General features: G+C 37.2%; 1 protein-coding gene across 2 annotated transcripts; it reads left to right on the top strand.

Annotated features, from left to right (window-relative positions):
- The first annotated feature begins 29433 nt into the window (after window positions 1-29433).
- LOC131033383 (uncharacterized) lies at window positions 29434-37698 on the top strand. 2 transcript variants are annotated; one of them, XM_057964596.2, is made up of 2 exons: window positions 29434-32731; window positions 37274-37698. In XM_057964596.2, exon 1 carries the CDS (start codon window positions 29794-29796, stop codon window positions 32665-32667), a length of 2874 nt encoding a protein of 957 aa, XP_057820579.2. In that variant the 5' UTR covers window positions 29434-29793; the 3' UTR covers window positions 32668-32731; window positions 37274-37698. The 2 variants fall into 2 exon arrangements, with proteins under 2 accessions (XP_057820579.2, XP_057820578.2); XM_057964595.2 differs by lacking the exon at window positions 37274-37698 and adding an exon at window positions 36452-37066.
- The last annotated feature ends 34391 nt before the right edge of the window (window positions 37699-72089 follow it).

Here is a 72089-nt window from a genome sequence, read left to right as displayed (position 1 = left end):
AATTACTATATTCGAGGAAATCTTTCATAGGACGCCCTCTGGATAGAATATGAAAAATAATACTCATCTGAATAGTCTTTGCCAGTTTTGCATCTTTCGCTGCATGTTCAAGCCCAACCTTGGTTGTATTTCCACTATTACCAATCAATGTCATTTTGTGGTTATGATCTTCATATTTCGTGGTATACTTAACATGAAGACATTCTTCCTTTGATTTCCATCTTACTATTGGTGTTTCCTTTCCATCTATGATCTGATTTTCATAAACCTTACCAATATGCTTTTCTATGGTGTCAAGCTTTAGCTTCAACTTCTTCTCTCTTTTAGTTTTCCAGCTACAAATCTTACACCTGCATTCTATTGGTTGTTCATCATTGTTTGGGACTGGTTTAATGAATGGGTACTTTCTACCCAATCAAGCTTAAAGCTCCTTGTCATTTCCCACTCCCGCCCCATTTTTACTTTTCTTTTTCTTTTCTTCCTACCAACATTATCTTTAGTGCTAGTATTTTCATCCAAGTGAATTATCTCATTTTGGGTATCCCTTACAACATCTTCTCTCATGTCAGTATTGTCATCCTCATTTAATGCATTTAACTCAATGACAATGCCACCTTGTGGTGGTGGTGAGATACTGTGAATGGATTATGCAACTGCAGAAGTTGATGGACCAGAAACTTTGCCAATTCCAAAGTAAGACTTTATGGTAGTATCTCTAAGTTTTGGGCATTTTGATGGCCTCCCAATCTCTTCACCACCCTGAGGGGTCTTACCCTTGTCTGGCCTCCCAATCCCTTCACTGCCCTGAGGAGTCTCACCCTTTTTTTGACATCCCAATCCCTTCACCACCTTGAGGAGTCTTAGTCTCACCCTTGTCTGACATGGAAATCCCTTCACTAGACTAAGGAGTTTGAGTCTCACCCTTGTCTGACATCTCAATCCCTTCACCACACTGAGGAGTTTCACTGTTGTCTGACATCTTGACCTCTCACTATGAATTAAAACTAATACTATGAAGTATGAAGAAATGATTACTCGCCTTTATGCTTTCTCAATTCCCTGAATCAGGAATCAAGAATGCCTGGGCTTGTGTTGTAGGATTGCAACTTTGGACCTCCGCCCTACAATCAACTTCAAGGTTCCAACTCAAATTGCGCAATGCGAATCGAGAGCTCCCAAAATTACTAATCAGACACAAACAAATTGTAAGGAAGATTGTTTCAAACTTTCAATTGTATTTATATCAATCCATGATTCTATTTTTGGCGAATTTCGTGGGCTTTTCAAAATGCATCTTATTGGCCCTCTGATTTGTATGTAGGTGTCATACTCTATATGCATTGGAATTTGGCGAAATGGGTCCTCAAATGCTTATAATTTTTTAATTGTTATTGGAGAATTGGGTCTCATTATGCTTAACGTAAAATTTAACAATTGGCGAAATGGGTCGGCACGTGCAATGAAGATTTAATTAACCATTAGCGAAATAGGTCTTGGGTACAATCTCATGTTACTATTTCTAGCGAATAAGGGAGGTGATCTAATACCCATGTCCGAGTGATTCTAGGCAAATATATCAGCCATCTACTTGAAACGATATGTGGTCAATAGCAAATCTGAAATACATTGGACCATTAATGTCAAAATTCTGGGCGATTTGGCCACCGTGTTGTCCAATACTATTCGCTAATTCTGGGAAAATGGAATCGCAGAATTCGCCGAAAGGCGAATATTCACCACTATAAAACACTCTACCTTATAGCTTACAAATTACCACTTTTCACACACACATTTTTGGCGCCCACCGTGGGGCAGAAGATTACAATTTTCGGCCTTGCAGATCATTCCATTTCATTTTTTTGGTTTTTGTCCATACAATTCCTGCAAAAGATCATACGAATTTCTGCAAGGTACAGGACGAGAATTTATACTTTGTCATGAGATATGTTGTGAATACTCGTACAACTATGTGAGAATACTCATACGATATTCTGTTTTATTGTATAAAAAATAGACTGCATTTTAGGGTTTTTCTTATTGAAATTTGGTAATAAAAATGCTAACCCTGATTTGTTTTCTGTCTACCTGAGAAATCTTTCACAACCTAACCAATTTTTTTAGAATGTTTGTCCAAGAACACGCCTATCGCTCGAAAAAAATATGACTACTGATTTGTTGTTTTTGCAGGTTGCTTGAGGAGATTCAAGTAAACTTTGTGTAGTCTTAATTATTTTCTAGGCACTTAAATTGCGATATGGTAAATGAACAAATCTGTTTTTCATGTTTAAGAAGAGTCCAAAAGGTAGGAGAGTAAGCTCTTGTTTGTATAGACAATCACAAATCTAGACCCTTGAAGCTTTTCTAATTTTGAGATTCGTGTTCCTTTAGCGGGTCTGTCACAATGGGAAAAAGCAATCACCCTTTGAAAATGACCCAAGTGAGTACAGCTAGACCTAAGCATTCCGACTCACTATAATAAATAGGCCTCTTGGGATTAAAGTCTCGAAGGACAGAGTTATTTGATTTTTCTCTTTAAGATCTCTCATATCGGCCATTTTGTAGGGCCTCGCGGTCTCAATCATGCTTGCATGACTACATCTTGTTTCGGTACCTTGTCAGGCTATAGGCCTCAATCATGTTTGTGCAACTTCAAGGGGTAATTTTGAACGTAAGTCCTTATTAAGAACTTTAAGATAGAAGCTACTCAGTTCACCTCTGAAAGGGGGATAATATTTGTGCAAGAGAGATAGTAACTCTCCCAAGATACTTGTCATATCATCCCCCATTAGCATTTGGAGTCGGCTAATATGGTGTTGAGAATCCATTGTGTGAGACTTAGCGGTCGTAGTCTAATCATCTATTGGGTGTGTACCTAAGCTTGCAAGCAAATGTTTTCTCTCTCAGCCAACTTCCTTAGGATTAGCGTGTTGTTCTTGAAGTCACTTTACATCTTGCGTGTTTGTTGTGATTTTGTCCTTGAAACTGAAACTGAAACCTTAAAACTAGATAAAATTATCAAAACATAAAAAAACGCAGTGGTCAAAACTCTGTTCTTGTCAGAAACTCGTCCATGTTCATTCCTAAGTCACACGAGTCTTCTATTTTGTCATACTGACCTCTGTTAATTGTCATCTGGTTAACTGTAAATTATTGTACGAGTGATAATTATAGAGGTTCATCATTGCCAGTTTGTCGTACTATCTACTAGGAATTGTCACCTGATAAGTGTTAAAATGTTGTACAAGTCCAAACAACTTAAGGTAGTAACTCATACGAGATTCCCAGTTTGTTGTCTTGTAACTGCTAAATTGTCATCTGATACATAACATTTTATCATATGAGCCTCTGATTTCATCAATCCAAGAGCCTTTGTTTTTGTGTGCCTTTTCAGATCTATCATACTTGCCTAATCAGTCCACAATGAGCATATATCTGGTCTTTTTTTATCCTGAGCATAGCAATCTTGATAGTGTACCCCTTTTGTTGTGTTACATGACTTTGTCAATTATATCTTAGCTAGTTCGATCAATCATCCATCAATATGATCTGCTTAGATCACGTTTTATACAGGATATATCGTTCTTGAAACCAGACTTGGTCTCAATCTCTTCATCCAATCATCACCTTAAACGAACAACTAGCTTTGATTTGATCTTGGCATCTGTATCACTTCTAGCTCTTGGTTACATTAATTGTAAATGCATGTTCGAACCAGAAGTTCTCATAATAAAGCTGACGAAAGTAAGAGGCGGACTTTTTCATTACAAACTAATCCATTCTCGCAAATCAAAACTGTCATAAATCTCCATGGCTACCTTGGCCCAACAAATTCAAGATATCAAGAGAGAAATATATGACATTCAAGCCCAACAAAAAGATTCAATGACCCCTCTTGAGATTAAATTTCATGATATCAAGTACACCAGACTTCAAGAAATGCTAAAACAATTATATAAGGTGGAACATAAAGTAATTGAAAATCAAAATCAAAATCTCATACAACATTACAAGACACCTTCAGCAAGACAAAAATACATCTATCCCCTAGATAGAAAGTTTACACCTTTGGGGCAATCTATTGAGTCAGCTTTGGAAGAGCTTCTTGAGCATAATCTTATCATATTGCCTAACAAGACCACATGGGGATGTGAATTTTTTAGTAATTATTGTGTATATCATAGGCATAACAAACATAAGACTTCAATGTGCATGGAATTAAAACATAAAATTCAAGACCTCCTTGATGATGGTGTTATTGAAATTGAAGATCCTAATAATTCACCTAAGGAGAAACCAGATGTCATTACCAAGCATGATCAAAATCATGAACCCATGTCTAGCAATGGCCCACATGTAGCCTCCATCTCTTCCATGATGCCTCCATCTCCTAAGGCTTCTGAACAACAATCCATACCATATCCCTCAAATAATGAACCTAATGATGAAACTTCTCATGATGAACCTCAAGGGCTATCCACAGTACAAATCCAAGCTAATCTTTTTTTTTTCATACAAATCCTTTATATGATTTGGATATCTTAGATCCTATGCCATCATGCACTCCAATTCCATTCATACCCACTCCAGAAGGCCCCATCTGAAATGCTTTCCCATCATGCAAAAACATGAACACCTTACAAGAAACCCTCATGCATATCAACAATACTACCCCTTCCTTAGAAGTGGCTCCATGTCAAGTGGATAATCTGAAAAATAAAGATTCAAACACCCTTCCCACTCTATCCAATGGTCCTCTTCCATGTCAAGATCAAAGTCCATCTTCATCTCGTTATCATAATCCTCCATGTTCACCTCAAGGATCCATCATGCCTATAAAGCCCTCTCATGATCCTATCATTCCCTACATTCCACCTCCACCTCATAATGGACTCGTGCCTTCTTCCTAAAGCAAAGTGTATCCTACAATTTAAAATATTTATAAAAGCAAAGGGGTAGACCTTCACAAGCACGAACCCCTCCGTATTAAAGAAAATATTAAGGGTCATGGCCTCAGTGACATTCCTCAAGATGTCGGTATCCCTACTAAACCAAAATTTAAATACACGCCTTCCCCTTCATCCCTTCCATCCATTTTAGGCCCCTATATCCCTCCATCCCTTATGTAGGATAAACAAAGGAAAACATCCTTGAGAACCTTCCATCCATCCAAAATACCTCCATATCATTCCTATCCATCCACACATTCTTTTCCTTCTCCAAGCGATTTGGATGCCAAGCATAAAAGTCATAAGTCAAGTAATCCACATGTATTCAAGGATCAACATGTCCCATCTAATCGACATGTCAAAACAAAGAAAAATATGATCCAAAAAGAAGAAGAAAAATCTAAAAGGACACAAAGGCCCACTGAGCAAAAGAAAGAAAAATCAAAAGTTATATGGGTTCCTAAGGCACTTGGAGAAGCAATGTGTTCCAAGGAACTACAAAAGCATGAAATATAAAAAACCATGTGGATCCCTAAGCGGCTCCTTCAAGCACAACAATCTAAATAAAAATCCAAATTGGCATCCAAAATTGTCGTTCCTCCATCCAAACTTTCCAAATCTATTCCTCCATCACCTCCTTCATCCATTTTGGATCCTTATGTCCCAAAATCCCTAGTTGTTCTTCCATCCAAATCTCAAAATCTGAGATCCACTTTTCCTCCATCACTCCACCACCCCTCAAGATGTGTTCCAATGTTGATCCCACCAAAATTTCCATTCACTCATGCACCAAGCTTTCAATATTTGATCCATTATCCAACACCTCTTTTTCACCCTTCCATCCCCCTTATCCAATCCTTTGCATAAGACTTCACCCTAGTTTCATTTCATCATCCTACCAACATATTTGAGCATACCTTCATAGCCATGGTCTATTTCAAAACATATTCCAAGGGTACCATCCAAAGAAGAGAGACAATGGAGTCCTTCTTCCATCTCCTATCATGAATCCATTATCTTCCAAAAGAAAAAAATCAAAAAAAAAGCAAAGAGATAGATTGGGGGCAAAGGAATCTACCACAGTTAGATTGCTTTGAAAATGATAAGGCTATAGCTGAATTCAAGGGTTCCAGAGTTGGATTTCCCTCTGATGATCCACAAAATCCAAAACCTAAGGAAATCAACTTGGAGATGTTGAACATGTACACTTAGCTAAGTCCTTATCCTATTGGAAATGACATCTTTATCCGGCTCTTCAAACAAAGACCAATGAACTACCTACACAAAACTCCCTGACCCTATGAATAACATGCACCTTAAACGATACTATATCTAAGGGTTGGATTAGTTTAGGTTTTTCTTTTTGCATTGCATATCATTTTATTTAAAGCACTGCATCACATATAGTTTCTTTTTTAAATGCATCGCATTCACAAAAATTATGAATTTGCATATAGCATCATTAATAAAAACAAGGCAACTATCCAAGTTTATCATTTGTTTGCATTCAAGACAAACAAGGGTCATCTCATTTCTTAGATATTCGAACATGAAGTCTTTGAGGTCCTAAGGTCAATCATTTTCAACATCACCCCATGACGACGCTTTACTTACTGTTGGGTAGTGATTTCACTATTTGAGACTTGTTAACCCAAAATCTATCAATTAATATATATCAAACACATTAACAAAATCTCTAATTCATTCAAGACACCTAGTTGATCGTATGACTAGTGAAAAATCTAAAATTCTACTTCAGCGCCGTTGTAATTGTCACACCCAAGTAGGTTTCATTACTTACAAGTCAAGGCAAGAAAAAGAAAAAAGAAAAAGTGTTATGCCAAATATTCATCTCAAGGCAAAAGAGAAATGATATATAACTGAACTATCACGCATGCAGATGTGACAAAAAAATCTTGACTATGGGAACATGCGAGTAACTCCATCAGGGCTATGAATGCCTACTGACAATGGAGCAATATTTGAGAAATTACAGTCTATAACCTTGTCGGACCTCTAAAAGCTTGCTGGAAGAGAGGCTCTATTCGAGATGCTTTTGAAGCTAGAATAATCCACGTAACTAGTCATATAGGATGCTAAGGATCTTTATTGAACACAAGAGCAAGAATTAAATCATTTGCGCACACATGGGCAAAAAAAAAGATCAAAGTTTCAAGAAACAATGGGGAAGTTTTCCGCATCTCCATTTGTAAATCCTAGTCACTAAGTGTGTTAATTTGGATGCTCCAAGGGACCTTGAGGATTGATTGACCGCTTATCTATGAAATGTTTTGTACCTCCAATTCAATTGGTGTATTACGAAATGCTAAACATACACAGTCATTCGTGTTCGAATAGGAAATGCATCTTCATCATGCATATTGCATTAACATAGGTCATATAAAAAATTCATTGTCTCCACATGCATTCTACAGATCATCATGTCATATAAGTCTGCATACTGGGGGCATAGCTGAAAAAAATCCAAACAAAAAAAAATCATCATAAAATGTCCTGAAAAAAATCCTAAAAATCCTAAAAAGTCATAAATATTCTACCAAGAAGGTGAAAACCTCGTAAATAGGCACCTTGGTAGTAAAAAAAGAGAATCTCTACCAAGAAGGTAAAAACCTGGTACACAGGCACCTCTTGTACTGAAGTACTCCATCTATCAACGCAAATTTGGCATTTCCTGCTTTATTTCCCACTTTTATGCATCTTTTCTTTAGCTTGTACATATCCTCCAGTTGCTTTTGTGACACCCTAGTTCTTTTTGGAACCCTCATGGCTTGAAACCAATCAACGTCCTAGTCTTAGGGTAATCGACTGATCAATCTAAATGTCCTAAGTAGTTTAATCAAGTCATCTTTATGTTAGTAGTACCAGGTCATCCAATCCGAATCAGTTACCTGTCTCCTAACCACTGCAGGGTTTTACCACTAAGTAAACAAGCAAAACAAGAACAATGAAAACAATCACTAAAATTGTTTGAGATATGATTGAAATTTTCTTTGTATGTTGTCTTTTAAATTGATTTTCATTTATTATTCCCTCTGAGTAACTCAAGGAAGTCTATCTTGACTAAGAGGAGTAAGGACTGGGGGCATAATACTTTTCTTTGTTTTTTGCTTGTAGGAATGATTCTGATGATCTAAAAACATCTCATAAGTTGGGTGTCTATGATAAGTGCCTTCACATCAAGGTGAAATTTCCACACATACCTCGACTTCGTTTATTTGTATGCTGCAAAGAGGTTGGAATCATTTCCTTGTCTGTTTTGAGTAAATTTCTTTATTGTGCAATCTGGATGCATACTTAATCTGTCCTAGGATATGAACGATAAAAGGGTTATTGTGGACAAGATAATCAATATTGCATATGAAAATAAAAGAACTCTACTTTGTCTGGTGTGTTTGCACGCAAGAAATATTCAGGTCATCCCGTCTCTTCATGCCTTGGTGCTTATGTTCGATTTCTAAATCAAAAGGACGTGACATTTAGGACATCTTGGCTCTTCATTCCTTAGTGATTATGTCTATCTCTGACATTCTAAAACACTCAGTGATGATAAATAGCAAAACAAATCTAGTGACTAAGTTTTAGGTTGCATTCATACTAAGTTTTGTGCATTTCAAGTGATTTCAGCATGATAACATTGTTCTCTTCGTCCTTTGTATAAAAGCCTGAATTTGAAACAATCATCATTTCTTCACTAAGTGGTTGACTGAATATCATCATCATCGACACGTACACAATTGAGTTCCTGTGTATTGACATCACAATTCCTACGTGAGAGGTTAGCTGCATAAATGAGCATATCATATAGATCCACGAATCCATTGCATATTCATTTGCATCCATATTATCACATTGAAAAAGAAAAAAATAAACATGGCATTCACATTTGCATCAGAATCATCATATTTATCCATTAAGTCATTCATTTGCATATGAAAATGAAAAAACATTCATGATCATCAGCTTTAAATTGACCATCTTGAGTCCATTTTCAAGATCGAAATCTAAATCTGATGTCAATTTTCTAGTCAAATTCTCCCAATGTTGACCACTTGGCACTTTCATCTTCAGGTCAATCTTCACATCACTTTGCGCTCAAATCTTTTCCAATTAACTCTGAATTTCTTAAATTTATTTCAAATCAATTCTTACAATAATCTTCGTGCTCAGATTATCATTGCTAAATCAATTTATTAAACAAAATTGCCTAAAATCACAGTGATCTCGCTATCTTTCAATTTCACTCCCAAAGGGGCATACTAATTAAATCTTTCATTATCAGTGATTACATCATCAAAAAGTCGAGAAATTTTTCAAAACTTCATCTAAAGTCAAGCAGAAAATCTTTTCAATAAAAGATTAATCGAATATCAATCAAATCAAAATCAAATCAAATCAAACCTTGTTACTAGGAGCATCTTATCTACATCGCATCATATCAAGTTGAGATTCTTCGATGTCAAATAAAAATAATCTCTAGGGGCATATCAGTGATTGTCCTCATCTGAATCAATCTTCAAATCGGTGTTCAATTTCATCACATCAAATCAAGTTGGACATTCTATTTCACTAATTGGTTCTTGTTCAATCAAGTTCGGAATCAGTATTATCTCTTTGCTCAATCGATTCTAGTTCAATCAAGTTCTAGATCGGTACCTGCTTCTTGATCCATCAAGTTCAAGATTGGTATCTTGCTCTTCATCAGTCCTAGTTCCATCAAGTTCGGGATCGGTATTGCTTTGATCAATCTGTTCAGTTTCATCGCCTCAAATCAAGTTGAACATCTTGCTCTTCATCAGTTTGTCATCCATCAAGTTCAAAACCGATATCTATTTGACATCAACTATTCTTTGAATCAATGCACTGCTCACACATCAATTCAAAGAGGGGCAAATGTAATACCCTAAAAATGGTCATCTAAACCATGGGCCCCTAATCTCGACTACATCACCAAGGTCCTAACCAAAGGCAACTAAATTAATCTTGAGCACCTAATTAATTAACTCCTAAATCATCAATGTCACATGGCAAATAAATCATTTTAAATTAATTAAAATTTTATTTAATTAATTAATCATTCCAAGTAAATCATTTTGATCAATTATCCTATTTATTTAATTAAATATCCTACCATATTTAATAAATAAATAAATTTGCCATTAAATCATCAAAAACGAATTAATTTAAAAAAAAAAAAGAATTAATCATAAAAAGGAATTAATTTGAAAAAAGGAATTAATTTGCAAAAAGGAATTAAATTGAGAAAAGAAATCAACATGAGATATTTCTTTTTCTAAATTTGAGATAACTTGAGAAATCTTAGAAAAGCAAGAAAAGTAATTAAATTGAATAAATCATTTTCTCTAAATTTAAACTCAAAGCAATCTTGAGGAAAAGGATTTTGTTGCATTAAAAAGGCTTTCTCTAATAAAACAAATCTTGAGCAGATAAAAGAAATATGCACATAATTAACTAATTTTATCTCAAATGCATGAAATTAATTGATTTTATCTCCAATGCAAACTCAAACTTATAATCTAAATGCATTAAATCAAGCTTTATTGAATTTATCTCAAAATCAACTCAATCTTAATCTCCTCTGAAACTGAATTAAAGCACCCAATCATTTCAATTCACCTGGATTGTGCTTTCTCTTGAGGAATCTCCACCGCTCATCATTAATCAATCTTGACTGTTGATCTCTCTTTGGATTCTCTATAAATTCAGTCTTTCATCTCTCAATCAAGACACCCTCGAGATTTATTGTTATTATGTTGTTTTTTCTCTAGAGTCATTGAGAATATTGTGTATTGAGATTATTGCATCTTAGCTTTTGCATATTAGTTTAATCATGATTGCTTGCATCCATCTAGCTTAATCTTGCATCCGTTTAGCTTAATTTTGTGCTCATATAGATTAAATCCTTCGTCTTGGTGTAGTCTAGTCACTGGTATTGCTTAGATAAATCTGAGAGCAAGTCTATACTCACATCTTTTAGGAGGCAATAGGTCAATTTGTTATGGTTTTTACATTCATTGATTATATCTATCTAACCATGCATGCAATGATTTATTGAAGTGTTTATGCCTTACAGCTTATAGATTACCACTTTTCACACACACAAGGTCGTCTTGGTTCAATTATACCTCGAAGCTTGTGTCATCTTGCAATATCAAAATCCATGTAAGTTATACTCAGGTCATTATGGTTTAATTATACCATGATTCTTTTATCAACTTTCAACAAATCAAGGCCCGATGATGAAAAAAGAGGAAGCACTAGCAATTTGATCAAAACAGATGGCAACATTGAGAACGAGAATGCATATCATATTCAGGTTGCATTTAGATGCATTGTCATTATCATTTTCATATCATCTTAATTTGCATTAAGTTGCATTATCATTATCATTTTCACTGTCATTACCATATCATATTATCATGGCATTTAGTTGCATATCATCATCATCATCATCATCTAGTCACATTCATCATTGCATCCATCACATGCCTATCGATCGCATCATCATGGAATCTTTCTTCACTTTTATATCTTCATAATTCCTCCAACTCTCATCTATCATGTCTTATACAAGATGTATCTTTCCTGAAACCATACATTTTGATCAGGTCTTATACAGGATATATCATTCCTAAAACCAGACGTTTTGATCATCTTTGTCTTATACATGAGGTGTCATTCCTGAAACCAGACTTGATCTCAATCTAATCAATTCTATCAATCCAGTTCATCTGATCCATTCTATCATGCCTTATACAAGATGTATATTTCCTGAAACCATACATTTTGATCAGGTCTTATACAAGATATATCATTCCTAAAACCATACGTTTTGATAAGGTCTTATATAAGATATATCATTCCTGAAACCAGACGTTTTTGGCGTTGGCTGGGCAGCCATGACATGGCCACCCACCACACTGGTTGTGGTTGGGGGACCACGTCGTGGACCACAAGCCACCACCTCCCCTTTCAAAGGGGTTGTGCATGGTGGTTATAATATAAGTTTTTTTTTTAATTTTGTTTTATTATTATTTTATTCAATAGTTTATTTTATTGATATAATATATATATATATATATATATATATATATATATATATATATATATTTTTTTTTTTATTTTTATTTTTTTTAATTTTTTTTTTTATAATTAGTGATTAAAAAAAAATATTATGTGGTGTAGAATTTTGAAAGTGGAAAAAGAAAATAGTTATTATTGGAAATTATATAATATTTTTATTTTGGGGAAATATAAATATTAGTAGAATAAATATGTAAATTAATTTATATTTTTATATCTATTAGAAAATATGTATAATTATATAAATAAAATTTTGGTGTTTAGTTTATTGTGTAATGATTATTTATATGATGTAATTTGAAATTAAGGTGAACTAGAAAACCTTGGTCGATTGGCTTTTTAAACGAAATGGAAATCATTGTCAATCTAGATTAGCGAAGATGTGTGTTTAATTACTGTATTCGCATTTATTTTCAAAACTGCAAGTCTTTGGCTAGATTATTAAATGTTGTCATGTGGTGGTTTTCATGGTTGTTCATGTCTCATGTTAGGGATTTGTCAGTTGGTTTACATTTTGTAAGGGCTTGTTTGGTCAAGTGGTTTTCTATTGTTTTGAACTCCATGTACAATTTCATGTGTATACCTTGGTTTTGGGAGTTCATTTGGTTTTTGGTTAAGTGTCATAAGGGAGAGTGCCTTTTGATTGGGTGTTGTGCCCAAAGTGGTAAGCAGGGTAACCCATCGAAAGTTTGCTTAAGTAAGTGATAACTTAATAATTTATTAGGGGGCTTGATAGATGAAATACTAAGTAAGATCATTTTATTTCGCTCATGGTTGAGTGCTAGTACAAACTCAGGATGTAGTGAGAAGGCTTGGAATGGCAAACCAATAACCTTGTCCTCATGATAGGTTTGTTTGGGTCCACATGAGACTTGGATGGGGCCGGGGGTTTGGGAGAGGTTACCAGGGTAACCCAAGATGGGGGCTGGGACCTATGGAGGCTTGTTAGAGTAACCATACCAATCTATGTGATGACACTCTTCACTTATGGTCACTAGTGTGTAGTCTTGTTGATTTCACTTGTTTTGATGTGGAGTCACATTCTGTGAGTGTTACTTCATGTGTGTCTATTTGATGTTGTGTATTCGACCATGTGTGTGTGCATACCTTTAGGCTGCTAGTGGGACCTATTTATATCTCCTATCATGGTGGGGTGGTTCTTTTTGAGCCACATGGTCGGGTGTTAGTGCCACTTTCCATCGGGTGTGTTTGTCCCTTCTTGCGGGAGTTGGCTTCACAGGTGTTCTAGTTGCACTTGGATTCAAGCATTTTGTTATCTAGTTGGATCCCATTTGTTATGGATCATTCTTTGTATATCTTGGACCTTTCATGGTCGGTTTTTATTAATTTGATATTTATGCCTTCATGGCAAGATGTAAATTGTAATGTAACATTATCTGATATTGTAACTTAGTGATATATGGAATGCAATGTAATTTTTATCTAAAGAAGGAAGAAATGTATGAATGCAAATTTAATGGCATAAGTTTTATTTGAATTATGGATGTAATGTATGGTTAGATTCCTAATGAATGAACTTAAACATGTTATATGTATTTTAGACTATTGGATGAATTAACCATTGATTAAGTGTAATTACGTTATTAAGTTCAGTCAACTTAACTGGATTATTCTTGTTAGCAATGTTAGTGGTAAACCTAGTTAACCAAGTTGGGAAACCCTTTAGGTGTTAAGTCTTATGTTGTGTAATCTAATCTTTTGTTAACTATATGTATCATTAAACATATTAAAGTTTTTTTTTTTAAATATTTGCAGTCTTATCTAGTGTTTTAGTTTAATCCCTTTGAGGTTTCCTGGCGGGGCGTTGCAATTAGTATCAGAGCCCAAGTTTCAACACTGGGTACTATGGTTTTAAATTGAGCCCATTCAGCTAGACTTTTTTTTTTTTTTTTGGTCAGTAATCGCTTTTGACTGGAGCTTTGAACCAAATTATAGCTAAGGTATTAATACCCCCGTGGATTTGTCTCTTGCGGTAGTAGTACAAATTCTTCTTTTTTGCCCATATTACTCCTTATATCTCCATACTCCTTATCACCCCACAAATCTCCTTATAACTCCCGCTCCTTATCACTCCACAAGACTCCAACTCCTTATAACTCCCTACTTATCACTCCCCAAGTCTCCTTATACCTCTCGATCCTTATCACTCCACAAATCTCCACAAATCTCCTTATAACTCCCTACTCCTTATCACTCCACAAATCTCCTTATAACTCCCTACTCCTTATCACTCCCCAAGTCTCCTTATACCTCTTGATCCTTATCACTCCAAATCACTCCATCCTTATGCCTCCCCTCCTTATCACTCCATGTGCCACTCCTGTTGCACCGCCACTTCTCCTTATCGCTCCAAGCAATCTCCCTCCTCTCCTATCCCTGCCCCTTATCTCTCCACGCGATCTTCCACCCTCTCCTTAGGATGCCCATTATCTCTCCACGACTTCCACATCACCACCGTCTACTGGCACCAAACTCCTTTCGTCCACTAGCTCACGCATTCATTGTTGTCAGAACTCTGACAAACTGTCTAACTTGGGGCACGTCAACTGCAACTAGAGGCACAATGCAAAGCCCAACGCACACCACCAACTCTGCATACGCCAAATTGGGATGGCAATCAAACATAGAACCGCCTTGTCAACAGGGCTCGTGACCACCGTCATGTTGTGAGGTGAACCCCCATTCAACTAGACTTATTGATAAGTCTTAGTGTTTGTGTTTCCCTCGCTAGTATCCTTGCTATAGATCTAAACTTTTTCTCTTGTGTTGTGTTAGGATTATATCTAGGAAAGCAAAAGGTAGAGGTCCTGGTGGTGGCCACAATTGAGGTAGAGGTAGGGGACATGGTCATGATTCTGGTTGTCATAGTCCTTCACTGCAGCTTACTCATGAGAGTGTAGAGAAGGTTTAGTCTATGCATCAGAGTGAGCATAGGGAGGATGGTCAGCACAGTGAGCAACACACTATACAAAAAATTCCCGAAAGGGAGGAGCTGCGACAGATGTTTCAAGAGGTGCTAGATAGACTTGGCCCTAGACCAGAGGCCGAACATCAGGGTAATGTGCAGATTGGAGAGTCTCACCATCAGGATCTTGAGGGGAGAGAGAGAGAGAGAGAGAGAGAGAGAGAGAGAGAGAGAGAGAGAGAGAGAGAGAGAGAGAGAGAGAGAGAGAGAGAGAGAGAGAGAGAGAGAGAGAGAGAGAGAGAGAGAGAGAGAGGTCTCCTAGGAGGAGAGAGGTTCCAATGGACTAGGATTCAATCACTATGGGGCATATGAGGGATTTGTTGAGATCTCATCCTCCTTTTGATGGTTCGGGTACCAGACTCGAGGATGTGACTTGGTTGATTGACTTGAATGGGTGTTTCACCATGCTCTATATGGTAGTAACACCAAGGCGAGGTGCGTTATCATGCATCTCAAGAAATTTACTTCTATTTGGTGGAGGCTGGAGGAGGAGAGGATCGGCGTAGACATGAGCACAGTGTATTGGGAGATGTTCCTGGAGAGGTTCAGAGCACACTTTCTCTCATTTCAGTGGAGACAGTGTCGGGTCGATGAGTTTCATGCATTGCGTCAGTTTGGCATGACTGTTGATCAGTATGAGCATATATTCTATGAGCTCAAACAATATATCAGTATTGGGAACGATGAGGCTATGTTGGTCCAACACTTCTTGAGAGGTCTTAATGACCGCATTAGTGGAGGTGTGAGAGTTTTTGAGCCTGCATCAATTGAGTTAGTCGTGGCGAAAGAAAGGCTAGTGGAGAAGAACCTTGCTCGAGCTCATGGTGGTCAGTCTAGAGTTCAGATTGGGAGTGTGCCTTTAAGTGGTTCTAGATCTAGAGGGAATCAGTCCTAGGTTGTTGTACCTTATAGGATTTTTCAAACACCTGCTAAGGGTGGGCAGCAACAATAGAGTTTTCAGTTGAGGCCAAAATAGTTTCAAGGCCAGTAGGGGGAAAATCTTAGTCTAGGAAGAACATGAATTGACATAGGAATAGGTAGAGTTTCCCAGGGCAGTCCTCTCAGAGTGCTTCATAGGCCCCTAGTAGGGGAAGTTTCCAATAGTCCAGTGGGCCAACTGGAGGTAGAGGACCTGGTAGGGGAGCTTGTTTCTCCTGTGGTCAGTATGGCCATATAGTTGCACAATATCCACAACATTCATAACAGACTAGTAGTCAGAGACTGGTAGCATCAGAGCCTACAGTTGGGGATGTAGGTAGATCCCACAGTTTTCGCGGTGGTTGATGACCACCAAGCCGAGCACCAGGGCACCTTGATCGAGACTATAGGTGTGTTGGGTGGTATATCTATCTCAGTCTTATTTGATTTGGGTGCTTCCTATTCCTTTATATCTTCCTCCATAGTGGAGCGGTGTGGGCTTGCATCTACTAGACAGGTGGATAAGTGGCAAGTAGAGTTGGCTATTGGTTTTTGTGTGGCCGTAGATTCCTTCATTCCTAGATGTGAGTTGGACCTAGGACCCTTTGCTACCACAATTGACCTTCGAGTTATTCCTTTGGGGTCTTATGGAGTTATGTTGGGGATGGATTGGTTGGCATCTCATAGTGCTAGATTAGACTATTGTCAGAAGATAGTGGAGTGTCTAGATGATCATGGCAGGAAAGTTGTGATACTTGGTATTCCTAGACCTATTTCCCTTCGTATGATCTCTGCTATGCAGCTTAAGCAGTGTATGCGTCAGGGATGTCAACTTTTTGTAGTTTCTCTTAAGGACATGGATGATGAGATAAATAGGGAAGTTTCTCTTGATAGTGACCCTCTTCTTCAGGAAGTTTCTCTTGATAGTCACCCTCTTCTTCAGGAGTATGCCGATGTGTTTCCTATTGACATTCTTGGTATGCCTCCAAAGTGAGATATAGACTTTCACATTGATTTAGTTCTTGGAGTAGAACCTATTTTGAGAGCACCATATCGGATGACCACTCAGGAGTTGAGTGAGTTGAAGTTGAAGATGGAGGAATTGTTGGCCAAGGGGTTCATTTGTCCTAGTGTTTCTCCTTGGGGTGCGTCAATTATCTTCGTGAAGAAGAAGGATGGTTCTCTTCGTTTATGCATCGATTACCGATATTTGAATAAGGTAACCATCAGGAATCGATATCCATTGCCTTGTATTGATGATCTCTTTGATCAGGTAAAGGGAGCCATAGTGTTCTCTAAGATTGATATGAAATCTAGGTATCATCAGTTGCACATTCATGATGCAGATATTCATGGGATGAATTTTTGTACCTGTTATGGTCACTATGAGTTCATAGTGGTGCCATTTGGGTTGACGAACGCGCCTTCAATTTTCATGAGCCTCGTGAATGGGGTTTTTTGTACCTACCTTGATCATTTTATCCTTGTGTTATTGGATGATATTATGATTTATTCTAGATCTATGGAAGAGCATGTGACCACTTGCGACAGGTATTGCAGTGCTTGAGGGAAAATCAACTTTATGCCAACTTGACGAAGTGTGATTTCTTCCAATTTGAGGTGAACTATCTTGGTCATGTAGTTTTAGGAGAAGGTGTATCCGTGGATCCTTCCAACATCCAAGCCATTGTAGATTGGCCAGCACCGACTAATGTTTCTGAGGTTTGGAGTTTTATGGGTTTGGCCAGATATTACCATTGCTGTGTTCAGAGTTTATCCTAGATAGGTCACTCGTTCACTTCTCTTCAGAGGAAAGGGAAGAAGTCTTTTTGGTTAGAGAAGTGTGAGGTAGCTTTTGTACTTTTAAGGAACTCATTGTTAGTGCTCTGATTTTAGCAGTTCCTGATCCATCTAGAGATTTTATGGTTTGCACAGATGCCTCTTTAGAAGGCATAGGAGGAGTGCTTATGCAAGATGGTTGTGTGGTAGCCTATGAGTCTCGCAAACTCAAGGACCATGAGATGAACTATCCAGTTCATGAATTAGAGTTGGTAGCTGTAGCTCATGCTTTAGTCAGGTGGCGACATTTTCTATTAGGGCATCAGTTTGAGCTGCACAGTGATCACCGTAGTTTGCAGTACATTTTCATGCAACTAAACTTGAATGCTCGACAATGAAGATGGATGGAATTCCTCTGCGAGTATGATTTTGAGGTTTGATATATTCAAGGGAAGGAGAATTTAGTGGCAGATGCTTTGAGTCGCAGGCGACATGCGGTTGCATCATTGTCCCTTGGGGTGGATTTGAGAGAGAGAATCCTTGGGATTCTTCCTTAGGACACCTGGTATCAGGAGGTTAGAGCCATGAATGAGATTGGAAGGCCATTAGAGGGCAGATATTCTGGATATAACCTTGAGGCAGATGGTCTTCTTCGACATCTTGGGTGGATCTATGTACCTCCTTTGGATGGACTTCATATTTTGATCATGACTGAGGCCCATCATGCACCTTATTTGGCACATCCCGGTGTCAAGAAGATGCACGCAGATCTTAGACATATATATTATTGGGATGGTATGAAACATGACATTGCTGATTTTGTGTCGAAGTGTTTAGAATGTCAATGGGTAAAGGCGGAGCATCAACACCCTGCAGGGATTTTACAACCTAATTTGGTACCGGACTGGAAATGGGATATCATCCATGGATTTCATAGCTGGGTTGCTTGTTTCTTCACGTCGTCATGATGCCATCATGGTCATTGTTGACAGATTGACCAAAGTTTCTCATTTTGTTCTTATTAGATCTTCCTATACAACAACAGTGGTGGCACGAGTTTTCATGGAAGATGTGGTGAGGCTTCATGGGATTCCTAGGCAGATCATTTCAGAGAGAGATCATGTCTTTACTTCAACATTGTAGACCTCACTTTAGCATGTTTTAGGGACCCAGTTGAACTTTAGTTCAAGTTATCACCCAAAGACGGACGATCAGACCGAGCGTGTGAATCGGGTTTTGGACAACATGCTTCACATGTATGTTATGGACCAACAGTCGTGCTAGGAGTAATATCTATATCTTGTGGAGTTTGCTTATGACAATGGATATCATAGCTCCATAGGAATGTCTACCTTCCAGGAATTGTATGGTCGTCCTTGCCATACTCCTTTGAGTTGGGATTGGTTAGAGGACAGGGTGCGTATAGGACCCGATATGCTTCGGGAGATGGACCAATAGGTTGAACATATTCGTGGGCATTTGGTAGTAGCATAGGATAGACAGAAGAAGTATGTCGATGCTCACAAAGTGGATCATCAGTTTTCTGTTGGCGACCATGTCTTCTTGAGAGTTCGCGTGCGAAAGAGTTCGACCCGTTATGGAAATGGTTCTAAGTTGGCACCTCATTTTGTTGGCCCTTTTGAGATCCTTGAAAGGATAATACCCATTGCCTACCGTCTTTCCTTGCCACCGAGCCTATCCCGCATCCACGATGTTTTTTCATGTTTTAGTTTTTAGACCTTATCATCCTGATGTGACCTATGTTCTTGATTGGAACGTATTGCAGGTCGAGGATGAGCAACTTTCTATGGAGCCCGTGCACATTTTGCAATGTCGAGGTTTGACCCTCAAGGGTCGTACCATCAACCAGGTGAGGGTCCTATGGGACCCAGATGATGAGACCTTGACTACATGGGAGGATGCAGCGAAGATGAGAGAGCTTTATTCTTATCTGTTTTAGGCTTCCAGGAGTAAGCCTAGTTTTGGGGGGGAGGATGTAGTACCCCTCCCTCGATTAGAATTTTTAGATTCATGTTTTGATTTTAGTTGACTTTTCAGTGGATATTAGTGGATGCATTATATTGTGATATTTTACTCAGACATTATGCTATGATGTGTTATGCTTTAATTTGAGTTGCAATGTATGTTGTTCATGCAATATTTCTTTATTGATAGTTAAATGTTATTTTATTGGATCATTGACATGGATTGGCACACTTATTTTATACGTGTGATGCGTTATATACTTGTTTCATATTTATAAGTGTATGGGGTGCAAGGAGATGATTTTCCTTCACTCACTTCGGTGAGACACGAAATGTCATGATTCTCCTTCACCGATGTGTTTATTGTGGTTATATATATATGCATATGTGGTTCATTTATGCAGGGAATTGCAAGTACAAGTACCATGTAGGTACGAGGTATCGTCTCCACCTGGCTTCATAGGTTTGAGTGTACCTTATTGATCCGATGGAAGTGGAGGAGATAGTTGTAAGGCCCTACAATTAACCCTAGCCTTGCTCAAAGTGAGCATCGTCAGTCGCTCGCCAATTCCCTATGTTTGGTATGCGGTCATGTGTTTATTTGGTTTACTTGAGTTGCGTGTTATGCGTTTTGTCAAGTTAATTATTAAATCTTAAAGTTTTTAATTAGTAAATGTGTTTTATTTGCATATTTAAATTAAAGGATAAAAAGTTAACTAGACCCCTTAGTATTATAAATTGTTAAATCAATTTGTTCAATGCATTAAATTAGGGAATTTGATTAATTGTTATTTTAAATTGTGAAATTTAAATCATGTGTTTGCATTTTTGAAAAGTTATTTAGAAATTGGAAAAATAAAATATCTCCCTCATTGACTTTTTGGAAATGGAAATTTTGATTTTTAATTAAATTGGAAAAATGAAATTTTGAGGAGAAAGACATTTTTGGAAATGCACTTTATAAGAAAAGTTTTGATTGGTTGAAAATAATTTTAACCTAGAATAGACTTTTAGGTTAAATTTTTTCTATTTATCTGTGTTTTTCACGAGAAGAGAGGAGAAGAAGTTTTTGGTTGGAAATTTGGTCTTCATTTATGGTTGAGGAATTTGTTCAGTTGCATGATTTAGCTCTTCTCAGATTATCTTCCAGGATAGCTTATTAAGGTTGGTGTTTGTTAAACCTTTGTTTTCCAAGTTTATTAATTTGAAGAAAATCTTTGTGTGTTTGAAATCATCTGATTGCAAACTCGTTTTAGTTTTGTTGGAAAGGGAAATATAACATTGAAATTTGGAATTTAAGCCCCTTTAGTTTCATTTCATTTCCCCAATCATTTCTTATTTGTTGAAAAATTAGTTTCAAGTTGAAATTTGTGAATGGCTGTTCACTGTGTATTTGGAAAAAGATTTCAGTTTTGAATTTTTCAAATTGTTTATAAAATAGAAAATTAGTTTATATATTGTGTTTTAATTTGGGGAAAGTTTGAAAATTGGTTGAATTTCACCCCTGTATGGGGTTATGTTGGCAAAATTTCCCCAAAGTTGGTTGCTTGGAAGTTGATTGTTTTCAAAACAAAATTATCCTTCCTCTGTTTATTTGACTCATAAATTTTTCTGAGTATACTTTTTTTGGGGGTTTGTTTAAAAAAAAAAAAAAGATTGAAAAAATTTAATTTAATTTCACTGTTAATTTTGTTTATGAGTTCTCTGTATGTTTTTGCTAGTAAAGTAGTTTTTGTATTTTTTATTATTATATTATATTTTTATTAGTATATATATACTTTTTAAATATTAATATAGGGCGCTATCCCATACTTGATAGCACTTACCAATATATATATATGGTAAGTGCTATTAGTTGTGGGGATAGCGCCCTATATTAATATAAAAACTGAGTACAAAAGTATTACACAAACCCCAAAACCCTTCACTAAGGGAAGCCGAAGCTTAGGAACATTGCATTCTATGCTTAGAAAGAGATTAAATCTACATGTCAACCTAGTCTGTCCTACCAACAAACACAACTCCTAAATCTAGCTTTGTCTGATAAAGCAGAGGATGACCAATACTGCCTCCCCAATGCTGAGGAGATTATCAGTAAAGCTCTCAGAAAGCCACCAATCCTCCGATTCCAGAAGTGTCCTAAAGTTATCGAGGTTACCGCTCAACACTCCTGCTTTGATCGTGTGCCATGCCTCTCTTGCGAACCGAGCTCTCCTTCTCTGATCATCTCCACGAGCCTCCTCTGTAAGATCCACATCGCCCTCATCGTTCTCTGATTCTGTCATGTTTATCACACCCTCGTCCTCTGCCTCATCTACATCCTCTCCCTCCTCACTCTCAGCTTCTGTCCCTTCGGCACCTTATTCTTATGATTCCTCATGACTGCTCTCTAATGAGTCATATATATATATATATATATAAAATAAAAATTTGGTTTGTTTGGGAGGGGGGAGGGCGTTGTGGTTGGGCAACCTCCCCTTTCAAAGGGGTTGTTATGTGGTGTAGAATTTTGAAAGTGGAAAAAGAAAATAGTTATTGTTGGAAATTATATAATATTTTTATTTTGGAGAAATATAAATATTAGTAGAATAAAGATATAAATTAATTTATATTTTTCTATGTATTAGAAAATATGTATAGTTATATAAATGAAATTTTGGTGTTTAGTTTAATGTGTAATGGTTATTTATATGATGTAATTTGAAATTAAGGTGAACTAGAAAACCTTGGTCGATTGGCTTTTTAAAAGAAATGGATATATATATATATATATATATATATATATATATATATATATATATATATATATATATATATATATATATATATATATATTATAATTAGTGGTTTAAAAAAAATATTATGTGGTGTAGAATTTTGAAAGTGGAAAAAGAAAATAGTTATTGTTGGAAATTATATAATATTTTTTTATTTTGGAGAAATATAAATATTAGTAGAATAAATATATAAATTAATTTATATTTTTATATTTTTAGAAAATATGTATAGTTATATAAATGAAATTTTGGTGTTTAGTTTATTGTGTAATGGTTATTTATATGATGTAATTTAAAATTAAGGTGAACTAGAAAACCTTGGTCGATTGGCTTTTTAAACGAAATGGAAATCATTGTCAATCTAGATTAGCGAAGATGCGTGTTTAATTATTGTATTCGTATTTATTCTCAAAACTGCAAGTCTTTGGACAGATTATTAAATGTTGTCATGTGGTAGTTTTCATGGTTGTTCATGTCTCGTGTCAGGGATTTGTCAGTTGGTTTACATTATGTAAGGGCTTGTGTTGGCCAAGTGGTTTTCTGTTGTTTTGAACTCCGTGTACAATTTCATGTGTATACCTTGGTTTTGGGAGTTCGTTTGGTTTTTGGTTAAGTGTCATAAGGGAGAGTGCCTTTCGATTGGGGGTCACGCCCAAAGTGGTAAGCAGGGTAACCCATCAAAAGTTTTCTTAAGTAAGTGACAACTTAATAATTTATTAGGGAGCTTGGTAGATGAAACACTAAGTAAGATCATTTTACCTCGCTCATGGTTGAGTTCTAGTACACACTCAGGATGCAGTGAGAAGGCCTGGAATGACAAACCAACAACCTTGTCCTCATGAAAGGTTTGTTTGGGTCCACATGAGACTTGGATGGGCGCGAGGGTTCGGGAGAGGATGCCAGGGTAACCCAAGATGGGGGTCAGGACTTATAGAGGCCTGCCAGGGTAACCATACCAAGCTATGTGATGACACTCTTCCCTTATGGTCACTAGTGGGTAGTCTTGTTGATTTCACCCGTTTTGATATGGAATCATGTTCTGCAAGTGTTACTTCATGTGTGTCTATCCGATGTTGTGAGTTCGACCATGTGTGCGTGCATACCTTTAGGCTACTAGTGGGACTTATTTATATCTCCTAGCACGGTGGGGTGGTTCTTTTTGAGCCACATGGTTGGGTGGTAGTGCCACTTTCCATCGGGTATGTTCATCCCTTCTTGCGGGAGTTGACTTCACAGATGTTCCAGGTGCGTTTGGATTCGAGCGTTTTGTTATCCAGTTGGATCCCATTTGTTATGGATCATTCTTTGTATATCTTAGACCTTTCATGGTCAGTTGTTATTAATTTTATATTTATGCCTTCATGGCAAGTTGTAAATTGTAATGTAACATTATCTGATTTTGTAACTTAGTGATATATGGAATGCAATGTAATTTTTATTTGAAGAAGCAAGCAACGTATGAATGTAAATTTAATGGCATAAGTTTTATTTGAATTATGGATGTAATGTATGGTTAGAATCCTAATTAATGAAATTAAACATGTTATCTGTATTTTAGACTATTGGATGAATTAACCATTGATTAAGTGTAATTACGTTATTAAGTGAACAATCAACTTAATTGGATTATTCTTGTTAGCGATGTTAGTGGTAAACCTAGTTAACCAAGCTGGGAAACCCTTTAGGTGTTAAGTTAAATCTTCCGTTGTATAATCTAATCTTTTGTTATCTCTGTGTATCATTAAACATATTAAAGTTTTGAAAAAAAAATTATTTGCACTCTTATCTAGTGTTTTAGTTTAATCCCTTCGGGGTTTCCTGGCGGGGCATTACACAGAAGCATATTGCCCTAATATTTTATTGAATTGGAGAGATTTTCTCCTTTTCTCAACTCCAAACAACATGTTGTCATCTACAAATTATTGGTGGGTGATAGCATTTAAAGAGTTAGTAACCCTTTTGCCCTTAATAAGATCATTCTCATACAATTTCTTGATTGCTCTGCCTAAAGATTTTGCAATGATTATGAATGGAAAGGGGAAGAGTGGGTCACCCTTCCTCAAACTCCTAGATGTATCAAAAAATCCTTTAGGAGAATTGTTAACTAAGATTGAGAATCTCGGGTTGGAGATGCAGTAAAAGACCCAATTAATCCATTATTTGCAAAAACCAAAGGCCTCTAGGGTTTTGCGAAGGAATCTCCAATCTACTTTGTCATAGACCTTGTTTATATATAACTTGATGAGCATGCTTGGGTCTATGTTGTCTTGAATTGAGTGTATCACATCCTGGGCGATGATGATCCCATAAAGAATGGATCTTCCTGGGCCAAATCCAGTCTATTTTTATGATATAATGCTTAGGAATAATCTCTTTTATCTGCTCACCATGGTCTTAACCATTACCTTATAAAGTGTGTTGTATGGGGATATGAATTTTAACTCATGCAGGCTTAGGGCCTCCTCTTTCTTTGGGTCTCAATCATTTTAGCAATAGCTATATAGTTATTATTGGAGTTGAGGAAAAATCAAGTCTATAGCTCCCAAAGATCACTTGCATGCAAACCTGTCATAGAAGAAGAGAAGCAAAAAAGCTATGGAGGCCAAAATTCAGAGATCCAGAAAAGAGGAGTCATATTGATTGTGCAACAAGAATGCAATTCAATAATTACAGTTGTTAATGAAAATACAAAGAGAGAATCCTTATAAAAGGATACTCGAAACCCTAAAGGTGAAAACCCTAAAGAATTATAAGATTCCTAAGTTTAGCTTAAGCATAGAGTATAATACACTAATAATTAAATAAATAGTTATTAGCTAATAAAATATTTCTCTAACACCCCCCCTTAAGATGAACTTAGGGAGTAGCTAAAAAACAACTAAGGACTAAAAAAACATGTAAAAAAATGCATGAAAGCAACAATGGGTCCCGACAACTAGGCTTGATGAGGTACCCAAGTACAATAAAAATCTCTGTAAAGTGGAGAAAAAAGAGAAAACCCCGTGGGAACATAACTCCTCTCCAAGAAGAGATGAAATCTCAAGTGAAGGACTAAGAAGCCTCCAAACAAGAGTGTTCCAGAAGATAGGAACAAAAAGAAGAACATGAAGAACACCACTAAAGCATGAAATAGCTGCAAACATTGTCAAAGAGTAACTGCTAATCTGAAGAACCTCCACTGAAATAGAAGATGACCAGGTAGAGAAGATTGTAATCTACGTGAGTGTCCTCAAATGACACTACTCGAATCAGATGGAAAACAAAGGCAAACAACGAGACTCGAAGATACAGATGGCATGAAACACCAAAGCCTGAAGAGATGATCAATCGAACCAAGGAAGCATTAGAACAACAAGACAAACCTCCCCATAATGCTGAAAAGGGAGAGGGATGGGTACACTGAAAAGAATGGCCAACAAGAACTGCATGATGAAGAACCAGTAACATCGAAGGTGTAGAGAAAATACATAGTGTCGTGGAAGGAACACTCACTTGACACACATCATGAGGCTAATGTCGTGGAAGGAACACTCACATGACAAAGGTAGATGGAAAACAAAGGCAAACATCAACGCCCCATGACACTTTATACGTAGTGCATGTACAATAAGGCACAAGATGTGCAAGATCCCAAGTATACAATGCATGATGACACTTTATCTCAGTGCGTTTGCATAAACAAAATGCTACAATAATCGGAAGAGACATAAGACTGGAAACAAAAAGAACAACCAAAGATGAGACATCCTACTCAAAGAAAGAGATCTCAGGACTTGAAACATCCAAGATATTCACCAGAGTGCTGAAAAGAAAAAAACTGAATTAAATATACCTGGAGCAAAATTTGGGAAGAAAACTCATATGAATATAAAAATAACAGAACACGATTTCCAATGATATAAAGTTTTCAAAAAACGGAGTTCAGATGCTCAAGTTATGTCTCCCGGAGTGCAAAAAAGAACCTTTGGCTTTGACAACAAAAAACACCATCAAAAAAGAAAAATCAAAAGTTCAAACCTCTAGATCTGAAGAGAGCTTAAAAAGAGCTTTCCGACGATATAAAGTTTTCGAAAAAGTGCATTCGTATGACCAAGTTACGACCAAAAGAAAAAAAACCCCCTTTTTTGACGAAAATTTTCTGACGCATTTGCAGGTACAGTCGTACGGATTTTTGTGCCTCGTAAAGCATGCCAATGAAAAAAAATCTTGGCCTAGATGCCTTTGTCACCGAAATAGGTCAAATTATATATCAAAGTTCGTGGAATCAGCCTCCTGAATCCAACCGTCAGGTCCTTTTGACACCAAAATGTACCAAAAAATTAGCTACCCCCAAAAATGAAAAAAAAACAACTGCACAAACCCCCGAATACACAGATCTGAAGAACAAGGCCCAAAAAATCTCATGAAGAGAACAGGGGCATGCAGATTTGGAGCTCTGATATCATATTGGAGTTGAGAAAATACAACTTTAGAGATCCCAAGAACACCTGCAAGCAAAATACCTATCACAAGAGAAGAATGGAGGCAAAAACTCTGAAAAAGTTTGAAACCCTCCTCCAAAAAATCTTTTGAAAAATCAGGAACAAGAAGCAACAGATGTAGGCTCTGATACCATATTGGAGTTGAGGAAAAATCAACTCTACAGCTCCCAAAGATCACCTGCATGCACACTTGTCACAGAAGGAGAGAGGCAAAAAAAACTATGGAGGCCATAATTCAGAGATCCAGAAAAGAGGAGTCGTATTGATTGTGCAACAAGAATGCAATTCAATAATTACAGTTGTTAATGAAAATACAAAGAGAGAATCCTTATAAAAGGATACTCAAAACCCTAAAGGTGAAAACCCTAAAAAATTATAAGATTCCTAAGTTTAGCTTAAGCATAGAGTATAATAGACTAATAATTAAATAAATAATTATTAGCTAATAAAATATTACTCTAACAATTATTTTATGAACTATTCTTGTAGTCAATGTTGTCTTTTATTAGTATTTAATATACTTGTAGTTATGTTATAGATTGTTTTCTACATCATATTATAAACTATTTATTGTAACCAACATTTAAAACATAAACTTTCCTTATCCAACTTTCTTTCATAGGACAATTACATACACACTATAGTCAATCTTATTATTTGCAACCCTTGCACACATTGTCACTAATCTTCTCACAAACTTACACTCTCAAATTAATAAATTATTGAAATAAACACCATCTTAATATTAAACTAAAATGCTAGGTTTAATCTACTATAACTAGCTTAATTTTATGAAAAGGCATTCAAAATAACATATTTTTCTTGGATAACACAACTATGGAGTTAGAGATAATTGAGACCAACGACAAAGTAAATGTGGAGGAAGCTTAACAATTTTGACCATGTAAAAAAGCTAGATGAGAGATCCAAATTTTTGAGCATCACATTATTTGTTCGACTAACATAGAGGATGGAAATTGAAGTATCAAGTGCTTCTCAAGTTGTTTGATGAATTAGGGAGATGGAAGCAAAATTATCATCTTTATTTTTGACAAAGAGAAATAAAATGTTTAAGATGATAGGATCAAAAGAAGATATTAGATTTTTAAATATAATAAACAAAGTAGGCATGACATTATCAAGAGACAAAATAGGGCTATGCATCTTTGGAAACTTATAACTTCTAGCCTATAAAATTTCTCTATGGAAATCAATTATTTAGAAAAGAGGGAGTACCAAATCTAATAGACTTGTACTTTAACCTGACAAAATAATTCCAAACAAAAATAGAAATTTCACAAGCTAAATATTTTACTTAAGTGGAAGATAGTGATTGTACTAGATTAGACTATTAATATTAGTTAAAATGTGACCATGCTCGTCTAAGGATGGGTCACCCTTTGAAACATGATAAATTATTTTTTTCATAAGCCTTATCCTAAAAAAATTGAACATGCATGTGATCATCTATTTACAACAATTTTCCATTTCCGTATAGATTGCCCTTCACTTAGGGTGCCATTATCCAATGTTCTTCCTTCGTGGCCCATCAATTAGTCTTCCATTGCTTTATTTTATGAATAATGCCCTTTGCATTCAACCATATGATGTTATGTTTGACTATGATTCCCTTTATTAAGTGTTTAGGACATCAGTATTGAAGAATTTGTCTTGTGGCCATAAGATAAATGTGGAATATAATTTATTGAAAATTATGTTTTTTATTTTCAAATATCTTCATAATTTGTGTAAGGGATATTCTATGGCCACCACATTGTCTTTTATTTGTACATTGTGAATGGTGATTTTTTTTATTTGTATTTTGTTTTTAATTGAATAGCGTATTTGTGTCTTACTAGATTTTGAGTAGTGTATTTTTTCAATTAATGTTTTTTCTAGAATATTCAATTGAAGGTCTAAATGTGTGATACCACATATGATGATGGATCCTCTCTTCTAAGTATGTGCAAAAATAGATGAAATTAAGTGTATATGATTGAACAAAATTATAAATATATGAAAAATCACAACATGAACCCAACCTAAAAAAAGATTGTATCATTTATCTTTATGCGTTTTTTTCAATTTGAAGAATCAAAAGTCTAGTGATGAGGGCCAATCCATATGATTCGATTCTAACTATACACAATGAACCCCTTATAGTTTTGATGAGAGCCAACCCATACGATGTGATTTTGACCACACAATGAATTTAGATAGTAAACTGCCTATAACATAGACAATAAGGAATCAAAAATCTAACGATTCAAAAGCCCAACCACATGATGAACCCCTTTAAGTTTTAGATTATATACATCACCTCTTACATATACATTAGAAATAGAAAAATTCAAATTGAATTCCTCACTTGCAACTATATACATTCACATCTTAAAACTGCATCATGGTCAACAGCTAGATTATCATTTACCTAGACACTCTCCAAATATACCCAAAACTAAATAAAAATTTGCAGAGGTATGTAAATTTCACCATTACAACTGTTGCAGAAAAATACAAAGAAATTTGCAGAGATATACTTTTTCCTCATGTCACTTCTATCATTTGGAACGGACAGAAAAATAATAAACCTCGAATTTTAAGTATCTTTACCGGGTCAACACAAATTCCTCTTCCTACTCGGCCGTCCGAGAATGGATCGAGCGGTGTTATGTCCTGATTTGTTTAATCAAATGAGAAGATAAAACAATTTGAATCATTGTCTCCTGGTTTCAATCTGTCTTAGTGAAGTATCACAACCAGCAAAGTTATAGAGACAGAAATTGCCATAAAATTGTAATGAGGGCATCTGCAGAGCGGCCGACGCAGCTGCGTCTCTCTGTGCCCGCGCGTCCGCCGCTACGGGCGCCATCTTCTTCTTCTTCTTCCTCCTCCTCCTCTTCCCTTCGACATTACCCGTCATTCCCTTATACCCCATCATCAAAGCCCTTTCCTTTCAGCCCTGCCGCAACTCCGACCCCTTCCAAGCGACCAGGGGCCAAAGTATGGCTGCCATGGCTCTGCACGCTGCTTCATCTGGCATCTCTCTATTGGCTCAATACGACCACATCACTGCATCCAGTGACCTTCACCTTCCTGGCACTTCTACTGTCGGCAGTGCTCACAGCGATGCAGCAGCAGCCGCCCCCATGGAACCGCCCACTGACGGGCCTGCAGCGGGGCACGCTGGTGGTGGACGGTGCTGCGGTGGCTCTGCTCTTTTTCCTCCGCTTCGTGGGTTGCAGAGCTTGCGGTCCCATGGAGGCCATTCTTGCTGAATTCGCCGGTGCCCTAGCTGGCAAAGCACTGCTTGGAAAGTCGGGAGATCGCGGGAAACGAATTAGGGGTTTAGTGGCTCTGGTGACCGGATCTTTTCTTCTGTCGCGGGGATGGGACCGCGCGGGTTGTTTTCCGGCGGGGAATTATGCTTCCGCTGCTGCGTTTTCATGTGACCGACTGTTTCGGCTGGCAGTGCCGCTCGCGGCAGGAGTAATGGCTTCGCTAGAGAAATCTTGCGCCAATCGGAGCTCAATTCGTCATCTTGGTAAGCGACGTATACGCCTGATTTCTCTGTCAATTGCTGCCGCAATTCTTTTTCCGTTTGCGGTTACTAGCTTCTTTCTCTGGGATTGGAACCCTGGACCTGTTTATATTTCCTCGGGGGCATTGGTTGGAAGTGTGGCGTTGGGCGTGGTGGCGTCCTTTTATGGCGAAACTTACAGCGAAGAGAAACTCCTAGTGCCGCCTTTGTCGCCCAAGCCATTTTTTATGACTGTGTGCTGTTTGTGCGGCCTGGAGCTTGTTTTCGGCCTGGAGTTATCACTTTTAGGGTTTTTGTTATGTTCTTTCATTCTGTGGATTGCCGTCAGAGATCTGGGATCGCCCTCTAGCTGGATGGCTTACTCGATTCTCGAATCAGATCCCTCTGATGCGTTTTTATCCTTGGTGAAGAACCCGCTGCATCATATTCTCAGCGAAAGAAAGTCGAGGAAAATTGCAATTTTCCTTTTAATCAATGCGGCATTTATGGTGGTTGAGTTTGTTTCTGGTTTTATGAGTAACAGCCTGGGTCTTATTTCAGACGCCTGCCATATGCTGTTTGATTGTGCGGCCCTTGCGATTGGACTGTATGCATCGTATATTTCTCGGCTTCCTGCAAACGGCAAGTTCAATTATGGGTATGGGAGATTTGAGGTTTTGTCTGGGTATGTGAATGCTGTGTTTTTGGTGCTTGTTGGCTCGCTTATTGTGTTGGAGTCTCTGGAAAGGATTTTGGATCCGCAAGAAATTTCTACAGAAAGCTTGCTGCTTGTTTCTGTTGGAGGGCTTCTAGTAAATATTGTGGGGTTGGTGTTTTTTCACGAGGAGCATCATCATGCCCATGTTGGCGGTAGCTGTTCTCATTCTAATGGAACTCACTCTCACACCCATTCGCATGAAACCCATGACCATGATCACCATTCTCATGGTCATAGCCACACCTGCACAATTAAGACCGTTCCCTGCAGCGTGGAGGACAAGCATTTTGTCAGTTGTGAGAAGAGTGGATCAAATTCCTCAAATAATTTCCGTGAAGATCATGACGTTCATAAAGTAGGGCATGCCAATATGCAAGAGGACCATCCCAAATCTCATATACATACAGGCCACAATCACGGGGAGGGGGAGAGTCACCATCAAAGTTTGCAAGGTGACAATTGTAAAGGGCATGGTCATATTAACCAGGCCGAACAGATCACCTGTGAGCAGCACCAACTAGTGGTGTCATCACACAAACATGAGGGCCACAGCCACCTTAGTGAACATGATCATCAGATTCAAAGTGACCATGATCATTTGAATAGAAAAGAAGGCTTAATGCTGGACAAGCAAGCAAAAGATGTGTGCGTAGCTCACCATGATGAACAGCATCACAATTGCAAACATGATCACGATCATGGACATGCTCATTCTGATTCTCCTTCACATTTGGGGCATAGCCATCCTCACTTGGAGGATAGCCATTCACATAACCATTCTCACTTGGAGGATAGTCATTCACATGGCAATTCTCATTTGGAGCATAGCTGTTCACACAGTAATTCTCATTTGGAGCACAGACATTCGCATAGCAATTCTCATTTGGAGCATAATCATTCTCACTTGAAGCCTAGCCAGTCGCATAGTGATTCTCATTTGGAGCATAGCCATTTGGCAGAAAATCATTCATCCAAAGAGCATCGTCATATTGATCACAATATGGAGGGAATTTTCTTGCATGTACTTGCTGATACCTTGGGGAGTGTAGGAGTGGTAGCTTCTACTCTTGTGATAAAATACAAAGGTTGGCTTATAGCAGATCCAGCCTGTTCGATATTCATATCCATTTTGATTATTTCATCTGTCATTCCTCTGCTCAGGAACGCTGCTGAAATCCTGTTGCAGAGAGTACCTAGAGTCAATGAGCATGACATAAAGCAGGCGCTTAGAGATATACAGAGAATACAAGGTGTCCATGACTTCCAAAATATGCATGTTTGGAGCTTCACAAACAAGGAAGTTGTAGGGACTCTTCATCTTCACATTTCAGCTGAAAGTGATAAATCTTCAATTGGGACTCAAGTAACCCAATTGCTACGTGATGCTGGAATCAAGGATTCGACGCTTCAAATGGAATATGCAGTAAATTCATAGGCAATGGTTTCAAGCACAATTTACTTCGGCTGTTCAGAATTGATCCGCTTCCTGGTATCTTCAGGTAATAATTGTTCTTTAAGTTTAAAATATTTACCTGAATTTTAAATCAAATATATATTATGATATGCATTGCAGTTTATATATAGAAGAGTTCACTTTCTTTTTAACAAATCTACTTTTCCTGAGAATAAAGTCACATTTCTTGCTTCTAATAAAATTTTTAAATACCTAATTTGTATCTACTATCTAGTTTTCTTCATTTCTGAGAAATATTTTTTCTTTTTTTTTTTAAATTTTTTTGTGTCATTTCTTATGTGGTCTTGGGTTTTGTCACTGATTCTGTATCGATTCCCTCAGTTAAATAATAAATAAAGCATTTGCGGATTGACAAAAAGAGATTTAAGATATAGAGAAACTAGTATCATGTTTATGTGTAACATAATCTGGCAAGTTTTGTGTGCTAAACTTTGTTCAAACCCCTTATTTCTTAATCGTCCACTATTCATTTTATATCATTTTTTTTTGATAAATGAGGGGTTTTATTGGGGACCCTCGCCTGGCAGATGTTATCCATTATGGTTACAAAACTGTGACCCTGTGGGCCGCAGCATGGACACACGGCTGTGGCTGGAATAAAACAAAGGATCAGAGCTTGGGTTCAGCAATTACACATCCACAACAGATCAAAACACAACAAGCCTAGACAAATGAAGAATACACCATAGGCCTTGACCAAACACACTAGAACCAATAAACAACTACACAGGCATCCCAGGGGAGGAAGGAAGCACATCCTGGGACCCAACCGCCAAGGGATCAATCCCAGGAGAAGCACCAATCTCATCCATTCCAGCTTCCTTCATAACAAACTCAGAAGTGTCAAAGCCACCCTGGTCCTGGTGGCTGTGATCTCTACTGCGGCCCCTCCCATTACCATAACCCACAGAGAAAATCATCAGCACCAGGTGTATGTTATCAACTCCAAGCCCAGGCAATAAACTTTTGTTGTGTATATTCCAACTGATTAGGTCATATTGAACTTCTCAACACATTGAACACTTTTCCAATTAGTTTCTTATTCAAGATCATGCCCTTGACAGCATGCAATGAAAGCCACAAACCTGAGCAGTATAATCAAGTTAGCACTGTTACACCCAAACAGAGAAATTGGCAGAACCCTGTGGAGGTAAGAGCAAGCAGGCTTAGCACAAGCAACAAAGGACATGTCAGACGTGTGGAAGTTCTGAGATTTCAAGAAAACAGGCTGTGGCAATGATTTAACAATCCATTGGTTTCCTTCACTGTCAATGCCAATTTGTTGGCTTTGTTAAAAGCCTGGAAAGGGAGTACATCCTTTCTATCCTATGCTCTAGCAATTGGAGGTGTCAAAGAAAGGGGCCGTAATGGTGTCGAAAGCAAAGAATTCTTTGTAATGGAAATGCATTTTTTTGACCCTATACTCCAGTGATTGGAGGGTAGAAGCATGGGTGAGGAAGTTGGGGCATAACAGTCGTTGATGGACCTGCATTACCCACATGGGGGTGAACCGCAGTAAGATCATCTAGAGATGATCTCTCAACTACCTTACCACCACTAAACTCCTAGATGAACTCTAAGTCCATTGCATGTGTAAAAATCCTCCCTCGTGAAAAATCCACTAGCCATTGAAATATCCTCCAGTTCTAACCTGGGCCTCCAAATTCTGTAGGATGTAGTCTGTTGGTATAGATTTTGTATGCAATACACTTGGATAGTCTACTGCTTTCAACCCTCTGGTCCAAGCACATACTGGATAAAATTCAGTTCCAGCATTTCAGTCGCCCCAAAAATCTTTTTAAGATGTCTGCTGAGAGTCCCATCTCCTATTGACACCTTTCTGTATGAGGAGGCAAAACCAAGAAGCCATAGCTGAGGAAACAAGGGCAGATAGACAAAACTCAAAAGAAAATGGCAGAGGTGGAGTTTGCACAGCCAGCAACAGCAATAACAAAATTGCACGTGTTCCTTTGTTTGTAAAAATTAGCAGCCAACATATGCAAACAACTTAGTATGCTATGAAGAGACAACACCTATAGTTACCTTTCCCGAGAACAAGAGTTTTCCCTTTTGAATTGCAAAAACTGTCTAGCTAATTGGAGAGACTAAATCAGAAGAATTAGTCCTCAATAACATTGAACGGGATTTCAAAGGTCCCACATGGGGTGTAGGAACAAGAGCATTGGCTTCAGAGTTGCCTAGCTATTCAAGTTTTCACTGGGTATTAGATAAGATCCAGACTACTAATGTTGGAAATAATATAATGCAGAAGATATATCTCACACAACACGAGATGATATTGGGCCAAGATACCTAATATTCAATATATGCAGAAATAGAGTAAACCCTTGAGCTATGGTAACGCCATACAATACTCCTTATGGAAGAAGTCACTCCATGCTATATCTCCAAGAGATCCCAAACACAATATCATACTCCACACCAGCCTTATATTGATAATCAACTTCTTTTTATGGACCCTTCCTAAAAATACAATGGAAGGGTAATTCAATGAAGGCCTACTCATCTCCTTATATAATTAAATACACAAGTTGTCCACGTGACCCATCATACCAACGAGGGTATGGTCTATTATTTGGAAGAGATCTTATCTCAGGGAGGGTCACAAGGTTATCTTTTAACAATTTTTGTAACACACTCAAGTAAGAATCAGATAATTTAGTGAATACCCGATTGCATTGAGGCTTTGGTGTCCGATGAATTGTGATTGCATTAGCTATAGATTCATTCCTCCGAAACCCACTTGAGGAAGATGCACTTCCAAAGGTATCAGCACAAGAATTTGGAGTAGGATCTCCAAATTGAGCCAACGTATGCTGATAATCAGTGAGAGTAGTACAAAGACTGGAAAAATTTGGATATTTGTTCAAGGAGAGCTTCTCCCTCAGTGCCGGTTGTAGACTACCAATAAACATTCTCTGAAAGTCACTGTCTGGCAGGGCATAACGGATCTTGGTGGATATAGATTGATACCTCGATATGAAGTCAATCAATTTCTCATTTGATTGTTTTTTGCAATGAACAAGGTTAACAGTAGTGACCTTGCTACCAATGTTAGCCTGAAACCGTTTGAGAAATGCTTCAAATCAATTGATTAGAAGTATGAATTGAATAATCTGGTAAAGAACTATACCATTCTAACACGGTCCCTTTGAGAGATTAGAGAATAAGTTAAGCAGAACATGATCTTGACTATGAAAATCATATCAGAGAGTAAGAAAAGAATCAATGCTTAAGAAAAGAATCAATGCTTAAACCATTGAGATTTGTGTAAAGTTATCCTTACATAAATGCAGGAGGTGACTACCAATTACCAAATATCTTAGTATTCACAACTTTTGACAGACAGCATTTCGCAAGAAGTAAGGCTGACTTGAAAAATAATTTCAAACAACATTATACTCAGAAGCAGTAAGATTGTCCTGATCAACACACTAATCTTGAACCTAATTATTCTAAGCTTATATGGCATATAAGAATTATATAGCATATCATAATTATGTATAGAGGTCTGTGTATTACTGTAAGTCTGTCACGACACTGGTTGTCTGTCTGATATGTCCTTGGATTTGAATTTGAAAGGGGCTTGAAGCAAATTTTTGGGAGCTTCAAAATTTACGTAAAAAATAGAAAAAACTTTAATGATTAGTTAGATATATTTGATTATGTAGAAAAATCTCTAGTTGGTAAAATTTGACTGATTGATTATGAATGAACTTTGCAGATCCATATTTAGAAACATGGAAATCTGGCTGAGCAATCTTGCCATTAGGTGTCTTGGAAGCACTCTGGATGCTGACTTCATATGTAAACAACTAGCAGAGTTTCATCAATGGTTGAATCAAAGCTGATCTGTCACTGGCAGGTGGTTGGTAGCTATGGGTTATCTTATTTTGATTAATTTTGCTTGGAAGTTACGGGATGCATTGACCTTCAAAGTACCATTAAAGAGCAAGTCCCTAGATTGTGCCAAATATTGTGCTGCTTTGCCATACAACTGTCAAAAAAATGGATTGATAGATAGGTTTTTGCTTGAGCGGATGACTGATAACAGCCGAATGAGCTTTTATGTTTTGTTAATTACCACTATTTTATAAACCATCCAGTTCTTGTACAGGACTTATGTGTGCTTTGACAAGTACCATTAAAGAGCAATGGCCTATATTGTGCCAAATGTTGTGCTGATCTGCACGTATGGTTGTCAGAAAAAAAGAATTGATAGACAGGTTTTTGCTTGAGCTGATGACTTATAACAGCTGGATGAGCTCTTACATGTGCCCTGACAAATCATCTTTTATATTCTCCCAGGAAGAAACATCATCACTTGTTACAACAATCATTACTGGTAGCAGGGTCATTTGCCTTTCTATATTAGCTAGACTGGTCATTTAGCTGCGTGTTAGTTTTATGCTGATTTTTTTATTATTCTAATAGATGGGGAGTAGAATAATTTGAGGAAAAGGCTGTATGATTAAGGAATTTATTATTGTCAACAAGGTATATTAGCCTAACCTTATGTACTGATAAAGATAGGCAATGCCAAAAGCTTATGTGCAGGTTGAAGGGATTCAAGGTTTGTACTGTCCATCTCCCAAACTTATGTCTGAGTGATAATGGAAATAGCCTCAGTGGCATCTCCACTTTCCTACATAGCAATGGCTGTATATATCAAGCGTGTTGGTAAGTGCTTGTGCATGTATCTGAAGGTCGTGAATGAATTTTAGGAAGTGCTGAGAGCTAAAGGAATTCTCACCAGCTCAAAGTTTAATTAGACGAGCCATGAAAGAAAAGAGTGCCTTGCTTAGATTCTTAAAAAGATCAAGTCACCTGCAGTTATGAAAAATCTCCACCTGATAAAATGTCTTAAAATTAATCATTCAATTTTTTAATTGTTTCCATTGTAAATTTTCTTGGCTAATTTTGAAATTAAGCATCACTATTCTAAGAATAATATTGTGATTTTAAAATTCTTTCCTGGAAGACTTTTAAGTATACTTCATAATTATAGATTCTAGATGTTAAGACTGGTTGAGGGCAACTCGTAGATAATAATTATGAGCAATATGACAAATGACTTGACTAAGTCAGATACTTGAAAGCATATTTGGATTTACTTCAGATCTTATGTCATGCTTTAGAGAAACTAGCACTTGATTAAGTCAGAAACATGAAAAGCATCTTTGGATTTACTTTAGATGAAGTCATGCTTCAGAGAAATTAGCACCTTGGAGATTGAATTTTTTTATTGGAAATTGTATTTGGTCATGTTTATATTTCATCCATCCCATTTTTTCCTTAAACTATTTTAAATTTCAAATCTTGCTTCGCTAAGCATGACATTGGAAGGTACTTACCATAATAGATCTCACCCACCATATTTGAGCGAATTGGGCAATCAACATAAATAGTCAGTTGGCAATCCTACAAAAAGATTGAGAAATCCTACAAATTGAATATAAGATTGAAATGAACATATTCATTTGACATGACATTGAGCATTATTGTCTACAAAACAAGACAATAAACACGATATACTGCAGAGTACCAATAAGATAAAATTAATGAAGAACGCAGAGTATACTAATCATAGAGTCAATCTAAGGAATGAAGCTTCTAAGAACACCAATGGAGGATGACTATTCCTCTCCAGTTCTTAAAGCTCCACTCTTCCCCTCCTCTTTAACTCCAATCTTTCTTGTAGACCAGCAACATGTTTTATCAAACAAATCCTTTTTTAATTAAAAGACTTACTGCCTTTGTTTATGGTCGTCCAACTCATATTTCTATACCTATATATCTTATAATTTAAGTTTCTTTCCTTCCTCTCCAGCAAATGGTTAAAATGCTTGCAGATATTTTGAAGCTCGAGAGTGGTGACTAATGACAACAATGAGCTATAAGGAGATACCATATATGTGTGTCATTTGTCAAACAAATGACTTAAAAACGTGTTAATTATATTTTTCAATTTTAATAGTGTGCGACCAAAATTGAAGTGTTTAAATGCTAAATTGAAATTAAAGTTAATTATAGTTCATCGGTTAAGAGATAATGTCTTATTAGAAATTAGGTAAATGATCACGTTTTATTAGAGATTAGGTAAATGATCATCCTCTATTCTAGCTTATGAACTGAATTTTGATGGGCATATGGGGGGAATTTGGTAAGTAGTGTTTTGGCTTTTAATGGGCAAATGAAGGGAATTTGGGTGATGTGGTTTTGCTGATTACACCGTTTATTGTCACAATAGTTTACATAAAGGATAGTATTATTTTGTATATCAAGAGGTACCAATAATGAGGGATGGATCAAGAGCTACCAATAATGAGGGATGGATCATTGACCTAATAGAAACATGAAAGGTTCTTCTTTTGTGCATCAATATCTACATATTGAGAGGCTCAAATATAATTAACATGATGGAGAAAGGCTTGACCTCAAGTTGGAAACTTGGTCGTCTATCAAGAATCTTAGGGTTCACTTTAGATGCTCAACTTAATGATATTCAAACATTGTTTTAGATGAATTAGTAGACCAATATGTATTTGGGCTAATTTAGAGTCTAGAAGGGCTATACACCCTCTTCAAAGACCTGGTTTATACATCGTTTATTCCAAGTTTTTCTTTGAAATAATTGTTTTAATCATTCAATAATTTAGCATTTTTATCACTAACAAAATATGTGTTTCCATAGTTAATTTTCTTGTTTCAATGCTTAAGCAATTAGCTCATTGTGTTGTTGGAAGATTCTAAAAGATGCTCAACAAAGAGTCTTTTTAAATTAGACCATTTTAGTTAGACTCATTAGCTCTTTTATGATTGCCTCAACCGGTTTTCTCTTCCCAAACACAAAATTTATTGTTTTTTTCTCTTCCACTATGGGGGTATCATACATGCAAGGGAGACACATCAATGCATCCCGTAACTTCCAAGCAAAATTAATCAAATAAAGATAACCCATAGCTACCAACCACCTGCCAGTGACAGATCAACTTTGTTTCAACCATTGATGAAACTCTGCTAGTTGTTTACATATGAAGTCAGCATCCAGAGTGCTTCCAAGACACCTAATGGCGAGATTGCTCAGCCAGATTTCCATTTATCTAAATATGGATTTGCAAAGTTCATTCATAATCAATCAGTCAAATTTTACCAGCTAGAGATTTTTCTACATAATCAAATATCTAACTAATCATTAAAGTTTTTCTATTTTTTTTATGGAAATTTTGAAGCTCCCAAAAATTTACTTCAAGCCCCTTTCAAATTCAAATCCAAGGACATATCGGACAGACAACCAGTGTCGTGACAGACTTACAGTAATACACAGACCTCTATACATAATTAAGATATGCTATATAATTCTTATATGCCATATAAGCTTAGAATAATTAGGTTCAAGATTAGTGTGTTGATCAGGACAATCTTACTGCTTCTGAGTATAATGTTGTTTGAAATTATTTTTCAAGTCAGCCTTGCTTCTTGCGAAATGCTGTCTGTCAAAAGTTGTGAATACTAAGATATTTGGTAATTGGTAGTCACCTCCTGCATTTATGTTAAGGATAACTTTACACAAATCTCAATGGTTTAAGCATTGATTCTTTTCTTACTCTTTGCTATGATTTTCATAGTCAAGATCATGTTCTGCTTAACTTATTCTCTCAAAGGGACTGCTCAATATTTTTAGGAGCAGTTTATATAGCTGGTGGCCCCATGGATATTTAATTTTACTGCTTCTCTTTGAAGCAATTACCTTAAATTTTAGTTTTAGATGAAAAAATATTTGTAATAATTTTGGAGTAAATTTAGGAGAAAATATTGGAGGCAAATAAAAAGGAGGGAAAGAAATTTGTGGAGCCACATATGATTTTTCTCAATAAGCAGTTGTTGCTTATTTTCAGCCCCCCCTTTTTTTCAAAGCTTATTTTCAATTTCTAAGCAGTAGCTGCTCCACTAAAATAGGGAGAGATTCCAATTTATCCAATTCCCTTAAATAAAAATTTGCATGGGGACACATCAACTGCTTAAATTTAAGCAGATAATGCACTTAAGCAGCCGCATGGGGACAAGGGGTTAGTAACGGTGATATGGAGAATCTGAAGCTGGCATTTTAACCACCCAATATGCTTTCCATGACCACGTGTCCATGTCATGCCGGGGACTTATCTCTACCTCCATTGACTTTACAGTTGTGAAGGGAAGCACCCTGCCGGTAAATCCAGTGACCTACAGACATGACGGAAATGAAGCTTTTTGTTGCTACTCTCCATTCGTGTGGTCGCATAGACAATGTACGCGAACTGTTTAACAAAATGCTTTGAAGAAATGTGGTCGCATAAACAATGCACGTTAACTGTTTGACAGAATGCTTTTGAGAGATGTGAAATGTGGTTGCATAAACAATGCACGTTAACTGTTTGACAGAATGCTTCGGATAGATGTGGTGAAACGTGCTCGCATAAACAATGCACGCGAACTTTTTGACAGAATGCTTCAAAGAAATGTCATCTCACTACCAACTACAAGCTTATACCAACGACTACAATTGGAGATATTCTTTTAAATTGGAAGGTTTGGAAAGGGGCTCCGACCCACGCTAATCAACATGATGACATTCTGGAACAAGATACTAATATTTGAAGGTGACATTCTGATAGGTTATACTAGCTGGTGCATTCCCTACAAGGTTGGGTGTAGCTCTCGGTCACTAAGTGATGTCTCAATACTGTAGAAGGTAAAAGTGGGTCTCCCCGTGGTAAAATTGTTTTGCTGTGACCTATGGAGTATCTGGAGTGAGTGACACTGGATATTGTGACGCTTTCAACTAAGGAGGTATGAGCGGTGACCAAAGCAAATGGAATCCGTAGGAACAAAACGACATGATGACAAGATATTTACGAAATAAAGCTGTTGAAAAGGCTTTATAAACCTTCGAAGTTGGCGCAATTTACAAGCATAAAGCAGAAACTCCACAAACTCTTCTAGCATCATCCTCTGTACATGCCGAATGGGAGTCTTCAAACAGGTTATGGGCATAGGCAAGCAACAATGAAGTTTGACAGAATGTTTTAAAAGAAATCATCTCATGACATGTAATGACTGCAGGGTATGTTTTAAGTGATGTGTTGTTGAGATGGCTTTCAAAGCTTTACAACATCTATCGGAGCACCATGATGTGACATGTGTGATGTTGGCAACTGCAGTTAGTTACAAGCATACATCAAAGTAGGTCTGAGTGGGTGATAGTTTTCCTGTCATAATGAAGTATAAGTTTCATAGCTCCGCACCCATTCTCAAATGCACGCTTCCAGACATTGGTGATACAAAATTGGGAAATGTGAATCTTCCGGATTTTTGGAAATCAATAGAAAAGAAGGACAAAACTTTGACAACTCAGAGGTTGCTAGATAGTGGATTGGCACATGCGGCAGGATACCCCACATCAGATTATCATTAAGAGTCGATATTCTCAAAGCACTTATTTATAAGATTACAAGATGCCCAATTCTTGGGCCTTAGGATAATCAAAGTTTTATCCCAAAAATCATTATTTAAAGCTCAAACACTTAAAGCCACTTCAAAGCAAGAAAGAAAAAATATTTTAAAGAAAACTACTATTACCAAAAAAAAAAAAACTACCAAAGCGAACTTTTGGAAACGACAACTGCCAAAAAATTAAAATAGCTAGTCAATGCACAAAAGTCCACTATGATTTTGATGTGGCTCCTTATTTTCAAACATGGTGGGTCCTCTAACAAATCCCGAAACCCTAATCATCATGGATCCATCTTGCCAACAACTTCACCAATCCAACATCGATGTACCCTTAGTGCAATGATATGTCAAAGTTCCAAACCCTCAAATCTGAAATCCCAATTGTTTGTTCCAATCAACAAACTAAAAAAAACATAAGAAAGAGAGTGGAAATATAAATAAGGAGATTCTCAACATAAAGTGCCAGGTTTGATGAGTTTTTCCATCAAAAATCTTTTTTATAATGTATGATACTATAGTAACATTATGTTTACACAAGCGTGAACATTTTTTATTTTACGCAATGCCGTCTGCGTCTGCCGCCATTGCCCTAAGGCCGTATGCGTCTGCCGCCGCCGCTGCCCTAAGGCCATCTGTTGCTGCGAAGCAGCATGCCGTCCAGCTCCCCGTTCCCCCTTGTGCGGCTGGTGAGACTGCTTTGACTGATGCTGTGAATGGGGGCTCTGTGGGGGTTTCCTCTAAGGATGGTGATACGGTGCATCCAGTGCCCTCTGCTGCTGATTGGGATGCCCGTGACTTGGGGCCTGTGGTTGTTACTGTGTGCAAACCTTTGGTTTTCAAGGTGTCTGCTGATACTGATATGGAGATCATCCACACTTCCTCTTTGTTTGAAGCTCATGGTTTGATTTGCAAGTTTCGGGGTTTTTGGCCAAGCCTTCCTCAGTTGCACACTTGGATTTCCCAAAGCTGGGAACCGATCATAAAAGGTTCAGTTAACATTTTTCCTTCAACCAAGGGTTTTTTCATTGCTAAATTTGAATATGCAGAGGATAGATCGAAAATCTTAGGTATTAATCCTTTTAGCAGGGAGGACAAATTTGTTTTGATGGTTAAACCCTGGTTCTCAGGGTTTAACCCATCTACTGATTCATTTAATGAGATTCCTATTTGGGTTCGGCTCCCTAACCTTCCCCTTCATCTATGGACGAACTCTCTACTAGGGGAAGTGGAGGAGGCTTTAGGCGAATTCCTAATGATTGATAAGGAGTCTTTCCAAATTTATCATTCTACTTATGCTCGGATTTTGGTTAACATTGATGTCTCTAAAGGGATTCCAATTGAGTTAGAGATTGAATCTTCCTTGGGATCTTGGGTCCAACTGCTCGACTTTGAAGGTATCCCCTTTAGATGTCGAAAGTGCTTCTAGACTGGACATGTTGCTGCACGGTGTGAAATAGATAAAAAGAAAAAAAGATCTGCTTCTTGGTGGAAGGGTGCATCCTCTGAACACTATTTTGTTAAAAAGAAAAGCTTCTCCCAGGTGGTGGCATAGGTTCCTCAGGCTGATGTTGCGCCTCTGGTTGCCGCCTCTGTTTCTGGTGTTGCTTTGCCTTAGGAATGTGTGGATGCTTGCGGTGGCATCCCGATTGATCGTTTGAAAAATGCTGGATCTTCTTCTTCGATGGATGACCCTCCCGCGTCCCAGATTGCTGCTGGATCTTCTGCTGTCCCTGCCTCTCTGGATGCTGGCTCTATTCCTCCTGATGATGGGAGGTCCTCTATTCTGGACCCATCCTCTTGGCAAAACGCTGATGCTAGGGTTGAGGAGGGATGTATTACTATTAAAAGTAAAAAATCTAAATTGTCCCAGTCCTCTTTTGATATGACCCTTCGATCCCACAAGGGTAGGAAAAATTCTTGATCCTTCCTGGTTTGGTTAGGGCTACTGGTTTCTTGCAGCCTGTTGGTTTTTGGTGGGGGTTATGTTGTTCCCCTTCTTTTGATTGGCTGTGCCGAGTCTCTTTTGTGTTCTGTTTCTTTGAGTGGACTTTCAAGTCTATCTTTCGGTTTGGGTTGCAGGTCCCTCTAAAACCTGTCTTGTATAGGGTTTCTGGTCCCTTAAAAACTTGTTTTTCCTTAATCAAAAACATTATGTTTACACAACATAGGCATGACAAATTAAAAGTAAAAATGAAATTCAATTACATTATTTTAAAATGAGAAAAATGATATTGAATGTTGTTATACTTATGATATTTGTTCTTAAAATAAATTTGTAGGGTTCAAAGAGCTTATGCTTATTAAATAATACAATTGTTGCAACAATAATTAGTTTTAAATATAAATGTTGTGTTCAACAAGCTTCACAATGAATGTTGTAGAAATTGTATATTTAAAGTGAAATGTAGGATTTTAGAGAGCTATTTATGAAACCGGGAAGAAAACCCAAGGGTTTTCTTTCTTCCACAACATCCTCCATAGCAGAGGAAGAGGATAAGCGGGAATGAGAAGAAAGAGGATGAGAAGAAGTCCTTTGGCTCGACCCAATTTTCACAAAAAGACCTTGGATAGTACCACAATCTACTTTACATACAACGAGGTGTTGTACTACTTCAACAAGTCTACGTGTGCGGTATCTAGCAAGGTAGAGTGCCCTTACAGAGCCTTCGAGATTCAAAGAAGAAAAAAAAAAGAAGCTTCTAGGCAGCTACTGCTGCTCCCGCTTCTTCGGGGGGTACTCCAGGTTGAGGAGTGACTCGAAATGCTGCTAAGATATCAATATCTTTGGTCTGATATTCCAGAGCACGAGGTAAATACCTAGCACATGTTACTGCTGAGTGTGGAGGTTCGAGTCCTCTTCCCCTTTTCCATATCAATTTTTCCCCTTTATGCCGAAAGTCAAAAAGCTTAACAACACTTTCTCAACCAGAAAATATTTGACTTAGAAATATCACCAAATTGGATTCGTTCCATGGAACGAATATTTCCATCATGTTATCTTTAAATTTCAACTGAATGCTAAAGGTGTCTTTTGGTGTAAACGGTTATTCTTTGCCCTGGGATACCTGCAGTAGCATTCAGGTAATGTCCCTTAATCTCACCCGTCTCAGCCTGAGCTTTATAAATTGTTTCTGCACAAAAGTAGAAATGATCTCTTCAGCACAACACGTTGTGACTAGAAGCACTGAGGCATGTCTATAGCGAGCAAGGAAAAATACTATCTCGCCGAACGTAATTCCCTTTGGTCGCCACATTATTTTAATGGATCTTAGTATAGGTGTTTTTTTTTGGATTGCAATTTCAAGTATTGCTCCCCTTGGACTGCTTATTGCAGGATATGGATCGAATAATAAATATTCCTTTTTAGGTGGTCTCTGATGCTTATTCCTTAGATACCGTCATTTATTCTTCTCCAAGAAAAGAAGTTTACGATCGAGTAGACCTCGTTCTTGTAAGAACTATTCATCCCGTGCTACAGACGGTTTGATGAGAGGAAAGAAATTAATTGATACAGGAGGTCCACTTAGTGTTCTAGTTTGTGAAACTACTCTTGGAAGAATTTTTAATGTTCTTGGGGAACTTGTTGATGACTTAGGTACTGTAGATGCTCTCACAAGCCCAAAATTAGTTTTAGAATGCATGAAAGCATTTAATATAGAGACAAAAGAAATTAGGACAACAGAAGGTAATGTGGTGGCTAAACTTGATCCAATCTCTATTTCAATAGTGTTGAGATTGCCTTTCAGAGACCAATTCGAAGAGGTAGACAGAGATTATGCAGATAGTTATTTTGTTAATAATGAAGCCTAGTGTCTGAATAATATAGCTAGAAAATGATTGGCAAAACCCAAAAGAGGGAAAACACAACTTCCTAAGATAATACACAGGTCTCTGTTGATGGAGGATATAGAAAACATGGTTATTTTCTTAAACTGGGTCATGGGAAATGAGAATTCGAATGACTTGAAAGGGTGGATGTTTTTGTTCATCAACATTATCTGTGAAGGCATACAGTTTATTAATTGGGCCGAGATTATTAGTAATAATCTTTGCGACTAGCTACTCGAATTGAGAAATAATTATAATTTCTATATGACATCATATCTCTTTTACGCCATTGCTGGAATGAAGAAATGGCCAGGGTTGAATGTTGAAGGCATTTATGATGACACAACTCAGATTTACAATTATCATTCGCAACTGCAGTTGGAGGAAAGCTATCATCATTTCAGGCGGGTTAATGATGCCTTTACTATGTTAATAGTAAGAGAACTACAAGGTAACATTGGACTCATAATATATCCAGAAGCAACAACATTGTGCAAAAGTATGGTAGTTACTTCATATAGTTTCCGAAGTTCGCATACATCCGGATAGGAGGTTATGATGTCTGCTCTCTCATGTTGCCAAGGTTTGTTGAAGATAAGTTGATCCTCATTGAGGTGTGCAGGCAAATTGCACAGGTCAACAAAATTTTCCCGAATAAAAAGAAAAGCATTATCTGTTTTCCCATTGGAGTCAGTTATTACAACTGCGAGAGCTACTCAGATGTTCAAAGTATCACGAGGTCTATAACAAAGATTCACTTGTACTCTTATGATATGAGGTTTCCTTTTGATAGCAAAGGGTATGCTGCAAGAGAGTTGGAACTTGGTGCCGGATTTGAGCACTTTCCTAATATAGAAGATTTCTGGCAAGACTGTGAAGATTTTGAGGTACGAAAAAGGGATTGGATGAGGCTCACTGTCAAGTAGATAGTTAATTACAAAATTGAAATAAATGTGAATGACATTGAGGATGATGAATCTGATTTGATTGATGCTTTTTATTTTGAGAGGATTCAACTTCTTCTTATTCCACCCATAAATTGGTCACCTCCAGAGATAAGAAGCATTCATGAAAGATCAGCCTACGTGGTTCGAAGAACACTCGAATGGGTTAAAAGTATGAGGATTGAGGCTACAACAACCCGACCTTCACATAAAGGTAATACTTCAAAAGATAGAAGTGGTGCACAAGGAAGTTCTTCTCTTCAAGCTAATTCACATAGCTCAAATCCAGCTATGAGTCTACACCAAAATATATGCAAGGGAGGTGATGATGGAGAAGATCTAGAAAAAGGAAAGGATCTTGCAAAGGCATGTGAAGTTAGTTCTGTCATTAAGAAAAAGAGGTTAAAGACAAAAGGAAAGATAATGAATCTTGCCCAGGAGCTATAAGCTGAGTTGGAATGTATTTGGCCTCAACATCCTCCCAGCATGGATAATCAACAAATCCCCTCTGTCTCACCTTCTATCATTATTTCATCACCACAACATGATGATTTTGCCATTCATGAGGAAGCTCAAATGAATGATATCCATACAAAAGTTCAATCTCCACTCTTTCCAAACAATCCAACATCTTTAAGCTCAACATTTGTGAATAATCAAGAATCATTGCCATCATCTTCATCATTCTGGTTACAGCAGAGCTTACAGAATAAGAAGAGAACCATTCAGTTGATAGCTCCTAGTTTTGATGCGGTTTCAAATGCACTTCATAGTACAGCCAAACCCAAGAAAACAAAAGTTTGCAATCAGATTGGGAATTACTCCATCATGAAATTTGTGTGTTGAGGTAGCACAACCTATTGTTGAAAAAGATGTAAGTGAAGCTAGTGAGGCAAATTTTAATGTGACATAGGTGGATCTAGGACCTACAACACATGAGGGAGCTGTTCAAAATTTTCAAATTTCTGCAGCTATTCTTGTTGACAAAGCAAACAAAGATAAGGAAACAAAGGATCAACTAAAGCAACATATACAAGTTCTCTCATCCTATATCAAATCCATTGTGGATTCTTTAGATGCACAATTGGAGTTAGCATCAACTTCAGCATTAATGCATGCTGAAGGAATTATTGAAAAGAAGGTGATTGAAGATATACATAAATGCAGGAGAAACGATAAAATGGTAGAGGAATGGATTAATCTTAGAATTCATTGGAAAAGCCAAGGATGTTCACATGAAACTTGATGTACAGGAATAAGAAATTGCTACAGAATTGAAGAATGCCAAAGAACAAGAAATGTCTTGGCAAGATACTTTGAAATAATTCCAAAGAATAGATAAAACAGATATGGATGTACTCATTGCTGAGAAAGTCTTCTCTCATAAAGAAGAAAATAAATCAAGTACATGGTGCAAGAGTATAAGTTGGAAATTGGAGAATATCAAGCAATGCCTAGGTGAGCATCAAAAACTCTTGGTAACTTGTGAGAAAACAAAAATGAAGGTAATAGAGGACACAATGAACATTATTGGTGATATATCAGTAAAGGAACAATTGCAACAAATGGACAGTCAGGTGCTCTTAAGCAAATTTCATGATAAAATCAATACTGAGTTAGCAGATGTGTAGGTTTTAGATGCAGATAAAATGAAGAGGCTCAGTGTTATTTTAGTTGCTTTAGATGCTTGTGACATGCCTTCATATTATCATTATTTGATTGACATTCAAGATGGCCAAGCTACTGCCAAATTGAAGATGAACAATGTGATCATTTCCAGATACAAGTTCATGGTAGATGCTCTGAAAGCATATAGGCTGCTCAAGTCCAAAACACCAGTTCAACAGGATCAAGTAATTAGCCAACATGCTTCTCCATGATATTGAGAATTAATATCATTCTTTCATCTTTGTAGATTCTCTTTTGTTGTGTTTTGATTAGTTAGTCTCAAGTATTATTTTCAGTCTTATTGATTTAAATTGAGATTTTCCATCTCATGGAGTCAAAGGTTAGAAAGTTGACTTTTTCTGCGCATAAATGTTTAAGTTATTAACTCATTGTAATTTGCATAGAAAAGAGTTAGTTACTAACTTAGGATAAAGTTGGTTATGAGGAAGTTACTCATAGGATATTATAAATAGTGGAAAGATAGATTTTTAAAGGACTTTTGGACTTTGTGAGTTTTGAGACAGCTAAAATTTTGGATCGTATAACTCTAGTTTTTGAATACAAAGCAAATTGGAAGTGTTTCCATGATTGTCAAGTATTCATTTGCTCAATGTTATGTAATTATCATGTGATATTGAAATAACAAGTTTGCAAATTAATTTGCTAGTTTCATGGAGACAATGGTCATATGACATTATAAATTTCTTTGGTATCTTTGGGGTATATAGGTGTCATGCAAATTTAAATGTTTCATTTCACTACCATCTTATGCGTGGTCTAGAGTTGATAGTGATGAGGTTAGAAATCAATGAAATCTTAATAACAATTGTATGTTTGTTGTGTAGATTTCTTCTAAGTTCATTTATAGTTAGTTTCCCCTTTTTCTTTTCAAATTAACTTTATTCGAAAATACAAATACCCTTATCATACGAGGGAGCTGCCCCTCTCAAACACAGAGGAAGATCGTATCCAAAGAATGATCTATCCAACTGTTGGGAACCTTTCTTTGTCACTCCTCCATTGGGCACATAGTAGAACATTTCGAAGCGATAGACCTGTTTACCAACAAATTTTTGGTTACTCTGCTAGTGATCGAAACAAGAAGACGGTCGCCTTGATATTTTCTTTCCTTTTTCCCGCCATGAAGAAAGATGGTGCTTTCGCATGAAAACGTTCTTCCTGTGTTGCATCTGAATCTTTATTGGGTTCATGCTAAACAAGAAAATATAATTTCGTAGTTGGATACATTAGCCTGGAGAAATAGAAGAAGTCGACCTGAATACGAGAGATTGAGCTTAATCCTTTAAGAAGAAGAAAGACAGGCTCATAATCCTGTGGTGGTGTTTGAAAGAGCAGTTGAAATATTTCCTCGTGTATTCTTAGCAATAAATTTTGTTGCTCAACCCAACCAACATCAAATTCAAAGACAACCCAGAAGATAAGATATTGTGCTCTATGACTAGCTATGGTCTTGACTTGTCATAATCCACCGGTCTTGCAACTGAATGCCAACCAGATTCAAGACGAACAAGAAGATGTAATATCACAATTGAATAGGCTTGCTTGGAAAGGTCGTAAAAGTGATCAAGAATACCAGCAAGTACATCAAGTGTTGGTTGAAGAAGTAGAGTTTGGTGAGCTTCTTAGGAGGGCACGTCCTGGGCAAGAGTTTAGCGTCATTGAAAGAATTGTTGTAATTCCAAGGCACAATAGGCGAAAAATTCAACACGTGCAAGATCAACAGGAGCAAGATAATCAATAAGCACGCTGGCAAGTAAGAGATACACTAGAGGCAATAGAAGTAAGGGTATCATTGATCCCGATTTCGCTGAACTAGACAAGGTCAACTTTTCCACACCTTTCACAACTCATAAAAAGAAAGTTAAGTCCACCAGTAGACCTTCTTCGCCAAAGAAAGCAAGTACCTATTCCCCATATTTTCAAGCTTTAACCTTACTTCCTCCTCTTGTTATTAACTTTGCACAACCAATCATGCAACAAAATCCTCCACCAGTCCCATGGGGTGTAGCCATAGGTCCTTTATCTTTGGGAAATCAATTGCATGACTTGCCAACGGGTTCAAGGAAGCATCTTCCTAAGTTTTAAGGAGATGGAAAGGCTTCCGCTAAAGATCTTATCGATGCTTTCTTTACTGCATGTGCGATCCTTGGAGTTCAGTTCAAGGATGTTTCTATTCGACTTTTTGTTGAAACTCTAATTGATGCTGCAATTGAATGGTTTAACCAACTCCCAACTGGTTCCATTAATAATTGGGCGACTCTGATTCAGAAATTTGAGGATAGGTTCAAGACTATTGATGATGGGAATTTGCTTCTTGCCCAGTTGACTTAGATGAAAAAAGGAGTGCATGAACCTATGAGAGAATTTGTGGCACGATTCAATAAACTTGTCAATAGACTTGCAGCTGATAAAAAGCCTACAAAAGAGAATCAAAAGTGTTTCTTCATGAATGCGCAACCTCTTGATATAAGTTTTCAAATAAGGAGAGGACGAGTTGCTGATCTTGCAACAACGCAAAGGTTAGCTATTGAAGTTGAAGATGACTTATTGAGCGCAGGAAAATGGAATAAATAATTGCAAAAAGGAAAAACACAACAAGCCAACCCTGCAACCAAAGACCCAATGGTTCAAAAGTTAGCCAATGATCTAATCCAGTTGAAGAAACAATTGTCGCAAAATCCACCACCTTTGTATCAAGATATTACTAGGAGGAATTATATTCCGTACAAACAAAATCGAAAACTGAAGCTTCCATCTACAACACCAAGGTTGGCTATTGAACATCCATCTACCAATAATTGCTAGACTACTGCAATGTGTGATTTTCATCTCACAACAGACCATGATGGAGCTTCATGCCCCGAGATGACTAGGTTTATGTAGATGAACCAAACTAGTGAAAAGATTGAAGAATATATTGAAGATGAAACTGATCAACAATTTGGTCCATCTACAGTTAACTTTTTAGAATATGAGTCTGGTGAGGAAGATGAGAAAGATAGTTACATAAATAATCATTCTTGTAATGTTTTCACAAAGAATTTGTGCCAGAAGCTCGAGGAAAAAGCCAAATCTGTTACAAAAGATAAAGAAGCGAAATATATTCCTAAGCGAATCCTATCGAGGAAGCAAAGTAAAGAAGAACTAGGATCGTCAAGCAAAGCTGAAAAAGCTGTTGATCATGGGGAACCTTCTCTTGAAGATTCTTTTGATTTTATAGAACATTGTAAAAAGACCAAGGTTCAAATTTCTCAATTTGAGTATCTCAAGAAGAACCCACAGTAGTTGGACAAATTGGTGCATTGTATCAAAAAGGATCTCAAGCAGTCTCATTCAGACGTACATCAAGAATCAAGTGAGAACTTTGATGATGATGATCAAGAGGGTTCTATTTCAAAAGAATAATCCCTTGTTGCCACCTCCTTTTCTGATAGGCCAGATCCTTTCTATATATCTTTGTATATAGCCGGTTGTAAGTTAAGAAATTGCATCATTGATTCTGGTGCATCCAACAATGTAATGCCTTGTAAAGTTGCTCATGCACTAGGCTTGTCTTTGAACAAACCAACTGGTAAAGTGTTTTCAATGGAGTCTAAACAAGTTCCCCTTGTCGGACAGATTAAAGACACTCAAGTTGCTTTAGCCGCTCACCCTCAAAAGAAGTTGAAACTTAATATTTTGGTTGCCGATATCCCAGCCAGTTATGGTATGCTCTTAAGTCATAGTTTTTGTAAAGATCTCGGTGGTGAAATTCAGCTAGATTGGTCCCATGCCTTGATACCTCTTGGCAATAAGAAAGTCAGACTAGACCCCGAGCCTAAGGCAAAGTATACAGTCCTCAAGTGTGATGATCCAAGGGTAGAGATATTGTATGTTGAAACTAGTCTGGGTACTTATATGTTATCATCAAAAGAGGAAAATATTCTTGAAATCCTAGTTCCGGATATATCTTTAGAACTTTGGAGAATGCAATTTTACGGAAGTTCTTCAGCTTCTGATTTAGGCATGAGAGTGGTGTTGATTTACGCTCAAGATGAAAGTTTTCCTAAAGCTTAAAAGCTCACATTTGATACTACAAACAATACCACAGATTATGAGCCTCTTCTCTTAGGGCTAGATTTTGCCAAGGAGAAAGGGGTCAAAAAGTTGCAAGTCATGGGAGATGCTAAATTAATTGTTAACCAAGTGAAGAATAGATACTAGAGAAAGATCAAGAGGCTAAGGTCATATCGAAATAAAGTGTGGGATGAGATTGAAGGTTTTGACGCTTTTTCCATACAAGCCATTCCAAGAGAGAAGAATACAAAGGCGAATTGTCTTGCTATCTCAACCTCTTTATTACTTGTTCATCTCGAGTTTGATAAGGATGTTTATATAGTAGAGATGATCTATCAGCCTAGTGTGTCAGATAATAATCAGAATTGGCAAGTCTTTGATGATGACAAACACATCATCGTGTTCTTGGAGGGAAGCATAACTTTTTCCAATTTGTCTTTTGATGAGAATCAACCTTCGACAAGTTAGCAGACTACTAAAGAAGAGGAAAAAGAACCTGAAATTCTGCAACTTAAAGGTAATACCATTCCTAAAGGCTTGGTTTCTCTTGAAAATCTGTTTGATAAGCATGATCAATTTGTAAAGAAGAAAGATGAACAAAAGCCCTCGGGATCTTCAAATGTTGAGAAGGTGAACATAGGTTTTGAAGATGATCCTAAAGTTGTTTTGATTGGAAAATGCCTTACCCGCAAGGAGAGGAAGATATTCATTGATTTATTGACAAGATATATTGATGTCTTTGCCTGGTGCTATGATGATCTTAAAGAGTATGAATGATGAATTCAAACATCATATTTCTCTTAAACCTGATTCAACCCCATTCAGGCAAAAGCAAAGGCAATTCAATCCAAAGATAGCAGATGTTATTTTTGTAGAAGTAGATAAAATGTTGAAGGCTAAAATAATTTATCCAATTCACAATTCCACGTGGGTTGCAAACATAGTTCCTTTCAGAAAGAAGAATGGTGAGATCATAATTTGTGTTGATTTTCGCAACCTAAATCAAGCATTTCTCAAGGACAACTATTCTCTTCCAGTTATGGATCATCTTCTTCAATCTGTTTCTGGATCTGGGATGATGTCCATGCTTGATGGTTTTTCTGGTTACAATCAAATCAGTGTGGATCAAGAGGATCAATATAAGACCGCCTTTACCACCCCGTGGGGGACTTTTTCTTACAACCAAATGCTTTTCGGTTTGATTAACGCCGGTGCCACTTTTCAGCGTGCGATGGATCTCTCTTTTGGTGACTTAAGAAACAAAACTATTGTTGTCTACTTGGACAACTTGACTGCCTTTTCCAAGAAATGAGAGGAGCATGCTTATCATCTAGAGTGTGTGTTGTAGCGATGTAGGCAACAAGGAATTTCCTTGGATCCGAAGAAATCAATTTTTGGAGTGACCGAAGGAAAATTTTTGGGTCACATTGTTTCGAAGGAAGGTATTCACATTGACCCTGAGCGAGCTAAAGCTATTCAACAGTTGCCATTACCTTCTAGCAAGCCTAGAGTTTGCTCGTTCTTTGGCCAAATCTATGGTATTCAAATGGTTAGATGGAGGAAAGAAAACATTCAACCAAATCATGTCAGCAATAGCAGATGCACCTACGTTGATGTATCCAAATTTTAACAAATATTTTAATATTTATTGTTATGCTTTGGATTCTGCATTATCCGCAATCTTGACTCAACATCATAATGATAGTGCCGAAGTGCTGATTGCTTTCATGAGCATTCCTTTGAAGAAGCACGAGCTGAAATATTATTTGGTTGAAAAGAAAGCCTATGTAGTGGTGAAGGCTATGAAGCAGTTCTGTTTCTATGTTTTGAATTCTCACTCTAATGTATATGTTCCAGATACTGCCGTGAAGACAATCCCCACTCAACAAGAAATTGGAATGAGCAAGAGAGCTTCTTGGATCGTGAAGGTTGAGGAGTATGATATTGACATCAAACCTACTAAGCTTGTCTGAGGGCGGGGGTTATGCAAGTTGATGGCCGAAAACACTCCAGGAGGAGAGGTTACTCAAGAGTTCGAATTGTCGTTAGTCTTGTTTGTTAGCACCACAGATGATTGGTTATCTAACATAGCATACTTCATCACTTATGGAGAGTGCCCAACTCACCTCACCCCTAGGGAGAGAAGGACCATCAAGTTGAAGGCGACCAAATATATTATTTGGGGTGATGTCCTATACAAAAAAGGAATTGATGGCACTTTTCTAAGGTGCGTGGATAAAGAACAGAGAGAGAAGCCTTTTGAGTTCTTCCATAATGAAGCATGTGGTGGACATTTCTCTTCTTTAGTGACAACGTTCAAGATACTGAGAAATTGCTACTATTGGCCTGGGATGTTCAAGGATGCTGATGAGTGGGTAAAGAAATGTGATACATGCCAACAATTCAAAGGGAAAGTACAACTTGCTGCTCTACCATTGAAGCAAGTGATCATCGAAGAGTCGTTCCAACAATGGGGCTTGGATTTTATTGGTCCTATTCATCCCCATTCTAGTGCAAATCATACTCACATCTTGGTAGCTACAAACTATTTCACTAAGTGGGTTGAGGCTGCCCCAATGAAGCAAACAACATCAAAAGTGGTTTGTGATTTTATCAAACAAAACATTCTGGTGAGAGATGGGGTCCTACACAAATTGTCACTAATAATGCTATCGATTTTTGCTTCTATGAAATATCGACTTTCTGTTACAAGTATGGAATTATACTTTCACATGCATCTGATTACTACCCTCAAGGAAATGGTCAAGCCAAAACCAAGAATAAGAATATCATCACCATTCTCTGAAAGTTAGTTGATGAAAATCAGAGGACATGGCATAAACATCTGTATGAGGCACTATGGGTTGACTGTACCACAAAGAAAAGGGCTATCAACTTATCTCCTTTTGAAATAGTTTTTGGTATAGAGGCAAGATTGCCTATTCCTTTGGAATTAGCTTTTCTCAAGTTACAAGAAGTTTTGGAGAATTATGAATTCAAAGATGCATTAGAAAAGCGAGTGTTGTACTTGACCAAGATGGAGGAGCAAAGGGAAGCAGTAGTGGATAGAATCAGAGAACACCAAATGGAAGTAAAAGAATTGTTTGACAAGAAAGAAAGAGAAAGATTATTTTAGGTTGGTGATCTGGTTTTGTTGTGGGATAAGAAGAGAGAGCCAAAGGGAATGCATGGTAAGTTCGACTCACTTTGGAGAGGGCCTTTTCAAATCAGACAAGTTTGCAGTGAAAATTCATTCTACTTGGCCTATATGTATGGAACACACTTGCCCCTCCCTTATAGCGGGCAACATTTGAAATTCTATAATCAATAGGGCAGATTGTCCTCCGTCTATGTACATTGGTTAAATAGGTGTTTGTCCTTGTCCTAGTTTTGGTTTGTTGTGGAGGTTTTCTTTCCTCCATGTTTTTGTCCTTTCGGTCCTTTGCAATGTTTTAGTCTTTCGTTCCTCATGACTCTGTTCCCAATGGAGAGTGCACTATCTTGCGAAACCAGAGATTTTGGGTTCATCCTGCGTCCTTTGTAGTTCTTGTCCCAAGTCAGAGCCAGCTGTTGCCTCACATTTGAAATACCCAAAATTTGAACTTTGAATTGGTCCTAAGATTGACTGAGGATCAAATAATGGTATATGCTCATTTTACTACCTTGAAAGCATGTTTCAAATTTTAGAGCCTAACTCCTTACCATTTAAAAGTTATGGCCGTTTTTCCTAATTTGGGTATTAAATTTAATTGGAAATATTTAAATTATTTTTCAAAAATAATTTAATATTTTAAACTGGTTTCTATATTTACTATTGTGATCATTTCCATGGAAAATTTATTTAAAAATACCACAATGACTCCTACAAGTCCAAATCATAACCTTTGAGAGATTTAGGTTAGAAATGCTCCGTTTTGGAGCATACCTAACCCAAATTTATAACCACAAAATTAGAAGTTAAGATTGCTCCAAAATGGAGCATCTCTAACTCACAATTATAACCTCTCACAAAAAGGTTAGGATTGCTCTGTTTCAGAGCATCTCTAACCTTCCTTTCTAAGCTTGTGTGGGCCCGCTTTATGAGTTACATGTAAAGGTTAGAAATGATCCATTTTGGAGCATTCCTAACCTTTCTCACAAGACAGATGAAAGCATGCTTAAAATCGTCGAGGAACTCAGTTTCCGACTATAGTTGGAGAATTCAACTAGTTCAGAAGGAAGGTACCTGGAATCAGTCTGAATTGCTTTCACTTATCATCCAGGCATCCCATGAGTTTTTGCTCCCCACTCTTTCTGTTTCACAAAATTGGTTATCCCATGAAGAGGTTATCCCCCGATATTAGATGCGCGTTATGATTCTTTGGTCAGTAATGATGATATGGAGATTCTGAAGCTAGAATTTTAACCACCCAATATGCTTTCCATGACCATGTGTCCAAGTGATCGCGGGGACTTATCTCCGCCTCAATTGACTTTGCGGCTGTGAAGGGAAGCACCTTGCCGGTAAATCCAGTGACCTATAGACATGATTGACGAAAATGGAGCTTTTTGTTGCTACTCTCCATTCGTGTGGTCACATAGACAATGCACGAGAACTGTTTGACAAAATGATTTGAAGAAATGTGGTCGCATAAACAATGCATGTTAACTATTTGACACAATGCTTAGGAGAGATATGGTGAAATATGGTCGCATAAACAATGCATGTTCACTGTTTGACAGAATGCTTCAGAGAGATGTGGTGAAATGTGGTCGTATAAACAATGCATGCAAACTGTTTGACAAAATGCTTCAAAAAAATGTCATCTCACTACCAACTACAAGCTTATACCAACAACTACAATTGGAGATATTCTTTTAAATTGGAAGGTTTGGAAAGGGGCTCCGGCCCACGCTAATCAACATGAAGGCATTCTGGAACAAGATACTAATATTTGAAGGCGATATTCTGAGAGGTTATAACTGCTGGTGCCTTCCCTAGAAGGTTGAGTGTAGCTCTCGGTCACTAAGTGATGTCTCAATACTGTAGAAGGTAAAAGTGGGTCTCCTTGTGGTAAAAGTGTTTTGCTGTGACCTATAGAGTAACTGGAGCGAGCGATACTAGATACTGTGACACTTTCAACTAAGGAGGTATGAGTGGAGACCAAAGCAAATGGAATCTGTAGGAACAAAACAACATGATGGCAAGATATTCATGAAATAAAGCTATTGAAAAGGCTTTATAAACCTTCGAAGTTGGCGCAATTTACAAGCATATAGTTGAAACTCCACAAACTCTTCTAGCATCATCCTCTGTACATGCCGAATGGGAGTCTTCGAACAGGTTATGGGCGTAGGCAAGCAACAATGAAGTTTGACATAATGTTTTAAAACAAATAATCTCATAACATGTAATGACTGCAAGGTATGTTTTAAGTGATGCATTGTTGAGATGGCTTTCGAAGCTTTACAACATCTATCGGAGCACCATGATGTGACATGTGTTATATTAACAACTGCAGTTAATTACAAGCATACATCAAAGTAGGGCCGAGTGGGTGATAATTTTCCTGTCATAATGAAGTATAAGTTTCATAGCCTCGATTATGCACCCATTCTCAAATGTATGCTTCCAGACATTGGTGATACGAAATTGGGAAATGTGAATCTTCCATATTTTTGGAAATCAATAGAAAAGAAGGACAAAACTTTGACAACTCAGAGGTTGCTAGATAGTGGATTGACACATGCGACAAGATACCCCACATTAGTCCAATGCCCAGAATTAGTTTTAGAATGCATGAAAGCATTTAATACAGAGACAAAAGAAATTAGGACAACAGTAGGTAATGTGGTTGCTAAAACTTGATCCAATCTCTATTGCCATAGTGTTCAGATTTCCTTTCAAAGACCAATTCTTAGAGGTAGACAGAGAGTATGCAGATAGTTATTTTGTCAACAATGAAGCCCAGTGTTTGAATAATATAGCTAGAAAATGTTAGGATTCCCAGAGATATTGAGAGGGGGGGGGGGGAATCAGTATATGACCGGTGTAAGAGTTTTCTTAACTTATAACATGAAAAGCATATTAAAATTGTGTACCGGTAAACCAAAAATAATGCATTAAATAAGAATAACAACCACAACATGAAAAACACACCATAACACAATATTTTAACGAGGAAACCCGGTGTGGGAAAAACCTCGGTGGGATTTGTGACCCACAATATTCACTTACTGGCCAATAAGAGAATATTACTGCTTACAATAGGGGCCTGCACATGCAGGAAGGCCAAGTGCCTGGAGCTCACTGCTCAATTACAAAAGAAGTCACACTGACTTACAAAAATGGATTATACTAATCCAATGTCTTGTACTGCTTTAGATCAGCATTTGCTATGCCAGATTCAGTATCGGTTTAAGCTCTGCAATATACATAAACCCTTAACCTAATAATTCGCACATTAGGTCTGCTATATTCCTTACATCAATCGCTTCTTAAATGATCTACAATGATCTCATACATATATGAGTCATATTACAATCCGCCATGTCGGATTATAAAAGATTTTACAATTAATTACAAAATACATTTATACAAAATTGTTGTTGGCCAAGGTGCCAGTAATCTTCCTTTTCGATGCCAGTGATTTGTATGCCAGTGTAGAGTCTACCGGTGCCGGTGCTTGTGTCTGCCTGTTGATATCACATGATTTTAAGGTTGCCATCAATGACAATACCTTCAATCACCTACAATGTCTCATTGGAGTGTGCATTTGCCAACAATCTCCCCCTTTGGCATTGATGGCAACACTCATGAGAAAAATAAAAAAGTGTCCAAAAAGATGTCCAAAAAGAATCTGCCAAAATTTGTCTTACCAAAACTGTGTGCCCAAAAATGTATGCTCCCCCTGAGCTGATGATGTCCTGTTCTGATCATTTTTCTCATCATACTACTCCCCCTTTGACATCAATGACAAAGGTTGTCATTCGCTGTCAGTGGAGTGTGGTTCCTGCCTAGATTTTTGTAACCGGTGGGTTACAATTTGGAATAAATCTGCCAAAACTAGATTTAAATTGTCGCTGAATCTTTTCCTTTCCTGTAATTCCTCTTGTGTTCTCTGAACTGTACCGGTGAGTATGTGCATTTTCTCTTTCGGTGTCTTGAATCTGAGAACCAGAGCCTCAAAAATTTCTTTTCTCAAGGAAATGAGGTAGTCTAGTTTTGGACCAAGTTTACATTTTAAGCTCTTTGCCTTATCCTTAACTTTCTCTTTGTCCTTCTCTAACTTCTCAATTTTCTCTTCTAGATCTACAATTTTCTTATCTATCTCCAAAAATGAATCGGATGTACCTATCAGATTGTCAACAATATTGTTAATCTCATCTTGTGCTTTGCTGATTTCCTTGTCTAGGTCTTCTATCAGAATATTTATTTTACAAGTATCTCTATACAGTTCCTTAAAATCCAAAATTATTTTTTCTAGATCCGGTAATAGGGTGTCCATTTTCTCCTTGTTCTTCTTCACAATTTCCTCAAAGAATTTCTCTTTTTCTTTAATCATTCTCTCCTTAAATGTGTCCTCATTTATTTGATCACCTGTCAAAATGTTGCTGGTGATGAACTTAGACAATGTGTCTAATTGACCTAAAGAATCCTTATTATCCACAATGCATTTAGGTGCTATTAATTTAAGAATAGGGATTGCATCATCTATAGCCTTATAGGCTTGTGCATTGCACTTTGTGATCTTCTTTATTGATTCCAATAAGACCTCTGTTACATTTGTAGGTCATAATTCTACTATTGAAGTACCAGATGTTTGTCCAACTGCTTTCACAATATCCATGCTGTCGGTTGTAGTAATTACCTTGCTTGATTCGACCTCTGGTAGGTCAGTTTGTGTTTGCATTTCTATTAGCAAAGGTTTAGGCTTTTCACTTTTAGCCGATGGCACTATCTTTGTTTGAACTTGTTACTACTTATCAAATTGCCATTAGTTTTATATTCAAAGTCATACTATATATTCTAGTCGGTTAGTATTACCAAATCATGCAGTCGGTACACACAGAGAAGTCGGTATGAACAGTCTAGTCGGTTACAGAAGAAAGCAGTCACAGAACGTAGTATTCACCGAGATGTTTACCGAGTAATGTTTCATGGCTACCGAGTAGTAAAGTTAACTCACCGAGTTGATATTCACCGAGTGAAATGTTTTACCAGATACATTGAACCTGGACAGGCACAAGAAAACGTGTTACAAGATTGAGGCACATCTAACCGTTTTTACATTGGAAATTGCACTAGGAGATTGTGTATGATTACAAGGTCAATCTAACCAATGAAATATCTTATTTAGTTATTCATTCGAAGAATCTTTTTGTAAGATCGAAGCAATGAATTAGATCACTGCTGTAAGAGATCTATTTATACAACATGATTTTAGGGTTAGAACAATAAGAGATGTGAGATATGTGTGTGTATGCATGAAGGAAGACTGTTACAAAGACACAGAGAGGTCACAGAGAAGGTTATCAGTGAACAGTCGAAGAACAGAGTAAACAAAAGGGTTTACTGAGTTACATTATGGGTTACCGAGGTATGTTACAATCTAGGTAATCTTATTCTGAGCACATAGAATCTGCTATAGCATTTCAAATGTAAAGTTGCAGATATTGTAATGATTTTATTGTAATATTTTGAAGTTGTAAGAGAAACCTTTAACAGGGTAAAAGACTCTAACCAAGTCTATAAATTGTAAATCCTTTAACCAGGTGCAACATTTATAGTGTTGTAAAATCCTTTAGTAATGTAGATCTAACTGATCTTGATACTCCTAACAGGGTAAGCTATCAGAAATAGCTAAATGTAGCTCTAACCGAGCAATCTTTATTATTGCAATAGTGAAGTTGTGGGTGCCATCCCCAACGTAGTTTTTCTCTCTAACCAAGAGTTTCTGCATGACCAAAATATATGTGTTATGGAGTGAATCATGTATGATTGTTATCTGTTTGTTTCAACTTTATTTTATGTTACTGCACTATTCTGTTTAAGCATAACAGTAAGGTTATTATTGAAGAAAAGTTTTGGATTACTGATTCACCCCTCCCCTCTCAATACATTAGCTTTCCATATTGGGCCTAACAATTGGTATCAGAGCTTGAATCTTGGAAAATGGTTTAACTACCTAAAGAGAAAGATCTTATCAATGGAAGGCTACAAACAATCTTGGAGGATTGTGTATCTTCAAGAAGAGCTGGATAATGCAAATCAAGTGATTGCAGACATGCAGAGGCAAATGCAAAAATCTCTAAAAGTAAGGAGAATATTATCTAATGACTTGCAGGATTCTTAAGAGCTAGTGGAACAAATTGAGACATCATCTGAGAACAGTATATCTGAAGAGACTGAAGAAATGATTGGAATGTTGAAAGAAAAGAACAAAGCATTGGCTGATCAACTGAAAGCAATGAAAAGAGAACATGAACATTTCAGTACACAGATGACTGAATCTAAATGCATTAAGGATAGCTGAGGATAAAGCAAGAGATCTACAAAGAGAGAAACAACAACTTGAAGTTCTAGTATCTGATAAGGATGATGAAATCATAAGGTTAACTGGTATTCAACAAAATATGACAGATCAACTAGGTTATGCACATTATCAAGCAATTCTAAAGAATGATGAAAATCAATCATTGAAGCTTGAAGTATCAAGGTTGACTGGTGAACTTGAAACAAAGAAGAAATCCAAAGAATCATTGGAGAAAAGTTATGAAGCATCAAAGATGTTGAATGAGCAACTGAATACAAGAAGACCCTACAAAGATGGAGGACTCGGTTACAAAGGAAAAGAATCAACCGAGAAAGGAATTCATACTACCGAGAGAGGAGAATCATCAAAGCAAGCTGGAAACAGAAATAACATCAAAAGGAAGAAGCCTATTTGCTACTACTGTGGAAATCAAGGTCATACTGCCAACATATGCCAGATCAGAAAAGGTAAGCAATCAAATATCTCTAAGTCCAATGGATATTGCTACAATTGCAATAAATATGGTCACACACCTAATCAATGTAGGACAAAGTCTGTCAACAACTATCAGAAGGCAAAATTCAAAGGGTTTTATAGAAACTGCAATAGATATGGACATAGTACCGAGAAGTGCTGGTTTAAGCAAAAAAGCTACATGAAGTATCCACACCGAATAAACACTAGAGGTTACCGAACTCACACAGATCCTTACCGACAATATACAGCAGTACCATGGGACTACAATACGAGGATATGGTGCAAATGTTGTGGAAGATATGGACATATTAGTGCCAACTGTTTTATAAGATTTGGAATGAACAACCGGAGATCATGGAGAAATCCTGGTATGGCATGTTTTCATTGTCACAAAGCTAGACATTTAGCTGGAGATTGCAGAGATCAACCGAGAAGAGACACTGAAGAGATAAAAGAAAAATTCAAGATGATTTGGAAAAAGAAGGAAATTATGTCAGATGAAGAAAGCACCTTACCTACCGAGTTAGGTGCACCTATTTCAAATTAGTCAAGAAAAGGTATGAAGGGACTACATTCTCTAAAGGTTAAATCATAATAGTTCCTATTCTATTATGTACAAAATTCAAAATCTGCATAGTTAAGATGCAATTAGTCAGTTTATATACTATACAAGAAACTTGTCAAGTCGGTGTATACAGGAAACCTATCAAGTCGGTTAATAAAGGAAAGTTGGTTACTCGGTTAAAATAGAAAAAGGAGTAAATCGCTAAAAGGTATGTCTTGACCTAACTTGCACGGAGCCTGATAAGGTATTTTTGAGTACTTAAAAGTGTTTTTGCGGTCATTTTCATTCACCAAGTTTTCGAGAAGTAGAGCAGAGCGAATCAAAGTGATCAAACTTCATTTAGAGCGAATTTCGAGGTATTTACATCAATCTATTCACACTGTTAAGCTGGTTTCCGATCTAGTCAAATTGCTATTGTCTACCGAGTGTGAAGCGTCAGTCATTTGTAAACCCTAAGGATAATTTGTCAAATCTTACCCGAAACCTACCATGGCGCCCAAGATCCAAGACCCTGTAGTTGTCCAAAATGTGGAGAAGCCCTCGCTGAAATATTCTTTAACTCCCAAAGTTGCCTCAGAACTGGATGACAAAACTGCATTTTCGCTCATCCCAGATCGAGTCTTGTTAGTAGAAGATGTTAGATTCTTCACCAAATGCCGTGTTGAGGAACTCGGTCATGTAGAGATTAGTGACACATATGATGAACTTTGCACTGATGGCAAATTGGATAGCAAATTTGAGCATATCAAAATCAAGGGATTAACTGAAGCCCTAGTCTATCCCCATGTGTTCAAACCCCAGTGGGTTAAGTTTGTATTGAGCAGAGTACATGATGATTTCATGTGGCTACAAGAGCAACCGTTCAAGATCACTAAGGAAGTCATTCACCTTCACCGGGTATCCCATCTATGATCATGCACGAGCACAGAAAATGATATCACAAAAGGAGCTAATCAGTCTAACCGGAGTAGAATCTGATTACCGAGGACTGAAATTGAATAATGTCACTGATGCAGAACTCAAGTTTGCAATTAGAGTTATTGGTTACTATTTCTTCCAATCTGCAAGGGAAAACAGTGTACCATGTGCTGTAGTTGACTTGGTCTACAAAATAGTGAAGAAGGGAATGAAAGTAGACTTGTGTGAAGTACTACTGAAGAACTTGTTTGAGAACCTGAACACAATAAGGAAGCCGAAGAAGAACAACTCGGCAAATACACTAAAGTTTGGTTCACTACTTGTATGTATGTTTTTCTATTTTGAGAAGTTCTTTCCCTCAGTCGGTAAAGTAGTATGGGAGCTACACCGACCTATCACCCATCAGATCAATGACTACATCAAGAAGTTAGGAGATAACTTTAATGATATCATGGATGATTACTTCAACAAATTTCAAGAGAAAATGCACAATAGGTACAGGATTCCACCACAGTTGGTAGAAAAATACAAGGACAATATATGTTTTGAAGTCGACACTAATTATTGCTATGTAAATGCTGTTGAACCGAGGACTCAATCGTTGCAACCAATGGGTTATGAGATTGATTATGATATTACACAACAACAAATTGATGCCTATTTATCACTACCAAGGCATGCAACTGAACTAGGGTATGGAACCTATGAAGAGGTGAAGGAGAAAGTAAAAATGAGCATTGTAGTACCTAAGGCTACAAGAAAAGCTACAAAGATGATAAAGGTTTTATCTGAGAAATTAGGAGAAGAATCCTCCTCTACACCTGTCAAAGGCAATCTTGCCATTACCGAAGAGGAATCAGAAGATCAAGAGGCTGCAATAACATTGAGCACAGAGTTGCCTAAGGGCAAAGTTCTGAAAAGAAAGAAACAGGACATCACAAAGGCCCTACCGACTCCACCAACAAAGAGACCCAACACCAGAGCATCAGCTGCATCATCGAGTAAGAAGCAAAAGAGTGTTATTGCACCAAAGGTAACCAAGACTTATAAGAAATCTACTCGGAGACTCATTTTGGCAAAAGAGTCGAGTGATACAGAGTCTGATGATGCAAATAAATTCCAGATTGTAAAAAGCAAAAAGGTAAATATTCACAGTGTTGAAATTTTTTGTGCCAATCTTAAAGAATACGGTGGATTTACAGGATTTAGATATGTTAAGTATGAGACTAGGAATAATGATGAGAAGCGATAGATTGAAGAAGCTGTCATCTGTACACTTCTGAAGTTTCAGTTAGCACCATTAGAACTAGCAAAGTCACTTCCGAGTGAACTCTACTTACATATTGATAACATATGGAAATATGCAATGGACTTAGAGAGTCAAATAAGAGAAAGAAGTCTAGTCCATCTATTCCCTGACATGTCCGTAGCAGAAATCAAGGAGCATTTGACCACATACAATTCTAAATTTCTTGTGAAACAGAGAGCCTTAAAATTGATGAATGGGCTATATATAGATGTGGAGAATGAGACAAAAGCCAAGTGGCAGGAGATCTTCAAACAAAAGGATGTCGGTGAACAATCTCAAATTGAAATTGTTGATGTCACCGAGCAAGATCTAGATGTCACCGAGTAAGGTCCAGACCCGGTTGACACTATACAAATTGATGAAGATGTAATGGATGAAGCAGCACCGGAGTAGGAAATGATTGAAGGCACTACCTATGCAAAACTTGTCTCTAGTGAATCTGTCTTAGAACAAGTTCAGCCTTATCCGCTAGTGAAGCCACCTGTCTCAACCGAAGCTCCCAAGGACACAAAGCAAGGCATCAAAGGTACCAAATCTGAAGCTGCAAGAGATACAACCAAAGATTAGACGTCTCAAGCACTGCAAATGTTACAACTGAGACCCCTAGCACAGAGACACCAAAGGACACTGCAACGGCTACAGGAACCGACCAAAGTGTTGCATCTACCGAGCAACCTACCGAGGGTCAGCAAGCCTCACAAGCACTTGTCTTAGTGCCACATACCAAAGGAAAAGAGAAGAAGGTGAGAAAGCATGGTTTCAAAGTTGACTTATCTAAACCGATCGTGTTGACCTATGTAGACATCTTCAAATTGAAAGGGCAAGCACTCACTAAATTCGGTGAACTATGCAAAGCAAAGGCCGAATAGGAGAAGCAACTGACCATACAGAAGAAGAATAAAGTACTTCAGAAGGTTAGGACACTACTAACAGAAATGCTACCATCAACAACAGTGTCAACCGATGCAGCCATCCATATTCAACTGGATGAACTCCTAAATCAGATTGAAACATCAGGAGTTGATGCATCTGAGTACTTAAGCAAGCTCAAGGATAAAGAGCTTACATCAAAAATGATAGAGGAAGTACTGAAATCGATTGCTGTTGGCAAGGTAAAACTTGTCAAATTCATTGCTGAGTTGTCCCCTCAACTCAAGCATATTCTTTATTTATTCCAGAAACTGTGTACATTTTCCTTATTTATCAAAGATGTCAAGAATAAAACTGATGCAATTGAGAAAGAGATCACCGATCTCTCAACTAAGTTGACCACCGAGCCAAATTTAGTTCAGAATTTTTATACAAAGCTTCAACATCTCATGGCTCAATAGTTAGAACTAAGGAATGAAGAGCATAAAATCAGGATAGATATAATGACCCTTCAGACATTATTCCTTCCTCATCTCTCATCAGTACAGGAACAAATCAACCGAGCTACACGCTTATCAACTACACAAGAGAGAAGCACTCTTGATGGATTAATATCACTCTTATCTGATATTCAAGCACAAAATTCATTAATGGAAAGTGTAAAGGATTCACTCTCAGTCGCCCTCACCAACGCCCAGACCAAGTATAAGACTATTTTTGATTAGTTACCGCCTCCGGATGGAAATTAAGTTTTTGATGTTTGTCAAAAAGGGGGAGTAATATTATGATACTACATAGAGGAAAGTAATACCCAACAAAGGGGGAGTAATTCTATATTTGGAGAGTAATACAGTTTTGATAACACAATTTTGAGTATTGTATACAAGGGGAGTATACCGAGCAGAATATACAGAGCATTCAGAGCACACAAGCACAGAACAGGACCAAACATGCAAAATTCAGAGTTATGTACAGAATAATGATAAGGGGAGTATATCTGCATATACTATTTCTTTGACTATTGTATATATTATCAAGTATAGTCATTTTGCAAGTATATAGTTTTTGAGTTATGACTTTGAAAGTAGTTTTTGTCAAACATCTCAACTAATGTCAAAAGGGGAGATTGTTACTACTTATCAAATTGCCATTAGTTTTATATTCAAAGTCATACTATATATTCTAGTTGGTTAGTATTACCGAATCATGCAGTCAGTATACACAGAGAAGTCGGTATGACCAGTCTAGTCGGTTACAGAAGAAAGCAGTCACAGAACACAGTACTCACCGAGCTGTTTACCGAGTAATGTTTCATGGCCACCGAGCAGTAAAGTTAACTCACCGAGTTGATATTCACTGAGTGAAATGTTTTACTAGATACATTGAACCTGGATATGCACAGGAAAACATGTTACAAGATCGAGGCACATCTAAGCATTTTTACATTGGAAATTGCACTAGGAGATTGTGTATGATTACAAGGTCAATCTAACCAATGAAATATCTTGTTTAGCTATTCATTCGAAGAATCTTTTTGTAAGATTGAAGCAATGAATTAGATCACCGCTGTAAGAGATCTATCTATACAACATGATTTTAGGGTTAGAACAATAAGCGATGTGAGATATGTGTGTGTATGCATGAAGGAATATTGTTACAGAGACACAAAGAGGTCACCGAGAAGGTTATCAATGAACAGTCGAAGAACAGAGTAAATAGAAGGGTTTACCGAGTTACATTATGGGCTACCGAGGTATGCTACAAGCTAGGTAATCTTATTCTGAGCACATAGAATCTGCTATAGCATTTCAGATGTAAAGTTGCAGATATTTGTAATGATTTTATTGTAATATTTTGAAGTTGTAAGAGAAACCTTTAACAGGGTAAAAGACTCTAACCAAGTCTATAAATTTTAAATCCTTTAACCAGGTGCAACATTTATATAGTGTTGTAAAATCCTTTAGTAAGGTAGATCTAACTGATCTTGATACTCCTAATAGGGTAAGCTATCAAAAATAGCTAAATGTAGCTCTAAATGAGCAATCTTTATTATTGTAGTAGTGAAGTTGTGGGTGCCATCCCCACCGTATTTTTTCTCTCTAACCAAGAGTTTTTGCGTGATCAAAATATATGTGTTATGGAGTGAATCATGTATGATTGTTATCTGTTTGTTTCAACTTTATTTTATGTTACTGCACTATTCTGTTTAAGCATAACAGTAAGGTTATTATTGAAGAAAAGTTTTGGAGTACTGATTCACCCCTCCCCTCTCAGTACATTAGCTTTCCATATTAGGTCTAACAGAACTTGTGTCTCAACCTACTTCTGTTCTGGTTTCTCCATCTGTGTCTCAATATGCACTTCCGGTTTCTCAGTTTTTACCTCTACACTATCCATTTTCGGTTAAGAGATTGTTTTTCAGTTTTATCTGTTGGCATATGCACACTCCAATGAGACATTGTATGTGATTGAAGGTTTTGTCATTGATGGCAACCTTACAATCCTATGGCACCGGCAAGGCATTACACCGACAAGTTAGTGCACCGACATCATCAGATCACATTCTACACCGACACTCAGGACACCGACATCGACACAAAGAAAGGAAGTATACCGGCACAGAGACCGACATGATTTTGATATATTATATTTTGTTTATTATTGTAAAAACTTTGTAATTTGACTTGGCATGTTGTAAAATGACATATATAAAAGAGATCATTGTAGACATTTTGTAAGGAAGTTATGGAAATGAAGTAAGCGAAGTATTAAGGCAGACCTATTATGCGAAATATAGGTTGAAGGGTTTATGTAAGAAGCAGAGCAGCAACCGGTACTGAATCAGGCATTATAGATGCTGTTGTAAAGCAGTACAAGTTATTGGATTTGTATAATCGACATTGTAAGTCAGTGAGACTTCCCATTGAGCAGTGAGCTCTAGGCAGTTGGCCTTCCTGCATGTGCAGGCCCCTATTGTAAGTAATATTCTCTTATTAGCCAGTGAGTGAATATTGTGGGTCACAAATCCCACCAAGGTTTTTCCCACACTAGGTTTCCTCGTTAAATCCTTGTGTTATGGTGTGCTTTTCATGTGGATGTTTTTAATTCTGTTTATTACATTATTTCTTGCATACCGGTACACTGTTATAATATGTTCTGCATGTTTTAAGTTAAGAAATTCTAATTACCGGTTATATACTGATTCACCCCCCCTCTCAGTATCTGTGGGAATCCTAACAATTGGTATCAAAGCCTGGTCCTCTATTTTCAGAAGCCTAACAGCTTGAGGAAGATCTTGACACCGATAAAAATGGAAAATCTAATGAAGCAACTTGAAGGAGCTCTTTTAGACTATGATACAGAAAAATTGAAAAATATCAAACTAGAAGATGATCTAAAGGCAGCTTAGGATATCATTCAGGCACTTCAAGAGAATCTTACTATTGCAAGAAATAAGAGAAGAGAACTTTGTGAAAAAATGCAAAATGAGAATGATGAAAAAGAATCACTTAATGATCAGATAAGCAAGTTGAAACTAGAGAACATGACAACAAAGAATGAGATGCAGGATATGACTATGAGATTTTGCAAAGAAATTGAGGATAGGAAGAAGAATGAAGAAGAATTGACCAGAAGACTAAGTGATGCAGCAAATGAGAACACAAGACTTAGCTATGAAAATGACATGTTGAAGACAGATCTGATGCATACTCAGAATGACTCCAATGAACTGATGAGATAGAAAGATGTCTTAGAAAGAGAACTATAAACTGCAAATCAACATAAAGAATAATTCAAGAAAAGCTCAGAGGAACTTGGTACCCTACTAAAAAATCAAAAACCTAAAGGTGACACTTCTGGAATTGGCTTTGAAGTTGGTGAAAGCTCCGGTACTTCAAATACTCAGGATCACAACAAACCGGTAAGGCAACCTAATGCTTATAAATTCAATGGAAAATGCTTTAACTATAATAAGTATGGCCATAGAGCAAATGAATGTAGATCTAGAAATTATCAGAATATCAACACACCCACCGGTCAATGTTTAAAATGCAACAAAGTTGGTCACGACTCTGAAAATTGTAGAATGAATGTGAAATGTTATGTTTGTGGAAGATTTGGACATTTATCTAATCAATGCAGAACACAAACCGACATAGGTTATGGGAAAGCTATTCAGAAGAATAATGTAACTTGTTATGCATGTAACAAGATTGGGCATATTGCAAAATTCTGTAGAAGTAAAGGATCACCGGTAGACAACAAAAGTTCTAGCTTGAAGGGTAAAGAAAAAGTTGAAGAGGTTAAGCAAGAATTCTCAAAACAATGGATTAGAAAAGCTGATCTAAATATTGGGAATACTCCTCCACCGGTAGAACCAATCAATGCTCCACCGACAAGACAAAGTGATGCTCCACCGACAGGAAGTTCTTCATTGAATTGAAGAAAGTTTCCTTGAGGGTTTGGCAATCTAATGACACATGTGCTATCATTCCCTCAGTTAGAGATGAGAAGTTGGAAATTACTTATTACCGATAGACAATGTTAAGTGAATACTTAACCGTCATGCATTTAATGTGGTAGATGGCAAAAAGACACTATAAATTTGAGGTTTCAAGGCTCCATTTCATTTCACCAAGATTTCAAACCTATGAAGAGCGTGAAGATTCCGAGCTAAGGCATTTCGAGCAAGAGGCAAGAACACTTCAAGCAATCATCCATCCTAAAGGCAATAAAAGGTATTTTATCATGGCATCCTTCTCTGCACTTGAATATATAGCAAACCCTAATGTTGTTGAAGTTATAAAAAGACCTAGGCCCATATTTCAATTAGTTCCCAAAGTAGCAAAGAAAGATGATACTTTAGGTGCTTTTTCTCAAATTCCTAAGGGAGTTGTTTATGCTGAAGACCCCAAAATTTACATTCACTGTAACATTGAGGAACTAGGAGATGAAGAGATTAAAACCATGTTTAAAACTATCATATGTGATGAATCCGGCAATGTAAAAGATGAACACAAGATCATTGAAACCCTAGGATTTACAGAGATCCTTAGCATTCCTGAATTTCCCAAGGATGTGATTAGGATAGTCTTAAGCAGGTACATGGTGAATTTTTTTGGTTAGATGCAATTCACAAAATCACTAAGGAAGCTGTGAAAGCTGTCACAGGGTTACCGACCACTGGTAAAAGGCCAGACAAAACTAAGAAGGTTTCCAATGACCTAGTTACTCAGTTAACTGGTGCCACATCCGACAAAAGGTCCTTAAGAGTCAATGATGTAATAGACATTAATGTGAGATTTATCAGCATGATATTAGGATATAAAGCTACTCATGCAAATAGACTCAATTCAGTTTCAAGTTTATGCATTAAGAGTGCTTATGACATGGTCACAGATAATGCAAAGATTGATGTATGTGAGTGGTTGAAGGACGAATTAATTGACAACTTAGGCAAGATTAAGAAGGACAAGAAAGGAACTTTTAAATTTGGAAATCTGCTAGTATGTCTGATGCTACATATAACCAAACAGGTTCTCGGTATAGGCTACAAAGATCTTGGATATGATATACTGGTAGGTAAATAGTTAACAGAACTATTCAATAATATGGGAGAAGATAAGGAAAACAATATCCATGATTTCTTTCAAGCACTTAAGGCCAAAATGAAGAAAAGAATCCGATTATCACAAAAT

Source organism: Cryptomeria japonica, chromosome 7 (assembly GCF_030272615.1).
Source record: "Cryptomeria japonica chromosome 7, Sugi_1.0, whole genome shotgun sequence".
NCBI classification, from domain to species: Eukaryota; Viridiplantae; Streptophyta; class Pinopsida; order Cupressales; family Cupressaceae; genus Cryptomeria; species Cryptomeria japonica.
The sequence above is the reverse complement of the archived record's forward strand: the minus strand, read 5'-3'. Positions and strand labels throughout refer to the sequence as shown.

Excerpts from the sequence above, each read along its gene's own strand:
- LOC131033383 (XM_057964596.2), top strand. The coding sequence starts at position 29,794 with ATGAGGGCATCTGCAGAGCGGCCGACGCAGCTGCGTCTCTCTGTGCCC.